At 41.1% G+C, this 72,089-nt stretch overlaps 3 protein-coding genes across 4 annotated transcripts; 1 reads left to right on the forward strand and 2 right to left on the reverse strand.

The window, feature by feature from the left end:
- Positions 1–3,453: 3,453 nt before the first annotated feature.
- Positions 3,454–8,936, forward strand: emx1 (empty spiracles homeobox 1). The gene is made up of 3 exons (XM_073482955.1): positions 3,454–3,802; positions 5,649–5,833; positions 8,769–8,936. Exons 1-3 carry the CDS (start codon positions 3,454–3,456, stop codon positions 8,934–8,936), a joined length of 702 nt encoding a protein of 233 aa, XP_073339056.1.
- Positions 8,937–11,989: 3,053 nt separating this feature from the next.
- Positions 11,990–30,566, reverse strand: sfxn5a (sideroflexin 5a). The gene is made up of 14 exons (XM_073482954.1): positions 30,410–30,566; positions 28,768–28,836; positions 27,149–27,226; positions 26,690–26,716; positions 24,778–24,832; positions 24,353–24,378; positions 24,182–24,235; positions 24,015–24,071; positions 23,858–23,923; positions 22,843–22,933; positions 19,412–19,527; positions 19,176–19,261; positions 15,017–15,134; positions 11,990–13,451 (listed from the first exon to the last, which is right to left on the reverse strand). The coding sequence occupies exons 1-14, from the start codon at positions 30,455–30,457 to the stop codon at positions 13,374–13,376; spliced, it is 969 nt and encodes a 322-aa protein (XP_073339055.1). The 5' UTR covers positions 30,458–30,566; the 3' UTR covers positions 11,990–13,373.
- A 2,314-nt stretch (positions 30,567–32,880) lies between these two features.
- On the reverse strand, positions 32,881–59,794 carry rab11fip5a (RAB11 family interacting protein 5a (class I)). Of its 2 annotated transcripts, none has more exons than XM_073484218.1 (6): positions 59,166–59,794; positions 46,476–46,987; positions 44,577–45,171; positions 39,051–41,396; positions 36,960–37,116; positions 32,881–35,833 (listed from the first exon to the last, which is right to left on the reverse strand). In XM_073484218.1, the coding sequence occupies exons 1-6, from the start codon at positions 59,543–59,545 to the stop codon at positions 35,573–35,575; spliced, it is 4,251 nt and encodes a 1,416-aa protein (XP_073340319.1). In that variant the 5' UTR covers positions 59,546–59,794; the 3' UTR covers positions 32,881–35,572. The 2 variants fall into 2 exon arrangements, with proteins under 2 accessions (XP_073340319.1, XP_073340318.1); XM_073484217.1 differs by having other exon boundaries at positions 39,051–41,663.
- Positions 59,795–72,089: the final 12,295 nt, after the last annotated feature.

Here is a 72,089-nt window from a genome sequence, read left to right on the forward strand (position 1 = left end):
ATAAAACAAAAAATTAAATAAATAAAAATAAAAATACCAATGAAAAAATTAAAAATATTAAAAATTAAAAACAGAAAAATTAAAAATCAAAAAATGAAAATGAAAAAATTGAAAAATTGAAAAATGAAAAAAATGAAAAATGAAAAAATGGAAAAATGAAAAAATTGAAACATGGAAAAATGGAAAAATTGAAAAATTAAAAAATAGCAAAATAAAAAAAACAAAATAAAATTTTTGCAGGTTTTCTCACTGCAGGCCAGTGACACTGTAAAAAGTGTTCGATAAAAAAGCTCTTTTATGTCAGTTTTTAAAATACCTTCTGTGAAACTACAATCATTAAAGGACCCATCCTGTGTTTTCTATCATTTACTGTTAAAACTTTCATTAACATGTATAACATGTTGTTAAAAAAGAGGCCACTTGAGGGCAGCACTTGTATGATACTGAACCACCAGTCTTCAGAGGGTCCCTCACACTTTGTCCCTCTCTTCCGCTCAGTACTGTGGATAATTTCCTGCAGATAAACTTGCAGAATGTCTTTGAACACTGCTTTTATTTTAAACGCCAGACTTTTGGACAGTGGTGTGACTGAAAAGTTGTATTGATTTTCATTTCCCCACATTTTAAGAAGACAAGAGTAAGAAGAAATCTAGTATTTTTGGTCAGGCTGATGTGTTTTAATTGTTTTTACTGTTTTATTTGTTTTCATACAGTTTAGAAGTCAGTACTGTGACAGACTGGATTATCTTGGTGTAATAAATGGACTTTGTTTTTTAATCTACAGCTGTAAATTTGTTTCTACAATTTGCAAAGACGCAGAAGAAAATAAGTACGCACGCTCCACCAGTGTTTCTTCTTGTTTGTTAAATCAAAATTATAGTTTTTCATGTCACCAGTTTCCAGAAATCAGCCCCACCCTGAAATGCATAAATACGATGTGGTGGTTGAGTGTTTCTCGCTGGCTTTTTCTGCAAGAATGATCATATTTTTATGAGGAACAACATGTCACAGTTAAAATGCTAATTAAAGCATTTTTTTTTAAATGCCTCTCACATAGAAATGTTGGCCCTGTGTTGCACTCCGGAACAGCTCAAATAAAGAGGAATGTGTCCTGTTAAACCTGCTCTTTACCATCTCTCAGTTTACTTAATTAGTCAATGTGTAACTGCACCTTTTCTCCTCCACTCTTATTAATATATAATCTGAGGAGTTATGATTCCAGTGTGAACCACAGAGGACATAAAAACAGAATAAATCTCAGTATTTTCCCAATCTTGGTTTATATTGTCACTTTTGCGCCCTTAAAATGAGGATTTTCACAATAAAAGACATTTTACGCACAGCTCAGATCGGCAGCTACGGAACAACAGGAGACTGCACTGCTTTGTTTTTTCGCGGTTTTGGCCACCTATTAACCAGCAGCGATCAGGGTCAGTGCGTAAAGGCCTCCAGGGTTTCATCATTAAACCGGAGCGGCTCGGTCAGCCCTCAAGTTCCTGCCTCTGAACTGAGGGTGAAGGGTTTAAATATAAAATCCAGCGAGTCCTGAGAAATGTTTGATCGCTCTCTACTTTATTCGGTTATGAACTTGTGTTTGTCTTGATCATAATATGAGCTTTTTATGTGCGTATGTGTGTGTATATGAACATGTTTTGTATCCTGGAGCAAAATAACTGCACAGCAACATGTTAGTTTCTGGTAATCCTGATCGACACACGCATTTTGAATAAGATTAGAATGATTCACAGGTTTATTATATTCAATACTGGCTCATATGAGTCCTGCAATTTCCAGGAACAGTGTGATCTGTCCACACAATCCTTATAATTATTTAAAAAATGATGCTGAAAGAGAAAAACAAGGAGATTTTGGGGGACACGTCTTTTAGGAGCCTTTAGCTCTAAACGCCCTAATCAACAACTTGTTTTACCTCATAATTTCCACCGGTAATGATTTTCTAATGCAACCTCCACGCAAACGAGCGCATTAAGAGGATAATTATTAACTTGGTTAGTGCAGCATGGAAGCGGAGCGCCGAGGGGATACAGAGGAGGCAGCAGCTCCAAAACACAATTACCTGCTGCTTCCTCCTGCAGGACGCGACTGTTCTCACAGAGGACGAGCTCAGGCTCTGATGTGTGTTTTATTAAAATGTTCAGGCATCAAACTCGGTTCAAAACAATTTATTTTATTTTAACTGATGCATCTGAGAAGCCTGAAGGGAAGTTTGTGTCCTGAAATAGTAAAAATGTTTGTTGTTGAATGTATTTTGTTTGTGTATTTGTAATATTACTGTTTCATTGCTCTGTCCCCAACAAAACAATAAATAAAATAATATAAGAATATATATATAAATTAAGTAAATCCTATTATTACTGATGTTATTATTATTATTATTATTATCGTGATATTTTGCGTTTATAGCGCATAAAATAAGTATTAAGGCGAAAAATGTCCATAGAAAAATCTTCTTTTCCTTTTTTTCTTCAAGTTCAACGTGTATCACACACATACACTCACACACACACACACACACACACACACACACACACACACTCACACACACACTAATCAAATGAATTACAAATTAAAATGAATCAATAAAAGTGACCACTTGTTCTTTTCTTTTCTGGTGGGAGAAACTGTTTTAATTTATTTGGATTAAAGAGGATAAAAATGGTATTTCTGGTTTTTATCTTTGGTGCAAGTTGACCTGAGCGCAAATGTGCTTCAGCAGAAGAAAAGAAAAATGAATTATACGCCTGTCGTTACTTTGGTGAACACGTCCAGCATCACTTTGAATTACATGGAAGTTTTTAAGTGTGATATCTGGATTTAATGGTCTGAAGGACAGAAACAACTCAAACATTCAGCACTTCGCTGGTGAAATTTCCACTCGTGTCCATGAGACTTTCTCTGACACTTTGCCTCCATGTTATCGGCACTTGTGGAGAATTCCTGTCTGATTGAAGTTTAGCTCCTCGCCCCCCCTCCGGCGGATTGTTTCCCCTCCTGAACACCGACATATTATGGCTGAATAGGACACACAATGACCCATTAATTGGAGCACACATGTTTTCTCAGCGTGCCTCTGTAACTAAGCTGCCTCTGCCGGGGCCCTGTGTTGATCTACGAAGCAGGTACTTGAATGAGGAGACCTATTGGCAGGTGCTCTGGTCCAATCAGCTCGCTTCCTGCGCGCCGTCGAGACGCACTGAAGGTTGGAGGCGCTTTGACTCGGTGCGCAGAAACCCTCTGAGTCCATGGATCACACTCATTTGCAGCACTGTTGAGTTCTGTAGCAGCATCTCCTCTGGACGAGCCTGTGAAGACACAAACCAGCAGATCACCCTCAGCCCTCCATCTGTGGTCATGACGCACCTCTGAGAGGGAGCTTACTTCTTTTTCCAGCAACAGATTTCTTCTCTTCTGGTCTCTTTTTTCCATCCAGAGATGATGTTTTCGTCTGCAGGGAAGCGCTGCTTCACGATAGAGTCTCTGGTCGCCAAAGAGAACCCTCTGACGGCCGAGGAGCCGATCCGTCCGACGGCTTTAAGTTACTCCAACCCGACGACAGATGCCTTAATGAACAGCTACCAGGGTCCGCCGGCCAGGTCCCTCTATCAGACCCCGGACCTGGTGTTCCCAGAGACGGTTAGCCACCCCTCCCTCACCGTGGCTCCCCACCAGCTCGGAGGCTCCCACCTACAGCATCCGCACTTCTTCGGGACGCAACACCGAGACCCGCTCAACTTCTACCCCTGGGTGCTCCGGAACAGGTTCTTTGGACACAGGTTTCAAGGTAAAAAATAAAGTGTGAAGAAACTGATTTTAATTCCACTTGAAGATCAGACTGCGCAATGATTTACCTCCTCTTACCAAGCTAAACATTAATTCTAGTAAGGAATAAACTAGATTTGGAAAGAGGAGAAAGGTGTTTTTTCTCATCAAATCCATCAGTATTTCATATTTCATCGACACTACATGGCTGTGAACATTTGTGCCACAGATAGCATTAAACCACCAGGCCACCGGCTGCGCAGCTCTCATGTCCCCACTCTCCCTTCGCCCTGCAGCTACTCTCTCAAAGCCACACAGCCACGAGAAGATAAGCGCTGATTTTTTTTTCCCATACAAGAAAACTCGCCCTGGGTCAGACCGCAGTTGTTGTTCATCTCATTTTTATAAATATCTGGCACAACAGCCAGGCTGAGGAGAGCAGACAGATCAAACCCAGGATAATAAACTCAGAATAATGGGAACAGAAATCAGAAGGAAATCCTGCGCAGTGAAGGATTTGAGCCTGCAGTGGTTTATTTACCGGACAGAGCTGAGCGCAAACTGCGCGCACAGACGAGCGATTATGGCACAATTAAAACTGCGCATTTGTTTTATTGACTTGTATATTTTACATTAAAGGCAGAATGATGCAAATCCACAAATTGACAGTTTTTAATACAGCGTACTAAATAACTTTTCCACACTGGCAGTTTGTTGGATCCTAATCTGTTTTTTATTTTTATTTAAATATCCATTGATGTCCTCTGGTTGGACAAAAACGAAGAAAAGAGTTTAAATAATCAGCTGATAATTAAAAAGAAGAAAATAAGTTTGTTATGTTATAAAATCAGAGAGGAAACAAAAAGCATTTAGGAAGTTTTAGCGCCAAATACACATTTCATCTTGGAGAATATTTTTAGTTTCTCTTTCCTGACAGAAAATTGGGAAGTATTAACAGATAAATGTGGGTTAATTTAACAACTTTAATTGTGAACAATAACACAAAATATTTGACGTTTATTTGCTTTATTTTGATGCAAATATATATAATCGTGTATCCTATTATATGTGTATTTTAGAGGTATGTATCTGATCCATATTTTTCTTTCCCAAAACTGGAACCGAGCATGTTTGGTTAAAATATTTCAGTTAAAAAAAAAAAATAATAACCCTCAAAAAAATGAACGTTTATATTCAGGTCTACAAAATGTTTTTTTTTATCGGGCTTGTACTGTTTTTGTTGTTTTTATTAAAAAGGAACAGCTCCACTCAAATTATTTAAGTATTCTGGGATATGCGTAATAATAGTGTCGCATTATTTTTTGGGGGGACCAAAAATAATCACAGAACACAAAATAAAAATTATAAATATGTCACAGAATAAACACTAAAACATCCCTGACTCATTGTGTGTTTGTCTCCGTGCACGCGCGACACTAACACTAATTTAATGGCTTCATGCGTAAAATAACTCCATTAAAATATAATTTCACTGTGGGGCCTGATACAGAAAGAAAACAGCTGCTCAGGTTTCACCTCAGAAATTAAAAAAAATGGGAATTTGATTTAAAAAATATATTATTTTTATTGATATTATAGAGCCACATTTTCAGTTTCTTCTATATAAATAATACCTTTATAGATGACATTTTGCTCACCTGTGATAATGACGCTACAGCATCACCTCCTCACACTTCGCAGGAGAGTAGTTGGACCTATTAACGCTGTTCACACCGTTTCTGACGAGGCAGCCGTAACACAGCTCCTGACACACACACTGTCCACTCGGAGCCAGGTGTTCGTCACAAACCTCACCTCTGGGCAGCTCCTCCACCCTCCTCACGGCCCCTCGTTGTTTCTTTTTCAAGGTAACGACGTGTCCCAGGACAGCCTGCTGCTCCACGGTCCCTTCGCCAGGAAGCCCAAACGCATCCGGACCGCCTTCTCGCCCTCCCAGCTCCTCCGGCTGGAGAGAGCCTTCGAGAAGAACCACTACGTGGTCGGAGCCGAGAGGAAGCAGCTGGCGAACAGCTTGAGTTTATCTGAAACGCAGGTGAGCTGATGTTCTGCTGTTTGGTGCGGTCCAAGGAGAACCCTACTAGAACTTTACTAATTGTTTAAATCATTAACCTGAGACCAAATAAACTGAGAGTGTGTTAATTAATATTCACGTGTCATCATTCACATAATGTAATTTGTGCGTAATTGATTGACATAAAACTCAGAAGCAGCATTTATCCAAACAGCTGACTCTCTTTATATTCTCCATTATGAGGCCTAATGGACATGAGACACTGTGGACTCGTTAAACATCACCATCGATCATATTTACGCTCTTTAATCTTGAATTAAAAACACCTTTAAGCGACCCCTGGACAGACTGCGCTCTCAAGACCACTGATTTATATAAATACATCAAACAAATGTCTTCATTTTTGCGTCATGGCTGCAGCTGATACATGTTAGGTGATATGAGGAAAGGCTAGCCATTGCAACACCAGTTAATTTTTAATCTCCTCTGTCATTAAAGGTACACTGTGTAGAAATACAAACTCAAATTAAAATTCTTAATAAGTAATAACAGAAAATATTTGGGTTTTTTTCCATAAATGAATAAACGAGCTGTTCTCAGAGGAAAATAAGGTCCCAGGAACAGTTAGAAGCTAGAAAGGTGGCAGGGTCCGCCACATATAAACAAAGTAAAACAGTATGACATTGTGTTGTTTGGTTTATTGGTTTTATTGAGTCATGAAAAGAAGAGACTTTTCTTTATTTGGTTTATTTAGGCATAAAAAAGTGAATGAAATGTATTCCCCCAAAACTTCATAATGCACCTTTAACACTGTAACAGACATATTTAGCATAATGATAACTTATATTCAGATAATTTCTGATGTGTAAATAATAATCAACCAAAGATTAAACCCACTGTAGTCTATGTAACATCTGAATAAACAATGTAAAACAGCAATAACAGCATTTCAAATAAAACTTATCCACTTTAGTTTGCAATCTATAATTTTGCTGCTTTAAATTGAAGTTATTATTATTATTAATTACTCTGCAGTATCAGGAGTTCACCTCATTTTAGCCTATTATCTATATATTTACTGATATTTCCATGTAGCATTTCTCTAGCTAAATATTTAGGAAATAATCAGGTAAATGTTTGGGATTTATCTTCAGCTAAACATCTAAAATAATATAGAATAATGATTAAATATCCCCCAAATATCCAAGAAAAAAAAACAGATTAACACAACTCATTTTGTATTATGAGAAAATGGAGAAAAACGTAGTTAACTTTCTCTACCGGAAACAGTCCCGCCATTTTGGTTTTATTGTGTATATAATGACGTTTTTGCAATATTTCACAGCAACCGCTCGATTTTGGAATACAACAGAAGAGAGGGTTGTAGAAATGCTGCGCTCAGTAAATAAATGAAGTTAAAACAAACGCTCAACATTGAGACAATTGGAAATGTGTGCACGGTAACAGCAAAAAAATATATATCTTCCAGTTCGTTGATAAAATGGTGAAACTATCTGCTTCCTGCTTCTGTAGAAACATTTGGACCAGCAGACTGATCAAGTCACGGGTTGTAAAATTGCCTTTTTTTTCTCAGTATCACCCTGAGCAGCTGAAGGGAAACGTTCAAACTGTGAGAAAATGATTATTTCTGCGTTGCATTTAGATAAATGCACATAATACTGCAACTAGTCCAGTCATTTTTGGCTCTTTGAGAGAGTTTCAACTGTTTTTACAACATAGAATCAGCCTGCAGCCTCGTAAGAGCCACCGAGTACAACAGGGGGAAACTATGAGCGCTGTGTTGCTATTTTAAAAATGCATCCCGGCCACATATATATTCCATATCATATTCCAAGGTCACAGTCAGTCAGTCGGGAAGCTATTAAGCCCCGCTGACCTTCCCCATACATTAATGCAGGCTCGGTTCTGAAAACAAGAGGCGAGAAGTTGTTGTTAGTTTGTTTAACCAGGAATCCTTTAAAATACGCATTATTTCTGCAAAAAAAAGTTTCCAGGTGGTAAATATAATCACATTTTTTTTGTATAAATAAGGTTTTAAATGTAGAAATTGAAGCATGGATTGTGAAATTCATTTTTTATTTTCATTTTATTTTGCCAACCGGCACACATTCGTCATCAAAAAAATCACAGTTAGAGCCAAAACAATCAGCAGATTCATTGATCAGTCAAATTCCAGGACGCTGTGAAGTAATTCTGATAATCAATTAATGGTTTCAATCATTTTTCAAGCAAAATCTCCAAACATTTCCATGACTTAAGTGTCACATTTTAACATAACAAGACATTAACATTGTGGGTTTTGGCATTTGATGGCGTCACCTTGGACTTCTGACATTTTATAGACGGAACAATTTATTGATTATGTGAGAAGCGGATTAATAGATAATGAAAATAATGGTTAATTTCCCAAAACAGACCCATATTTAACCAGAACCCGTGAACTTAAACACATCATTTATATTATTAGTTACACCTGAGTGTGAAAAGACAAATATGTCCCCGTTGAGGAAGGTCGATTGCAATATTGTTTGTATTTAAAGATCTCCTTCACACGTGAGTTAAGACATAAATACAAAATCTCTAACTTGTGTCTGACATGGCTTCTGCAGAAAAAAAGTACAATCACCACATTTAAATACTTAAAATGTTCACAAGTTCACAAGTTATGTCCATTCTCAGTGTCTGTGCACTGGAGGCTTCAAGTTTCAACATCACACTTGAATATCGGACCACGATTGGCTGGCAAATGCCATTTGTGATGTCACAAATCACGCTCGAAGGCCCGCCTCTTAGATTAACACAAAGAAAATGTACACTGAGCAATAAACGTGAAAACACACTGTGCACATACATTATTCTACGCAGTGAAAGACACAGTGGACCATCTACTTAATGTGCATCACCATCTTTAACCCCTGCTCGTGTATCCGTCCAGGTGAAGGTGTGGTTCCAGAACAGGAGGACTAAGTACAAGCGACAGAAGCTGGAGGAGGAGGGTCCAGACAGCCAGCAGAAGAAGAAGGGGAACCACCACATCAACAGATGGCGCATCGCCACCAAGCAGGCCAGCTCCGAGGACATAGACGTCACCTCAGAGGACTAAAACAAAACCTCCGACCCTGAACCCTGCGTCTCCTTCTGACGCACCAGAGGACCAACCACTATTTATTATGTAATATTATTAAGTATAATTAGACACATTAGAGGACGGCTGCACATCTCTTCGTCGAGGTGTTTTACTCTGTGACACTGGGAGAAAAAAAATAATTATTTAATGACATCCATCGTGAACGTCTCTGGATGAGGAGATACATCGTTTAATGATCTTTGGTGTGACGACCAAAGATGAAGAGAAACAACGTCAACCTCTATCATAGTGTTTGTTTTTTTAAAATTGTACATAGGCCACGCATAAAGGTTGTTTTTGAAAGAAGGCTATTTGTTTCATTAAAGCTGTTTTTACCACCTGCTTAGGTCATTAACACCTCACTGCTCATCCCCACCCGCTCCGCCACCTGTGAGCCATGTTAATTTAAATTTCTTCCTCGATGACGAGAGCTTGTTGTCGCACACTTTGAGTCGGAGGAGGACAAGGCTGGTGACTCGCCAGAAGAACAAAAGCAGGAAATGAAGCATGTGTGGAAGAAGATCCACGGTTCCTGATGAAGATTTCTCCACAGAGAGGCGATTCACGACCAGCTGTGCGTGACTCTGAGACAGAAGACGAGAAGCTGCAGAGACCTCTGGCGTCAGGGGCGAGTTGTGCCACATAATAAAAGCAACTTCACAGCTTTTGTGCTTCTTCTGCCGTGCCACATTTGTCAGTGTGGGGTGATGGATGACATCTTTAAACCCTGTGTGTCGTAAAAAAACATATATGAGATCATACTTTTCAAGCAGAACATGTAATTACAAAAAAAAAGATGTTTTAGAAATAAAAACAAAAGCTATTTCTCATCATTTGTGTCTACTTCAGGTGCTGAATTTGTTCATCATGTCAGCCATAATAGAGTCTGGCAGGGTTTCCCCTTATAAAAAGCCATTACAGCGGCAGCTTTCACTCATTAGTCCCTCCTCTCCGGCTCAGGCTGCATGTGCAAATCAGTGTGAGGCATGCTGCTGCAGTGTTTGATTGGAATGAAAGACCTGCAGACACTCGAGCCTCTGTGGCACAGGGAGTGGTTCAGAGTCCAAGCAAAGAAGGATTTTTGTATTTTCAGATTGTTTTGTGCTTAAAAAAACCCCTGAAAATCGGAGCAGTATGTGTATGAGGTGGCAGGAATGTTGCAGGACCATTGCACAGGTGTCAGGTGTGTTACCTATTTCCTCCAAATTCCAGCAGAGGGGGGGGGGGCACAGAAATGAGTCCCATCCAGAGGGTGCAAAAAAAAAAGAGGGGAAAGTAGTTAGTATTGTGCGGCGGCCCTTTCACCAAAGCACCTCAGTAATCACCTGTCAAAAGAAACGGAAGGAATCTCCTCCTGATGACCCCGAGGCTTCAGAGGAGAGCCCCTGACGTCTGACCCTCGTGTCTTGTTTTGTAAGCTAAGCAACAGAAAGAGGCGTGAGAGTCAAATACACTGCAAAAGGCGGACAAAACGTCAGACATCTGCAGTTGCTAAAAGGGGCCACATGCCTTGTTTTGAGTTTCCAGGACATCCTATACTCACTGCAGGTGCAAATACATGTTAGAAGAGATTCAGCATTCCTTAATGTCCAAATAAACAGCATCAAAGGTGAGATTTTAAAGGGGCAGTTAAAAAAAATACATATTTTTCTTCTTACCTGGAGAGCTAATCATCCAGACAGATTGTTTTGGTGTGAGTTGCAGAGTTTTGGAGATATTAGCTTGACAAAATGACGGTTGGTGTAATAGTTACTACGTGGAACTAATCAAAAGAAGGTCATGATTTCTGGAAGGAGACGTTGATGTTGAGTTTTTCAAAGGTATGTTTTGGCGCCAACAAGAAGCGCCATCTTGTTCCATTATATTGGAGAGGGCGCAGACATCTCTACAGTCCAAAATCTCCAAACCTTCAGCAGCTCACACCAAAAACAACCAGTACAGAAGCTCACTCCGACACTAAAAAGCACTCTGAGGGTTAAGGCCGATCACATGTCGGGTCAGGCAGAAGGTCAACATGATTAACGAGAGCCACACCTCTCATTTGTCTGTTAGAAAAACACTTAAGGGGAAAAATCACGCCCGTCTCCCTAAACACCGTGTCTCCTGTCGCCTGAGTCAGCAGAGAGAGTTCAGGATGAGAGCAGGAAGTCTCTCTGGAGAGGAGCGGAGCAGAGCGGAGCGCTGCCGGGCCGGGGGAACAAGTCTCCAGATCCCCGCTGCTGCTGCTGCAAAGGTGTCGGAAAAACTGGTCTGAAATACGAGACGACTGCTTTTTCATCATTATGGGCTTGATTACTTGTTGTCTGTCTATTTTCTCACCTAACAGTACAAGTTGCACGTGTTTTATTGTTGGTTTTAAAATGGCGTTGTTGAGTGATAAATCATGCGGCGTAGTCACAGCTGCCACATTGCATCAGTTTCAGTCAAGCAGCAGGAGGCTCGCCGAATCACAAAATCACAACCTAATTACTGAAAAAAGAAGACTTTGTTCTGAATAAATTTTTTTAAAATAAACAGTTGCAGTCTGATCACTATGGACTGTGACTGGAATTACTTAAATGACCTAATTAGAGATATTTAAATAAGATTCTGACACCAGTAATTAATCTGCAGTGCACCAGATAAAATATGGTAAATTTAGAGGTGACATTTCTGTAAAACTCTCAGCGTTACAGTGAAATTCAGCCAAATGTGATGCTAATATCAACAAATTAAACCTGAATAACAATAATAAAACATATCTGATGTATCTCTTTAAATGTTTGATATTTTTTTTGAATGGGGTTTTTGTTTTTGTTGTCTCACCCGGGTTGTGTGCAACAGCTTCCACCTTCCAGCTTCCTCCTCCGATCCGGCGTGTGGCTTCTTGTCGAATTACGTCTCCTCGCAGCCTACCGTGCTGGGTTCCCCCGGCAACCGTGCAAACATGTTAATCACAGAGATGGTGACACGAGATAATACGTGAAGACAGAAAGTTTATATAAATCAAGTGAAAATACATATAAAAAAGACAGCATTTTGAGAAACCATTGATCAAAATGTCTTTATTTTACTGTGATTAATACGTTTGTGTATACACAGTTTTTACTTACATAAAATGTAGTTTATAACAAGGGAATGCAATTAAACAGAGGTGGTTACAACTTTAAAGACTGAATCCCCAGGTAATGGGGGGAAAACTAACTAAATTCTGATAAACACAATTATGTTTATTCATTTTTTTACTTTTCCTTCCTTCTGGTGCAATTCTTCCATCTTACGCCCCTAAACGTCACAAGTTTTTACATATACATAATCATGTAGACAGGTCCCGCCGCTATCTTCATCCACTAATTTTTCCTCATGGTTACTGAAATTCTTCAGTTAAGAGTTTATTGCCCGTTAATTGTGAAAATGGAGATACACAGAAAAACACAAGAGCCCGGGCTAGATTATAAACCAGCTCGCCAGCCTAAACAGCAAGGACACGCACAAGGCCGGACTCTCACACTGACTTTTCAGTTCGGGCCGGCGGTCCTGTTGGGGGCTGCTCGGCCTGTCGTCCTGAAACCGGACATTTTTGGTCCCTGGCTGGTAGATCGGTGCATCTCTAATAAAAATGAGGTTGTGCAATACTTCCTTATAATATACCTTCACATGAACCAATCTAAAAGCTAAGCTAACATATAGGCTAGGGGCCTATATGTTAGCTTAGCAAGATTTTCAGCCTTGTGCATCTTTCTTTATGAGTTCATCTGGTTGCCAGTTCATTAAGTAATTGAGTAGATGTCAGTAATTTTTTTACAGTTATGGTTACAGACTCTCTCCACCTCCCCACACTTTTATTTTGAGGGTAATTCATTTGCCACAAAAGAGACGAAACACACAGTTAACAAAGTTAAAGATAGATCTCATTGGTAGCATTCATTTTTCAAATTTCTTTAGATATCGTGATAATATTGTTATCATGAATCTGTTTGGCCACGATAATCGTGCAGCGAAAATCTGATATCATGACAGCCCTGATACAGGCAGCAGTGCCCCTAGAAATACGTGTGCACGTCTCTGCTCACCAGGCTGTGAACCTCTCTTTGCTGAAGAAGCATGTTAGCTTGATCGAGCGTGCAAACTCTTCTATAAATCTGTTTGCGTGGCTCAGTTATTTTGCGTTACATCCTTGGTAAGAGTCCATGTTACAACAGCGATAAACCCCCCTGAGGTGTCATCATGTATATTTTCATATATCACAGTGTATAATCATGTGTTATTGCTTATTTAACAACCATTGTCTTGGCATAAACACTGTGTATTCTCACTGCCTCTCTCTCTGTAAACATATGCTAACTGCTCGCTGGATAACACGGCCTAATTTACCATAATTCACTCTCTGGCAGCTTCATCGACAAGCAGCAGGTCATGTCTTCAGGGGCTCACTCACAGGCCTTTATTGTATGTCACAATCTTACAGTCTGTGGCCGCGGCGATCTCCGGCTCCAGCTCGTTCACACTGATCTGTGGGAACGAAAAGGTCAGGAGGGAAAAATGTGAACACTTGGCACAAGCTGTCGGATATAACAATGTTTACACGCTGTATGTTTTTACGCTGTACATGCATCTTTATCATGAGCTGCTACTTAAAGATAAGAAGCAGTTTCATTTGTAACTAAATAATTCTTAAAAGCTTTAAATGTTCCGTATTTACTGCTAATGTGCAAAAAGAGCCAATTTGGCAGATTAAAGTCTAATTTGAGGTTCGCATCTCCTAATATTTGAACGAGAGACAGATGGCTGTTGGAGTCGGAGGCAGAATCCTAATCAGACGTCTTGGTAGGTGTGAAATGGGGAAGTGGGACAAATTGAGTAGGCGGGGGGTCCGGGGGAACAGGGCATTCAAGTTGCTTTTTGGGGAGTTCGTTTTTTTTTTTCATCTGCTATTCTTGCGAAAGTGTAAAAAGGACTTGTGAGAGAAAAACAGGCCCCTCCGCAGAACGGGAGGCGTCTTTTTCACAGGACTGTTGGCGGCACATATGTCTGAAGTTTTTTGCCATATGGCTGTCTGAGCTATTTCCAGTGGTAATTAAATCCTAAACATTTTAAAGCCAGAGCCGGTTGGCTTGTGTCAGCGAGTCATTTGGCAGAGAGAAGACAAAGAGAGAGATATGAGTGGAAAAACAAAAATCGGGCTGATTAATGAGTAGAATGACACATACGGAGGTAATAAGGCTAAAGTTAGATGTCAGCCCGCTAGCCTGGATGGCATCAGTGAATGAAGGCGGTAGTGGCTCCGGGCAGATCATAACAGAACAGGTTAAGTCTCAGAGGGCTACGCCTCATTAGGAGAGAGAGCCTCTGTGAAGCTCAATGGGGAACGGTAAAGAGGTCAGAAGACCGCGGTCATCAACATCAGTCACTGAGACTGAGTCATGGCAGACCTGAGCGAGGAAGATATCTAATACGGTCAGGGTGAGAGGGGTAACACTTTATATTAGGGGACACATATTAACCATTGACTAGTTGCTTATTAGTGCACATAATGACTCTTAATTAGTCATTATAAAGCGTGACCATATTTTACAACTACCAGGCCGTACAAGATCCGATATCGGTGTTTTTGGGGTTGTTTCTGGAGCATCATCATTAATGTTCTCCAGGACCGTCATCCTGACTGACAGATCTCGTTTTTGTAATGTCACAGCTTTGTGACTGAAGTAAAAAGACCAGGAAAGGGTATATTTCAACCCAGACCGTGTTTTTCTGAACATTACCAGGTTAATAATTATGATGTTCAAGTAAAAACACCAACAAGAGTTGCAAAACTGTGATAGCTGAGACTTGGTCAGCTGCGATGGAACAACATTAATTATGATTTTATAGCTTTTGCTCTGTGATTCTTAGTGACAGATTCTGAGTTACAAAGACTTAAGGCCTATACTTGGTTACTTATTATCAATGAGCATTAACCAGGAGGTTAATAAGGGAAAACTCTTAGTTAATGGCCTAGTGGTTGTAGAATATGGTCAACTAGTTAATGTTTAATATGTGTACCCTAATATCAAGTTGATTTCAGGATGACGTACCTGTGACATCTGTGGGAAGAGACTGATGGCGAGAGGCAGAGCCAGTCCGAAGGCGGCGAGGCAAACCAGACTGTGGACGGGCAGGACGAGCCTCCGATGTCTCTGCAGGAGAGGGAGCCTGGTGGGATGCAGACGAGACAGAAACCTGTCACTTTATTGACCTTACAGTTACTGCACAGGTTTTGTGGTGGTGTCACTCGGGATGTTTTTATTTGATTTGATTTAATTTGTTCTTTATAAACAAATAACATAGACATTTATGTTTTTTATTAATTTTTCATCAGACTTTTCATAAGACAAAAGGAAAAAGTTGGGATGTTTAATAACTGAGAAATGAACAATGATCGGTTGTTCACACACCATGTAGTGTGGGAACCTTGTAGCTTGAATTTAAAGATCAAATTCAAGGACTTTCAATGACTTTCCAGGCACAATCCCCTCAGATATAGGCATAGTTTGAGACACGGATCAAGGTTACAACGCTGACAATTAAAACTCTCACTGACCCATGTCTTTTTTCAAAAACTCTCAACCTTGAAATTAATATTAGCTGATATATCTGCCCAGATGATTAATCAAATCCATGAACTTCCTGCTTACAGTTCAATCCTACAAATGTTGTGCTAACTCAACTTAAATAACTCTTATGTATAATCCATGCTTAAAAATTGTGTTGCCATTAATTGTAAAAGCTGTATTTTCTCTCCAAACCAAACAGACTTTTTAAAGATCCATCTCCACAAATATATTTTCTCGTCTCAGCCCATGTTCCTCCTCCCTCGGCGCTGCCCTCTGTAGGATAATCCCCTCTTCAGTGTGTGGGACAGCGAACTCAGCAGGAGCTTGAGAAAGAGCCGCTCCAGCTCTCCTCCACCAGCGACGCCTCTCCCCCTAACGAGGAGAGCTACTGCCTAATGAGGGAGCTCATTAACACATATGGCTGCCATGGTTTAATTAGGCTACACACACACACATAATACACACATCCTAGAAGTGGATTACAAAGAGGAAAGTCAATGGGAGAAAAAGTTGCGAGGTATGTGCGATGTGAGTGATGAAGGAAGGTTTGGGCACACGTTTAAGTTTGAAAACCTCCAAATCAGCTGAAAAACTCCGAAATTAATGACACCATTTCATGCAGTACTGGCTCGCACTGAGTAAACTGGCTAGTGGCCATGTTCTGGTGGAGGTCTTACCAGGTTTAACTGTTTACATGAACCTGTGACACCGTGACTGAGCCTCCCTGTCGACCAATTAATAGAATATCCCTGCTGACTTGTGTTGTGTCAGATACTACTCTATGCCGCTGAATGACTCTGACAAGACATTTAATTTCTAGTGGTAGTATTAGCAGTAGGATTTACTTGTGGCAATGTATTTTCCTGACCGAAAAACATACAATCATACGGTGGCCCCGAGTGTCAAAACATAACATCATTTCACAAAACACATCGACATTTTGCAAAACACGACATTTCATAAAACACAACATTTCACAAAACACAACATTTCGCAAAACACAACAACATTAAACAAAACACAACATTTCCAAAAACACATTTAACAAAACACAACGACATTAAACAAAACACAACATTTAAAAAGTCCCGACATTTATGAAACTGTGTTATATGGTAGTAATAATATATAAACTCTTATGGAACAACCATATATAAACATTAACCGAAAAACATAATGTAATATTAAAAAAAATGTTTACATATTGAAGAAGTACATATATTTAACAATAGTACATTATCAAATATTTATTTCAACATATAAAGATTACATGTAACTTTTTACAATAACCATCATTAATGAATGGCCAATTAATCGTTTATTAACCTTTAGTCAATAGTTATTGCGCTGTTAACAATGAAATGCTTTAAAAACCATGTAATAACTAACTATTAAACAACGTTTATTTAACCATAAATTAACCATTTATTAATGATGGTTATTAAGTGCCACCTGATGACACTAACTTCAAACATAAGCCTGTGTGAACGCTTCATGCCAGTGTAATAGGTACTTAAAAGGTGAAAACATTGTCATAACACATTATAATTGATACCAATCAAGGAAAGCAACTAGAATGTCAGTTTTTAGATCTCTATATATGGAAACATATTTCACCTGGGGTTCACCTGGTGTGAATATATATTTGTATGAAGAAAACAAATAAATGCAATTGCAATAAAACGTCAAATATGAGTCTTTCTGACCATTTGTTTCACCTTTTGTTCAGCTCATTTCTATTCCTGCAGAGCCTGCTGTACTGTGTGTACAGGAGGCATGTGAGGGAGAATAATTAAAGTGTAAAGCAGGTTTCTAATTATTGCGCTAAACAAACACCTCATGAAGGAGGTGGGGGTGATTATGAACATACAATAAAAGTCAGGAGGCGTCTCTTTGTCAGCAGCTGAAGGAGAAGAAGAAGAAGAAGCTATTGTTTGAATGCTGTAGCTGTTGTTGAGATTCAGTCTTTATCAACAGTTAATATTTCAAGAGTTCTGCTACGCTGTTTTGCTGTGAAGCTCCAGAAATGTTTTGAGGACCACGAAACTTGGCATGGGGGTTAGGAGATAATGACTAAGTATTCATTTTTGCCTTCAACAACATACATTATTATATATATGAGAGCCTGAAACATTAACTGAAACAGGGATACTGTTTCTGAGATACACTTTCACAGCCCTTTGTTACATCACAGTAAGAACTTGGCTCCAAATCCGAAACTGAAGCGTAAGTGAAGCTGTCGGTGCAGGTAGATGTAGCTCAAGACGCAGAACAATAAATAACACGTTCTGAATACACTTACAGGTCTGTTACGTCTCGTAGCTGCTGAAGCACATGCAGGACAGAACCTGCTGTCAGGGACCTGACTCTACTCTCAGCAGTGTCATCCATCACCGAGGGGCCGCCCAGGAGCCCGTCTCTGTCCCCTTGTTTTCGCTCCATTGAGAGCCAGTGAAGGCGAGCTGACATGGAGCATAGCTGAGCCCTCCTCACCTGCAACCCACAGTCCCCCTCGCAGCCCTCTGCTCGCTCTCACAAGACACTCCCTCCCTCATTCAGTCATTCAGCTGCCAGGAATCCCAAACACACCTGGGCAGCCGGCCTCGCTGTCTGAGCCCGCCTGCTCGGAGCGGTCGGGACAAGTGCTGTCAAGGATTTACAAAGATGGCCGCATTCCTCGGCGCACCGCAGGCGCAGCCGGGGCCATCGATCACAGGACGTCCGTATAAACACGTTGCATCATTAAGACATCATTACAGTCATATCACACAACGCTGAATCTCTGTGGTGGAGACGGGTCAACGACTGTGAAAGCAGCTCCCAAAATGAAGACATCTGAGACTATGTGCATTCAAAAATATTAATCTTTGTGACGTTAATTCATTATGATGTGTCATTTAGTCAGGGGTCATGTGCATTTCTGAATTAATCCAACTTGTATTATAGCCAAACACTAAAGCCTCCATGGCTTTCATTACAGCGTTCATTTACATTTTTAATCAGGAAAATGCTCTTCTCCAACGATGATTTAACATTTAAAGGGTAAAACGCCTTTGCCCACATTAAGTGATGTATTTAATGTGTGCAGCAGCAGAGACAGCACTATCTGAAACAGGCACAGAAAGAAATTGGAAGGAAGAAAGGCTGAACGGACGAAGAAAAAGGGCACCACTGACAGAAACTTCTGCAGAAAATATACATTTTAAGGAAGACAAGTGTCTCCGTGCTGCGATGAAAAGCTTGATCGTTTATTAGCTACAGTCTAAACTGAGTGTCTCTAATTTTGGTTATTGATTAATTGTAAAACTCCACAGCGATGGCCATATCCTCAAAAAGTGACACTGAATCAGGAATAACAAGAATCTTAATGATTATTTCATAAGTCTGGTGAAGTAGAAGCAGCGCCGGCGTAGCCAAAGCCTGATATAGCTCCAATACTGTTAAAAATATACACACATGCGGGGAAGTGCCAGAGGTAGACAAGTCGCCAATACCGCGTGTTCGAATGTAAGCTGTCTTTTTACTTTTACCTTTATTTTCTAAATGTATCGTCTCTATGAGGAAGCAAAACAAGCTTATTAAGTTTGAGAAAACTGACCAATTCATCAAAGATAAAAAAAAAAATAATGTAGTCTCTTACTTTTCCAGTACAGCCATGATCATGGGGGGAAGCACCAGAATTGGCATTGGGAGGACCACTCTGGTCAGAGCTGTCTCTAAAAGTGCCTGAAGGAAAGAAAAATCAAACATTTTGTTTATGTTCACATTACTGGCAGTAAGCAGTGGATTGAATTCACTGCATCGATCAATAAAGCAACACAACTGCACCTGAAGAATTCACATCAGTTAAAAGGTTTTCCAAGCTGAGCGACATACATGCCTGGCAGCCACTTTGGATGTTCCCACCACGTTCCCGTTGTCATCGAGCACGCTGATGCCCTCCGACAGCTCCGAGTGTCTCATGAGCACCACGTTGCAGACGTTTGCGCTCGCTGCAGAGAGGTGAGAATGATTTTGTTAAAAATTAAAGTGTCTCACCTTTAAGAATCTGACTTTTTTATTTATTATTTCATAAATTATTTTTGCACTCTCCAAGCTTAAGATCAGGCAGCCTGTATGGAGCCATTGGAGCAGGAATGGGTTCGGTTCCTTGCTCAAGGGTACTGTGGTAGATGCTGTAAGGATGAGGGATTACTGAATGGCTGACTGAGCTGTCAGACAGACTGAACTGGAGTTTTATTATAAAATGGAGGGGACTCAGGTAATCTTTTACTAGAGAATGGTTTGAGATTTCAAGTTTAGCATTTTCTGTGTTAATCTAATACTTATCAAAGATCATGACAAAATGTTCTGGTGCAGGACAAACTGTCTCTCACTTGCTGTCCACATGCATGTCCTCTCCTCAAGATGAACTCTAATAACTTTGGTGACCCCTCTTCTTCTAATTTCGCACTTCAGGTCAAAATTTTCTGCTGGTTTATGACCAAATACCTGCGCAACTAATAGGTTTAGTGGTAATTAGCAAACGATAGTCTGCTGTTTCTAGTTACAAAAGGATCTTATTATTTAACAGAGAGGTTTTTCTCTGTATAAGTGTCTCCATACAGTTGTCAGACACTTACAATAACAACCTTTGACAGTCGGAGTTGCCCCGAAGGATTACGTTGCGGCTATTGCAGCTGTGTCACAGCTCTATATTAAGGTCCTTGTAATATGTGTTAAATAGCTAATGAGGACCTTATGAGTCCCTTTAAGATGCTTATTGAAATTAATAAGATTACATAAGCATGATACACAGATTTATTGTTAGATTATAAGACATTTATAGCCTATAATAAACAAATATGGAGCACCATGCCTCCGTGTGTGTGTGTCAGAGACGGACACCGTAACCAAGGTGACAGATGGGTCGACAAACAGCAGTGTTGTTACCCTGTGATTTATTCACGAGAGCCAAAATGAACACAAATGTATGTTAATGTAGACAGACCTTTCTCCTTGACTCTAATAGGAATAAGAAAAACTCATTTTAGAGAGTTTAGTGGTGTCGCCGCGAGCCTTTTTAATTTAAGACAACAGCGTTCAGAGTTATCTGCGCCAAGAGCTGCAGGGCTGACAGGTCGCTTTGTGAGGGGGAATTCAATTGACTGAGCAAATAGATCTTTTTACCTACAAGGGATTTTTTTTTTTTTTTTTTTTATCCAGACCAATTAACAAGAGGGACAGATAGTGGCAGGGAATAACAAAATACTACGGCAAACGGATCAAATTTTCCAAAAAAACTGCAATTATAGATTCAATTTCATAATTACTTTGATGCATTTATTAACTTAATTATAAATCTGCGAGGCTAAATGCTGAAATATTTGGCTGTAATGTGCAATTATTTGAAATAATTACATTCATGTACATTCTAATTGTCATCTAATAACTAGTGGCACACTCGCGGAAATGCATCCCAGAACTTTTCCACGTAATTACTTCCTAAATATCACAAATAGAGACAAATATTTTCAAAACACAACAAATTAATTATCCAGTACATTTCTGGCGGCGCGTTCTTTCCCCCTCCAGTTAAAGTCTTCACAATCTAATTGAATGACAGGCCGCCGCTTGATTAGGTTATTACAAATAAATCTAGCCTTAAGTAAGCAAACAAAATCAAGCGGGTGAAAATTCAAACAGCACTTTGCTTTTCGCCTGCTTCAATTAGACATTTTAATTACCTTTTATATGGGCCAAGCAAAACAACAACAGCAACCACAATGAACAAACAGAAATCAGGTAAATGAGGCCTTGACATAGACGCCACTTTGGGGGTAATTATCCAATTTGTTTGCGGCAGCAGAGTTCTAACGAGCAGCCAATTACCAGGCAAAGGCTGCGCTGTAGAAACCTGTTGATTTAATTGAAAGAACCGCCATGGTGAGAGAGGGGGGGGCAGGCAAACAATTTAATTATGAGCCAGCAGCCCGGGGCATTCTGGGACACGGGTCTATACCCCTGGGTGCGACTGTGTGTTTTGTGGGAGAGTGGCATGAAAATCAGCTTTGTGGCTCCACACACGTCTGACAAAGAGAGCTCACAACACGTCTGTGACCCTGCAGAGGGAAACGGACTGAGTGACACAAATCGGCTCAGCTGTGGCTTGGCTCGCATACAGAGATTTCTAATGATCACAGAGCGGCTCCAAAGGGTAGACGCCATATTGACAGATACTGAGGATAACAATGACTTTATATATACTGTATGTGGAGATTTATATTAGCTGTTTATTTTTTTTATTGTGTGCATCATGAAAATAGAACAAGCAGCGAGGAAAACAACATTTGTTTTCTGGCTCCTTGTCATTTTCTTTAAATAACACGTATCACACCTCGGCCCACGTGTGGACAAACCGGATGCATGAACTGAGATCATTACTGGGATCATTATTATCGGTCCCCAGAGGATTAAACTTGACCCTGACTTTTGACCCTAGTTCATGATAAAATACCTCAAAAACCAATGACCCAAATACTCATCATGTTGATGTAGTACAATATTAAAGTACTGCATAGACAGCATGCTAAACATGAGCATGTTTCACTAATTAACTCCACTTATTGTTAGCATGCAAACAAGCAAACGCCACATGATAAAATGTCCAGTGTGTAGGATTAAGGAGGATCTTCTGGAGTTCATAAGTATGTTTTCATCAGCATATCACCTGAAAAAAAGAGTTGCTGGGATTTCGTTAGCTCAGAATGAGTCTTTGATACCTACAGAGGGAGTTTGTCCTCCACAGAGTCAGCCATGTTTGTACAGTAGCCCAGAGCGGACAAACCAAACACACAATATTTCTAACGGCTAAATTTGACATACTAACTGTCGTTACACTTGCAAACTAACTATACATATTGAGACCAGGGATGCTTTAAAGCAATTTCTTTAATCGATAGTCAGCTGCCTAAACAATTAATAGTCCATTTGTCATTAATAGGACTGATATATGAAATATGTTTTTCCATTAGAAATCTGTTTTAACGAGGAGGTCATGAGTTAAAAGGCCCTTTACCTTACCAACATTCGTGAAATGATCTCCATATCTTTTCTTTGTACATCTTTAATTAACCAAAATGTAAATGAAAAACAAAATAGACGGCTTCAATTTCTACTAATTTCTCCCTCCATAGAGGTTTATTTAAAGTCTGGAGAAGTTATTCATCCTAAACCAAAACTAAATTGTTTAAACTAATTTGGTTTAAAAGGGCGTTTTAGTAAAGACCTGGACCTAATCCCTGCTCCTCTGAGCTTTCTGAACTCACCCACTGCTGGGAAGGGGATGAACCTCTGCACCAAAAGCCTGGTAGTTGGGCTGAAGCGGCTGGCTTTACGGATTAACACGTTCAACCCGACCTGAAGGGAAAACCACATGCGCATGATACAGACAATCAACCACTGATGATTATTTTGAATTAATGCTTGAATGAATATGTTTTTGGGAGCAGCAAACCTTTAAGTGTCAGAAATGCTATGATCGGGAGGAAAGTGACACACGTTCCTAAATACTGGATTGTATTTTAACACACTAGAAGCTGTAGTCAAAAGGCTACGTGCTCTCAGATAACACACCACCCCGCAACTTCGGCCTCCGGCTGTCCCCCAGCCCGGCGGGGGGTCGTCACCAGAGCGGACGTCTAATTGGAGAGCTCCTGCCCCCCTCCTTACCCGTCGTTCCGCCCTCCAGGCACCCCGCGAGTTTTTTCTGTGCTCGCTGCCGTCACCGAGCCTGAGGGCAGCAGCCGGATGAGCGCCCAGTGGGACCAGTAATTGGCTCGGTTTGAGCCCTGTTGTCCACACTGTGTCAGGCAGGTGTGTGAACGTGTATTACAGCCTTTTGACATTTGAGGTCTTTGATGACATAAAGGTAAAAAGAAAGGTTTAACTGATAAGAGTATTGTGACAATTTATGCTGATATTCCCCTTCTTTTGAATTTGGCCTTTTTTCTGTCAAAACAATTGAAAGTATTTGGTGTTTTGGCTTAAAAATGTCTTCCTGTCAGGGCGGAAAAGCATCTCAAACCACAGTTAAACCTTTAAGCTATGCATGGAAGCCCAGATTAACAATATTTGTATTAGATTATACCACAACTCAACAAACAAGTCAAAGCAAACACATCACGACTGCAGGTTTTACAGACTTTTTATATACTGTAGGTAGTAACCTATACCAAAGTCCAACACTGTGCTGGTTTATTGGTTTATCCTCGGTTTAAGTGACTCATCTAGTGCTGTGTGATGACATCAAGCCATCGGAGTCACGGGGTTTGTTCAACTCACAGCGATGGAGACTGCGCTGGTCACCGCTCCGAGGTATCCCTGCACGAATTTGGAAGCTGGAGCCGGCTAAAGTGGCAGAATCAGAGACATTACCACATGAAAATACTTTACTACTGTTAACGTACACTATAAATGGTGACCGGGTGGATTTACTGACCTTGGAGGCGTTGCGGTTGCAGTAGTTAACACAGGCGTTGTGACTCTGGTTTAACCACTGTAGAAGGAGAGATGTGTTAGTAGATCTGCAGATACACTTGCTGTATGAAATGTTGATTAATGCATGTTGTCTTTATAAATTAATTACCTAACTAAATGGGTATTTACCTGCCAGAAGATGGTTGACACCAACGTTTGATTTGGGAGAAGGAGGCCAACAACCTGCACAAAGAGAACGACCCTTTAAAAAACAACACTTTAACAACATACGAGAGGTTCAAATTTAATCTAAAACAATATGATATAGGTGAGTATGTAGATGCAGTACTGAAATCTTACCACTGGTGTGCCAAACGGGATAAAACCTGTTAAAGACAGTCAGTATTATCGCTGTTTTAACTCATTATTGTTTGATTTTAGGTTACTTTGCAGCCAGAATTAAAGTGTCGCAAATACATAATGTTGGTCAGATTATTATTATATATTAAATATCTGGTGTCTCTTTCTTTCTCCTCCCTCTTTCATTCTGAGACTGGACCAGACTACTTGTGTTTGCTTCTTCAGAGGCCTCGAGAACTTCTCGATCACCGTGGGAGAGAGGTTTTAATCAGCGCCCAGCTGAGTGTGACCTTTTTCCAGACAACCTGAAGAGCCCCGTTGAGCCGTGACAGTTCCCAGGATGAACGACGCCTCCATGTTGGACCACATAACAAGCCCCCTAGATCCCCGCTTCCCCCCGAGGCTTCCACACCAAGCTACTGTACCTGACATCCGAAAGGGCATGAGGATCTTCTCCCCCGTGTCCGGGTGGATGATGGCCTGTAATAAGAGCGTAATGATGAGAATCAGACGATAATGAGAGCTGAATGATTCAGTTAGTTCAGGTCAAGGGAAAGTTTCGCACTGGGGGTAAAAAAGGGAAGGAAAGTTTAAAGCGTAACTAGAAACGATTGAATATCAAACACACAAAGTGAAACTACTAAACAACACGGCGTCAGATAAACACTGAGAGGACAGACGGAAGTGGATTGGAGCAACAAACACTGTAACGGTTGTTGGTCCCTGTGTGTAAACTTTCATCTCGTCTCGTACGTACGCACCAAAGACAAACGACAGAGCTCTGTCAGAGCAGTATCCTCTCTGCTGTAAGATAAGACTGATGGAAATCTATTTTCCTCTTTTGCTTCAGTGGTGAGGAGATCTGCTGATTGGAGAGGAACGGAAGGAATCTCGCTCCCTCCTGGTGTTCGTGAAGCCAATCTTGAACTTGTGAAGGATGAGGGCACTGTCATGTCTATAAAGAGGTTAAAGCCTATACCTTGTCCTTAGTCTTAGTCCTATAGAGTCCAGTTCTGCTTGGTAAGATTTCTCCGACTGTATACACACAACAAACTTAACCCATCTGCACTTCTTTGTATTCAGCGACGTGTTTATATACTTTAATAAATGGTCCAACACAACCCAGACCGATACTGAGTGTGGTTTGAATGGGCAGCTTCAAATCCCAGTGCATCCTGGGAATGACTTCGGTGTTTTCACATCAGAGCTGAGACACATAAGTTGATTAATTACCAACTATTTTGATAATCAATTCATCGTTTCAGTCACATTTTCAAGCAAAAATGTCAAACATTTGCTGGTTCCAGCTATTTAAATGTGAGGATTCGCTGTTCTTCTTTGCCACATATGGCAGTTATTGAGGAGTTTTTGTGTTTTGGACTGTTTTTGACTAAAAGATAAATCAATTAATAGTGAAAATGATCAGCAGATTAATTGCTCATGAAAATTATCATGAGATACAGCTAGGGCTGTCATAATATCAATATCAGATTTTCATTTATCAACAACATTAATGTAATATCTACAGACATTTTACAAAAGAGAGTTGCATTTTTTGTGTGTTTTCTCTTTTTTTGCTAAATAAATTACCTTCATAATACATGTATAATGAGGCGGAGAGAGAATCTGTGACCAAAACTGTCACTAAAAACTACTTAATTAGTGAAAAGGCAAGCAGATGAACTTCTAAACAAAAGATTGAAAACATTCATTTTTAGGACTCGAATGTGATTACCCAGGATCCATTTCAGTGCGGGGTTGTGAATGAACAAAACACTGACATTTGGTGACTTTTTTTCAAATGTAAAAACGTATTTTGAAAAAAGAAAAAGGGGCGAGGGTCGAGTTATTATGTGCGTTTTGAACATGCTGTTGATCAATTTAAGAAAAACTATTAAAAAGAGCACAGAACTGACAACTAATTCATTAAATAATGTATTAATTAAAATAATTAGATTTTTACAAAGCTGGTGTTTATGACTCGTCCAAATAAAACTTAAAGTAAAGCTGTTTCCAAATGCCTGTTAATAGTTCTCTGTTGGTTTGACCGGCTGCACCTGCAGTTCAGTGACTGTCAGACGTCTTCTGAAGCTGCTAATTAGCTCCCGAGTTTGTTTTTATTCTTTTCATTTGCCTGCTTCACTGTCTTAAACGTTAAATGTTGCGTTCTACTCTTTCCTCCGCTCTCTCGGATGTTTGCTGTGTCAACAGGTGAGGTGTCGAGCTGTAGTGTGAAGAACCGACTTGTTTGCCAACTCGTGACACCGTGCCACAACAACCAGAGATGGCGAAGATAGTGATCGGAGAGTGGTGAAGAGAGAGAGAGAAACATCTTACCTGCTTTATTTTTTGAGCTTGCCAAAGCTGTAAAGACAAACAACAAACAGAGAAGAACGTCTCATGTAACCACTTTAATCGTAAGTAATGTAGAAACATGATCCTACGTTATTTATTGGTTTATCAGACAGGGACAGTGAAATTATAAACAGCTCTGCTTCTGTCCATTCTGTCAGTTAAATACATAAAATGTAAAAAACAAAAATGGAGCATTTAAACATCTATCGAGGAGATATTTGGCTATTTTTACATGCATCTCCGGGGCTACATCCTCGCTCGAAATACTCCACAAACACCTGTTTCCTTCACCCTTCCTGAGGACCAATCAACACACCTGAACGGTGTTGCTTCTCAAAAACCAACACTCGGAGAACAAAACAAAGAGTTGGACAATTTACGGCACTCGTCAACACAAAACACCTCTCTCTGTCACCACAAAGTGTCACTTGCTGAGTCTACCTGTGCGTCCGTCACTCCTGGAGGCAGAGTTCCCTGTTTGAAACGGTGCAGCAGCTCCACGCTCTCCTGCAGACGTTTCTGATTGGACAAAAAACAGATAAAAAAGTCAGAAAGATGTAAAGTAAGGTCAGGACACTCTTCCCTGAGGAGTCTTAGTCAGCTTAGAGATGTTTTTTCTCTTCCGCTATGTGGCTCAATGTGCGATAATTGTGTTTCACTAAAACTTTCATGCTGATTTTCAGTTGACAAATGAGTTTCCTAAAAGGTAATGAGAGCAGCTTTCTGGGGTGTGATCATTGTCTAATGCTGAGCAAAATACAACGATGTGCTCCAATTTGTTCTAATGAGCTGCCATCTGTGTGTGCATGTGTGTGCATGTGTGTGTGTGTGTTCCATTTTCTCCGAGCTGGAGTCAGGTGTGTACTTTTGCCGTTGTGTGTGCATGTGATCGTACGCAAAAATCACAGCCGTCCCAGTTCCACTCTCATCATTAGGGGCAAGTCGAGGCTACGCCTGGCTCAGCAGGATGCAAGGTGTGTGTGTTTCTGTGTGTGTGTGTGTGTGTGTGTGTGTGTGTGTGTGTGTGTGTGTGTGTGTGTGTGTGTGTGTGTGTGTGTGTGTGTGTGTGTGTGTGTCCTCCCCTCACAGCTGCCCCACACGTCCACACCTCATCACATCCCAGGAGCTACTGCCGCTATTACTGTCACCAAAGAGCCCGCTAACAGCTTCATTACCCAGAGCAGCAGAGCTCTGATGAGTCCATGAACAGAATTACCACAACATGACCGAGTCATGAAGTGTTAGGACGGGCGGACCGGCCCGGTGTTTAGAGAGAAATGGTTCTGTGACCTGATACGGTCAGAGATTTGTTCCCTGCAAAGCCCTAAAGTGAAAATACCAAATTCAATGCGTTTTATGTTTTCTTCCTTTGTTTCTTTCTTCTTTATTAGAAGCTGTTTAATGTGACATTATTGTGCTGTTTTGACCTCAAAAGACTTTAAATTAAATATATAAAATCATAATCATCAGACATAATTAAATCTTGGTTAACAGCGTCTGTCACTGGGAACTGTTTTAGCTACACAGATTAAAAGATGGTTCAGTTTAGTTCTTATCGAACCCGATCAGGACTCGGAAAAATATTGCTTTATATAATTATGCTTTCGCCCCTGTCCCTTTATTTGTCTTTAAAATTAAATAAATAGGTAAATTTCAAACCTTTCCTTATTTTCTCAGGGAATATTTCATGAATCTTGATGAAATACATCTAAATCTGCCATTCTAGTTGTGATATGGGATTATATGTGCTATATATTATATATACTGTTGTCTTTTCCTGGTTTGAAATGCTGCATTACAGCAAAGTGACGCCATAATCCAAACTTATCAGACTGTTCTACTTCGTCTTCACCTGCTCAGTCATTAAATCCACATAACTGATCATTATTCATCAAAAGTCTGATTGTGTTAATGTTTTATGAGGTAATTTTGAGGAGATTTAAATATTTCGAGAGTTAGATTGTATCACATACGGCCTAAAAATGACTGCAATACTATTTTAAGGCCACCTTGCCCAGCCTTAGACCAAAGGCACGCAATAATTCATGATGTTTGTGTACCTCTGTCACAAAGAGTGTGCTGGGGTCGATCACATCCAGGAAGTGCCTGAACCGACCCAAAAACGTGCTCTGAGAAGAGAAGAAGAAGAAGAAGAAGAAATCAAATACAGGCAGTCAAATCTGGATTGTGGACTGTTTCTTTATGCAGAGAGAGGCAGAGAGAAGACTCCAGCTGTCACCCAGTAAACAGCGATATAACAGCCTGCCAGCTGTTTCAACACGCCAGGTGGAGTCTCCTCATTAATACTCCCTTACAAACTGTTTCCTATCTGCATCTTTTAGGGACCCGGATCCACTCACACCATCCGCAATTACTCTCTGTAATGACTGTGCCAGAAATACCTTTTTTCGATCATTTATTCATAACCGAGCAGAAGGAATCATTTCGGAGACGCGGCGACACACCACGCAGCCCTGAGAGCCACCCATCCCTCCCTAACTTCACTTTAATTACACTAGCTGCTAATTTGGATGAAAAATCTGGTATGTGACTCACTGCTGCGCCTTGTGACTTCCTGAACATATGGATGTCTGGTGAAAACACGGCGCAGGGGAATAGTTTTTTTTTAAAAATCTGTTAGATTCAATTATTCATCAGTGTCAGTCCAACTTGACCAGTGTGAGCCGACACTGGAAGAGAGGGGGACGCATCTCACCTGCACTTCAAGGCTTACATCACTGGTGTTGCATCTGTGACCTGTTTTTGACCCAATCTCACCACTGGAAATATATTTTTACTCCGTTTTTGGTCACAAAACCTTCATATTTAGATATAATACACTTACACAAAGTAATAGCGATGATAAATATCCGAAATTCAAGCATCTAACAGTATTGTAATGTAACATTATTTATTATTAAAGATTGGAGACGATGGAGAGTGACAAGGGAAAGATTTAGAGTACAAAGAGTGGCTGTTCTTGCCAGTGGCAGAATGTAACTAAGTACATTTACTCAAGTAAGTAAAGTCAAATGGTTAACAAAGGTATTTGTACTTTACTTGTGTATTTGTCCTTTAATGCAACAATACATCTCTACTCCACTACACCTCTCGGGCTGCTGTTGCTCAGGGGTAGAGTCAGTGTCTTGTTATTGGAAGGTTGCTGGTTCAATTCCCCTGGTCTGCATGTCAAAGTGTCCTTGGGTAAGATACTGAACCCCAACACTAAAAAACCATCAGTTTATGAATGTATGTATGTATGTATGTATTACTGTAAGCTGCTTTGGAAAAAAGCATCTGCTAAATTCCCAAAAATGTAAAGTCTCTCAGGCATAATGGTCATTTTTTACGCCACTGCATTTTAATACCAGTTACTTTTCAGATTACAACTTTCTTTTATGCTTATTGAATGTTTAAGTTAAACTGTATAGAGAAAATTCCCCCTCCCCTACTGGATTACTTCCAAAAGTAGGTCACATGACACCACTTGTAAACACACTGATGTTGACACACTGACATGGTGACTGGAAAGTTAAAAGTCAGAGAGACAATATAACTCCAAGAATAAGCTGCAGCTATCCCCTCCACTAAGACTTTACATGTCTTATGTGAAAATATGAGCTTCCACAGGTCACATGTAACAGCTGTCTGCTGCACATATGGAGTAAACTTCCTGTTGTAGACTTTAAAAAATAAAAGTACCTGGTCGAAACGAGACCTGCCATGCTGGAATGTGGGATATCCAGACATGCTGCTGCTGCTGCTGCTGCTGCTGCAGACTCACACACACTTCTTGTAACCGAAAATAAAAACTGTGTTCAGCAACACCGCATGGAGCTGCAGCTGCAAGAGCTGTCTGCGTGGGTCAGCTGGCAGGCAGGGTGCATGCAGGGTAATGTAGTTTATTCCTGCTCTGCTCGGTTGAACCTCTGGAAAGCTGACTACACTTCCCAGGAGAGCATGAGATGTTTTCACTGCTGTAAGAAGGAAGTTAAGGAGGAAAAGTGTTATGTTGTATAAGTTTGGAGCACGACAGATTAAAAAAAGAGACATTTGAAGTTATAGTGTTGTTTGTGGGAGCAGTGGAGGAGGATGTTTGAGTTTGAAGAATGAGTTTAAAGAGTATAACATAGCCCCCTGGTGGTGGTTTAGGATTAAAGTCAGGAGGAGGAAAATGTGCATGGGGTTGGACAAAATAACACGAACACCCTCACATACATTAAAACACAAATTACATACATTAAATACAGCAATGGTAGAAAGTAACTGAGTATATTTAAGTTCATCTACTCAATTTTGAGGTAGTCGACTTTACTTGAGTATTTCCTCTTTCTGCTACTTTATACCTCCACTCCACTTCCTTTATCTGACTACAGTTACTTTGCAGATTTAGTTTAAATAATGCAAAATATAATTCATAAATAAATGATGATGTGGTGACTGTAACTAATCTCCATATGACAAGATAATTCCCTTTACTCATGGATTATTGTTCTTTTTTGTTTTGTTGCTTCATTTGTAAAGTGTGTTTGAGTATCTAGAAAAGCATTATAATTATTATTATGTAATATTATCAGTCATGGAATGTAACTAAATACATTTACTCAAGTAAAGTAAGTACATTTGGTGGTTCTTGTACTTTTATTTATACTTCTACTCCACTGGAGGCGAACATTGAGCTTTTTACTCCACTACATTTATTTAATTACTTTAGTTACTAGTTACTTTGCAGATTTAGTTTAATAATGAAAAAAATATATAATCAGTAAATAAATTATGATGTAAAATGATCAGTGATGGAATGTAACTAAGTACATTTACTCAAGTTAAGTCAAATTTGAGGTACCAGTAATCGATTGACCGACAGTATACAGTAAAAACATACATGTGAATATATACATAATTTACTTTTACTTATACTTTTGATACTTCAGTACACTAAATATCAGATACTTAGATACTTTTATTGAAGTACTATTTGTATGGGTGACTTTCACTTTTACCAAAGTAATAATTTTAACACAATATCTTATGAAACAAGCACTTAATATTATGGATTTAGATAAAACTTTATTGATCCTTTAGGGAAGATTTACAAGCTGCCCAGCAGATATTAAGTAGTACTTTTGCATCTACATATTACTTTTATTTGTAACAGAGTATATCTACACTGGGGTTTTGCTTCGTTATTCTCCTAACTCTGACCTACAGTGTGAAGTATATGTGCTGATTCCAGTATTTTTACACTTAGATATATATTTACCCTGTTAAAACAGCACATGTGAATGTTTCCTGCCATGTTAGCGCCCTCTCACATGAGAAACTCACTAGTTTGACTGATTTTCAGATTGATCACATGTGCTATGTAAGGCATCAAGTGTGAAAACGTAACAATTAATACTACAGGTGCACCGTTTACACGTCGTGCAGACGTGGTTTGAAGGCATTTCACGTGTCAATAGTAAAATAATTCAGTGCTGCATTTCTCCAGCAGGATATGATTAAAAAACAATAAAAATAAAACGTAAAATAAAAAAATATAGGGGTTTGTATTTGCTGGACATGGGCTCAAGACCTCAGGGTGACTAAAATCCTGTTGCGAGTGTCTTAAAATAAGAGTTCAACCTTATCTGTACTTGTTTGTTTCATGAAGACAGTGTTGAAATGTGATTCAGTGTGAGTGCGTACATTTAAAAATTGTTGACTTGCCCCCCAGTCAAAAGACACTAACTGGAACTGATTTAATTGGCTCTCATCACTGAATAACAGACCCATTTGAATAGGTGTCATCACAGCAATTCTCACATAATTACTGTCAGTATTGTGACAGTTCTGCCTGTGAGAGCATCAGATTCATTCAACACATGCTTTACTTAATAAGTTGATATTTTTTGTGTGTTATTAATCAATATCTTCATGTGTGATAGTATTTTATCTGAACAGTTTTAGACCTTATTTCTGTTAAGATGTAGGAAATGATTTCAGTAACAAAAAGGTGTCAATATCACAAACACTGACGTAAAAAGCACCAAAAACTAGCAGATTATTTAGTTATATGATCAGGTAAATGTTTGAGCCTCTATACCATATATTTTTTTAACTTAAAACTCTGAATGCAAACATAAAAACCCTGCACAAACACACCCCACCCAAGAAAGATTTACAGCCAAACATACGGTGAGCAAGAAACACAAAATATTCTTTATTAAATATACAAAATTTGTGAAACAGAATTGCATCACGAATTGTAAACTTTCCAATCTTACATACTAACCTTTAAGCACATTCCACCAGCTACACAATCAAGGACAAAATACAATCAGTTTAAACTTAAATAAAACAAAAAAAAAATGGAAGACATGGAGGAGGACGTTTATTTGTTGCGCTTCATAAGTGCCGAGTCACATTGAATATGTCTCTATGGTCATCTATGCACTTGATATTGAGATCGCACAGCAGAAAAACTGAGACGACGAGACGTTTTTTTTTTTTTTTGGATGTCTTCGTATGCATCAAGCTCAACTGGAAAAAAATGTTGTGGTGTCAAAGTAGGCCGAGTGCTTAAATCACAGAGCGGTTAGAAAGTGCAGTACGGTGTAAAGTAGATCTAACTATACCAGATATCAACAGACAGGTACAGTAATGTTCTGACGATTAAGTAGTGCAAGAACATCCACAAACGCTGTTAAAAGTGGCATCATATCTGAATACTTTATGGTGTAATCGATCTGCTCCATAGATTAAGTTTCAAGGCTTTTTTTTGGCATTTCACAGGAAGTTACTGCTCATTTTTCTATTGGTATGCATACAATTTGTTATTGTGCGGTGATCTAAAACAATAACAAAGCATGAAAAGAAGTCGAACTCTCAGTGAACAGATGGCTTTTCTCGTTTTCAGAAACCTGCCCCCCCGAAGCCCCGACAAGTAAAAAATGAAGTGCGAGATTTTCAAAACAAAAACAAAAATAAGGCAGCATTTGGCATTTCAATACGGCATATATGCTGTAAAACGCGGTATATATCCCTTTGTAACACCTGAAAGCAGTAGCGATATGCGTGCTTGAGCAGGAGCGGATGTGACACACATACACCGTGGGGGAGGAAGAGGGGAGGAAGGGGGGAGTCAAGTACCGGCATGTCGCAGGCATTTTTCTCAACAGTGGCGTCGTGTCGATGGAAGGCAGAAGCATGAGATCAGAGAAGCTGTGGTGGCTCATCTTGATACTAAGTGATACTGTCTTCACCTGATAACACTGTGACCCATACAAGAATCAGTTAGCTTATTAGGCTGAGCATTATGGGTAATTTCAAGACATGCCCATTGAACAGAAAGAAGGGAAAAAAAAGAAAAAAGCAAGGAACAAGCAAAAAAGGAAAACAGCACTCATCGTGCGTAGAAAAATTAAACCCATTCACTTGCTGGCTAAGAACACTTTTGAACATTCAGGAGCTACGATCAGTTCCCAGAAAAATGTGCACGTGACAAGTCTCACACTGCTCATTTGGTCTCAAAAAAACTAGTCAGAGCACTCGATATTATCGTCATCGTCAGGGAACGTTTGTAGAGTGTCAGTCCAAAACAACATGTACGGCCAGCTGGTGTCACAGAAGAGCATCACTGAATAAGAAACATGTCGGTGGTTTTGCATGAAGCGAGCTGATTAATAACCAAATACTGTGTTTACTTTGAAATACTGCAGACTATTTTTACAAAGGATACTTCAAATACTTCAATTGATTTCCTTCCTTCTGGGCAGCCACTGAAAATACAAGAAATCAATCAATCAATTAAGGGAACTATGCTTATTTGCTTTCTTGCCAGGAGTATGTTGAGAAGAACGAGAAGAAGGACGGATCTTGATCCAGAAGGCGATAAGCTTAGATTAGCATTCAGACACAGGGGGAAACTGTTAGCCTAGCCAACAAAACCTTAAGCCAAACAGTCTGTTGCTGCTGAGACAACCAGATTTATAACCATCCTTTGATATTCTGACAGCTGAAACAATTTATTAGTCAGTTTTATGATTATCTGTAAAGTTACAGACCTACAACACAGCTTTTAAACACAATGCTTTCTGGGAACTTCCATCTTGGACATCAGAGCAAAAAAACTTCTCTGCTCTCAACTTCAGTACATAACTACTGACTGAATACAAAGGCAATAAAACAGATTATTGTCTGGAGCAGGTTCACTTTAAGTTGATTTTTCATGCTGCTCTGAGACAAAATGAAACCAAAAGGCTGCCCCGAAGGTATTAAATCTGAACCTGATGGTCCGCTACAGAACTGGCAAAAAATGATTATATGCATTTTGTAGTTAATGGGCTAAAACATGCAAAAACCACCAGAGTGCCCCCTTCATGTTGTTCGCTCTCCTCTTCCTGCAGAAAGCTGACACTCTTGCAGAAGTGTTTACTTGTTTTAAACTGTGTGAAGAGCTGGATACACGGTGTTATGGACTGAAACGCTACCATTTTCTCTCTTCTGTGATAAGGTGATAGAAGTGACAAGTGAGGTGAAAAGGAGGAATCAATGTTTCTACAATCAGGATTCCAAAATGGAAGCATCTGGGTGTGTTGAACCCCGCTGGGCTCACTCCTCCTCTGCCAACGTAAAACCAACTGGCTGTGTGAACCTGAAAACAACCTGAGGACCCGCTACATTCAGAACCGCCCCAGAACCGAACCCCTTTTCGACGAGGCCGCGTTTCAGCATGCCGTCTGGAAAAAACATCGCCTCGACATCTCTCAGTGCCTAAATATTTGTATCAAAAAGGACAGCATAGCAGTGAAAAGACTAAAGAGCTGTTGTGGAGGTTAGAGTGAACAGATGCGGACTGAACTGCAAACCCTCTCCGCCCCGCCGTCACTTTAACTTGGAGCGCACTTGCAGGAGAGTGGGCTTCTGCTCCATGATGCGCACCAGCAGCGTGTCAATGTAGTCCTCCAGATCTCTGACCTGCGGCTTCAGCTTCCTCAGCTCCACCTCCCGCTTAGCCAGCAAAAGTTTCTGCCGCTCATACTCGGCCTTCTGCCTCTCCAGCTCCGTCTCCCGCTGCACCAGCAGGGCGACCAGTTCACTGTGGTTCAGGTGGTAGTACGAGCCGGCGCCTTCTGTCACGAGACACTGAAGACACAGAGAGAAATCAACAAACAGGAAGAAGAAACAAAGTGATTTTGATTGTTGATTCTGTTTCTGAAGGTGGAATCCCTTTTCAAAACAAATAAGAAACTTCATAACAAGTAACACACAACTCTGTGCACGAAGAGAGGGTTAGGCTCTTGCTTTAACTTTTATTTTGAAGAGAATGGAAGAGAAACCAGACCTTCTGCTCACAAGTTCACTTCTTGGACCTTTAGACCATCACTGCCCCTGTTTTGTTTCATCTATAATTACCAGTAAAATGACATTATATAATTAATGTAAGTAAATTGGGTCAAAAATAATGTAATTCGACCCAAGATGCAGAATTTTCCCCTTGTTTTCCAAGTCACCTGCTAGTTAGCTGTTGGATTCCTACAAAATTCACAATAATGAACAAAATCGCATTACTAATTTGTTACTTGATGTCAGGACTGTCTCCATGTAGTCGAACTAAACCGTTCTTCAAATCTTTTTCTCTTTTTTGACTCAAACATACAGACACAGCAGACACGTACTCCACATGAAGGTACAGGGAAAGAAGAATCTTAAACAAATAGTAATTAAAAAAATGAATCTTTGACGATGAAGACGGACAAAAACAAAATATATCTTTCCTCTTTGAAAAGATCCTTAAACAGCTTGATGGTTTTGTTACTATTTTTAGTTTCATGAGTGTTTGATGTATTATATAAGAGTACACATTAGAAGATAAGCTTTTCTTCAAACAAAAAATGAATGTTTATAAAACTATGGCTGATTCTTTTATGTTTACCTTTAAGTGTTCATTCCCTGGTTGTCGTCAGTTTGCTGTTGTTTTATTACTCATAAAGCCATTTGAGAAACATTTGTCGCACCATCTGCTGTCTGATGAAGTTATTATGATCATCATTACTGTTGCGTGGGAGCTGCGTAGGTAGAGGAACTACAACAAACAAATGTTTATTTTTTCTTTCAGTTAACCATTTTTTTTTATAACTAAAAGGGTATTTTCATTTAGTCATGATCACTGTACCTCAAAATACAGTCACATAGTTACTGTTGTTATCCTCTGAAGGGCAGTATTGCAGTGTTTTTATATCATTATTATTAAAGCACACTGTAACCGTACCTTCTTCTTGTCCGTCTCCTGCTCGCTGAGCTGGCTGCTCCTCCCCGGGTGGATGGTGGACTTGAGCTTCTCCAGTCCGGTGGCCAGCACTGACCGGCCCTCAGTCCGCTTCTCGTCAGCCAGCATGGCAGTGGTCAGGGGCTTCACTGGGTGGGGGCTGGACGGGACGACAACAAAGCAGCACACACACGTACAGTCAGGTATCCAACTTCATACAACACCTCTGTGGCTTTTTCAGTTTAATATGAGAGACTTTCAGGTGATGTAAGGACTCCATCCGGCTGCCATACTGGAGGTCCAAAACTCTTAAATGATATAAATGGCTGGAAAAAGCTCATTTACCTCCCAGCAATGAACATCTCATACTTCTCAGTCTGTATCTGAAAAGATCACATTTACATCTATTTTCCCAAAACACACCAGAGGGGAAGTGTGGGGATGGTTTGTGCAATGAGTGATTTTCAGAGTAAAATCTTTTTAGTGGCTATTTACACAGTTTTAGCCTAAAAAAAAACTAAACATTGAAAATTAAATAATACAGCTATGGCCTTGGGTGATACACAAAGCTTATGTTAATTAATGCAGAACATAATGTTTTATTAGTTTAAAGTGACAATCAATGTTTATTAGTATTTAAATGTTATTTATGTCATTTTAAGTTAAAGTGAGCAGTGAACTTTTGATACTTATGTACATTTAATATCAAATGCTTTGACTTTTGCTCAAGTACTATTTGTATGGGTGACTTTCACTTTTACAAAAGTAATATTTTAACTACATGACTTTTCGATGTCTGCAACTTGTATTTTCGGTGCCGATAAGTGAGGGTAGCAGCATACTCACCTCGTCATAAGCTAAAAAAACTTAACTAAACAGGGCTTTATTCTGAAAATCACACACAACACAATGGTAGTTCCCATTGGGAAACTTTGATGTAAAGACAGACAAAAGAAATACAGGTATCATAGCTTTTTAAAACCTCCTCTTGAGCAAATGGAGTTCATTGCTTTGGGGGTTTTTTTGTAACACAACTGTCTTACATGGGCTAAAAAGATGCCTCAGTCTGGCTGTAATTAAATCAATTTGCGTGCTTGGCCAGTTGGCTGGCAAACCACCAGACACCAGCTCTTTGTTCAGGTCAACTTGAAGGATTTTCTCATACTACAAGTCGACAACAACACAGGAAAGACAGCTTCCTGTGTCAGTGACCTACATTTACAAGGAAATCTATCATTTCAAACCCCTCACTTTCTTAGTGCAGAGACTCACATTCATCTCTGTCAGATATGTCATTGTTTAGCCCAGGTAATTCATGTTTACCCCTTATTTGAGCATAACAGATTTTCCTCTTGACCTCCAGGATGACACCAGACATGGACACTAAAGATCAACCTTTGAAAATCCCAAGAAGGACAAGGAGGTTAGACAAGTGTAAGACTCCTCATTAGTGGAAATACTGGTGAAAATTAAAATTAAATGAGCTGAAAACTGAAGGACGTAATTGCATGCGTTGGTGCAATCAAACATGTGTAATTGTGTTAAAGGTATTATTACCCCGAGGTGAAAAGGAAATGCTATCAGTGACACAACAACACCTTTTTTTGCCTCGTAGAAAAGCCTGGTTTCTGGTTCAGAATTTGGAAAATGAGTGTGGTTGTGTGAGAACGCCAGCTAGCCCTGTGGAGAGAGGGTGTATGTGTGTGTGTGTGTGTGTGTATGTGTGTGTGTTGGGAGGGAGGGGGTGTGTGTGGAAGGATTCAGGGTAAAATAATAACTGCTAATTGGCCTGAGGCTATGTTTCCCCTGCTGTCACCACAGAGCCAGGACACACAGAAGACACCTGCAGAAGAGTCCTGTTATTAACACCAGTGTGTGTGTGTGTGTGTGTGTGTGTCGTAACAAAGTGAGGAAAAAGAGAAGGTCACACCACAAAGGAGAAGCCCCTTGAGAGTCGGCGGCGCAGAAGAAAAGCAGCCGGAAGCAGAGTGGCAGAGGGAGACTGAAGAGAGAAATTTCTGGAAGTAGGAAAAAAAAAAAAAAAAGGTGCTTCCTCTCCACCTCCACCTTTTCACTGAGCATGTACAACCTCACCTGTTCTCCTGATTGGCTGCCTGCTCCTGCTGGGTCTCCTCAGCGATTGGTATTGGCACGGCAGCCCGCGCCACGCTGGGTGGCGACCTCGCCGTAGCGTTGGCAAGGGGAGAGAGAGAACAGAGCGCTACAGGGAAGCTACTACTGTCAGGAGTTAAGGAAGGAGCAAAGGAAGTCAGAGAGGGGAGGTCAGGGCAAGGATCAGCTGGAGAGAACTCCTGGATGGCGCCGGGGTCGCTCCCAAAGGAGGGCAGGAGGACCTCGTCTAGGGCGGGTGTCAGGTCGCCCTCAGAGTGGGAGCGGTGTAGCGGAGCACTTTGTACCAGAGGACATTTCGAGAACTCGTCTATACCTCCTTCGGTGATCTTCTGTTGAGAGTCCGTCAACGCCACAGGAAGAAAACCAAAGTCACCGTCTATCATGAAACTTGGCTCAAGAGTTGCTGTCCTGTCCTCAGCGCCAGAATCTTGGGCTTGATCAGTTTGGTTGACTTCTTCATCAGATGGCTTGCATGCATTGGTGGAAACTGGTTGGCCCAAAGCAGCATCAGCAGTCATCTGGATCTCACTCAGCTCGCCACAGAGCGTTGAGTTTGCGGAGTGTAGCGACTCGTTTGGATATGAGGCCATGGAGAATTCGGAGGCTGGATGAGACACACAGGTTTCGTAGTCCTGTGACTCGACGCTGACATAAAGGCTTTGAAGAAAGCTGCTGCTGCTCAGATCGGATGCTTGAGTGTGCAACAGTGTGTCGTCAAAGCCTTTGCTAGGACTGTTCCCAATGGAACTGGTGTTGAGGAGATCGAACCCGAATGGTAGAGGAGAACTTGCATCCTTCCGTCCTAAAGTAGTGTTCTCAACATCAGACGAACTCTGCCTCACCTCTGGAGAAGAGGTTATGATGTGTAATGACGGGTGTGTGGAGCAGAGTTCATCAACTGGAGTCATCACATTTGTCGGAGTACTTACGGATACAGACGAATCGTTTAACACTTTTGAAAAATCCTCTAGAGATCTGTTGGATTCACCTTTGTCTTTCTCTTCGTGTTCATTGTCAGACTTTGAAGAGACGTATGATTTTGGTTGTAGTTCTGAGAGTTTTGGTGCTTCAGTCAACAGTGTGTCGTCGAAGCCTTGGCAAGGACTGTTCATGATGTGACTGGTGTTGAGTAAATCAAGCCCGTGTAGTATCGGAGAACTTGCATCCTTCCCTCCTAAGGCAGTGCTCTCGATGTCGAACGAACTCTGCCTCACATCTGGAGAGGAGGTTATGATGTCTAATGACGGGTGTGAGGTCGTCACATCGTTAGTGTTACTTTCAGATACAGAGGAATCATTTAATACTTCCTCAAGAGATCTGTCGAATTCACCTGCTTCTTTCTCTCTATGTTCATTGTCAGACTTTAAAGAAATGTTTGCAGACGTCTCCAGAACAGTTAGATCTACTTTTTCATCAACATCCCTGTGCTGGTCTACATCAACTAAAGACAGATCCTTCGACCTGTCTACGATGTCGTCTTCAGATTCTGAGGGCTTGACCACAGTCGACTCCGAGGATTTCTCAAAGTTGAGGCTTTCAAAGTTCTGCGCCTCAGCTTCCTCGGAGGAAGATGCAGAGAATTTGTCCGAATATGAGGAGACACAGGAGAGGAAATCCTCTTCTGCTGAACTGCCGAGACCTGACGAACCAGGATCTGGAGAGCTGCTGTTGAGCTTTACGGACGAAGCTTGATGCATATTTGTGTCGTTAGTGTTAGCAGTATTGTTAGCTTGATTAGTTTCAGTGCAAGCAGCCAGATTTGATGAGTTAGGAGAAGTATTTAAAGTTGTGTTTTCACTCTCAAAGCTTGTGTGCTCTGGGATTGTCTCCAGAAATTGTGCAAATGAGTCAAAGTGATGCATGTTAGTGTTGGTCACCTGGCTGCTGGCTTTATGTGCTTCGAATACAAAATCTGTGCAAGGTTGATGATGTAATGTGTCATCTGTTACGGGAAGTAATGCTCCTTTATTATTGCAGTGTTCCAGTGGATCGTCACTGGGTGTGTTTTGCTGTGTTTTGCAATCTGTGGTCAGATCCTCAGGAGACTGCAGCCTGCCAGCTGCAAATGCTTCAAAGGACTCGTCCCACTCTGAATCCGGTTCCAGCTCCCCTACAGACATAAAAGGGTTGGACGACCTCTCGCTTAAAGGTGTCTCCCCTTCAGTGGGAGTCGGAGGAAGAGGTCGTCTCTCAACTTTAGCCATCACTTCGCTCTTTGCGTCTGTACCAGTGATGGAGCCCTTGAGAGTCAGGGTGGTGTTAGGGTTACTCGCCTGCGGAAAGAGTGTGGCTATGGGGGGCCGGGAGCTGGAGAGATAGGGCAGAGGAGGCAGCGAAGGTTTTAGGGGCTGAGCGGTTAGCATGTCTTCATAGAAAGGGTTGTGTTGGAGGAGAGAGAAGAAAGGGTTGCAGGGGGAGATGGGAGGTGGTGTGCTCTGTGAGGGGCTGAAGGGGTTAGTGTGATGCAGTGGAGAAACCAGAGGATCTACAGGGGGACCCGAGGGGTGGTGGCTACGTGGGAGGGGTGGTGGGTGGGGGTCAGTGCTGGGCACTACTTTAGGTGACACCACCAGGCTGTGAAAGGAAGGCACACAGTCCTCTTGATTAGTGAGGATTGTTCACACAGCTTTAATACTGGTCTGCAGAAGGTTTTCTGTCTCATATCACATTTTAAGCATACATTCTTAAAGGCTGACCCAATTTATTTGAAACGTACAGTCATTTCCACTCCCTTAAAGCCTTAAAACTGCAGTAACTATTTTAGGCCACTAGGGGGCAGTGGAACAAACTGTAAATACAATATAGATTTTTTTTTTCACCTTGTATAGCAAACATGATAGCAAAGAGTTGCCAGGTGATTGATCATGCAGACACAGAGCGACATTAGCTTTTATTTGGAGATTATTCAGCCCAATGAATGTCCGACAATCACTTTGTTTTAGTTTTTGGTTTTTGGTCTCTACCACCAGCTAGTCGTTACCTTTGTCTGTCTACTGTTTGGTAAGCTTGAACGATATCCAAAATGTTGTATCACGATATCGTCTCGTCCAAATATCGTGATAGACATTAGTAGTATGAATACTATGAATAAATGATGGACTGAGAGGTTGATATGCTGTTCACTTTTCTACGTTTTAAACAGCGCAATATAATCAAATTGTGCAGCTAGTCTTGTTCCCTTCCCTGTAAACTCTGAAGGGCCAGCCAGGTATGAAATATCACCATAATAAATCAAAATTAAAAGTTAAAGTACAGAGAGGAACCGAACAGCTGTTCAATATTCGATATTGTGGAAAAATAGTGCTAATGACGGCAAATATCGTGATAATCGATATCATCTAATATCAGCCCAAGCCTAACGTTTGGTGAAACACACTCTTAAACTGCATTTCAGTCCATTTTTAAAATCTGCTTCTACACATAGAGGCTTTAACTTTAACTGCTGTACAAATAGTACCACTAAAAAGTTCATATTAATTGTTGAGATCAATCATTCATGTTTTTCATATCTTCAAAGACATTCCTCTCTGTACCTTTTGTGTGTTTTCTTTGGCACATGATGTAATATTTTGTGAGGGAAGTTGATGCAGCTGGGTGTAGTGATTACTTAGTGCTGCCGGTGCCAACTTGGCACCTCTCCCTCAAGGATCTCAGAGCATGTGAGTGTGTAGGCTGTGAAAATGTATAGTTACAGAGCTGGCAGAAAGGTATTGAGTGTACTATGGTCCAGAATAGCTGACCTCGCTCCAATCAGCAGGTGCTTATCAGTCCAATATTTTGTTTACGTTCAGCGTATGGAGATATGACGAGGCTGTACTTGTTTTTTGTGCTTGGGTGAGTAAATTAATAAAATAAAAATTAAGAGTAACTGTTTAAAGGTTTGTCTAGACCTGAATTAAAGATTTATTTTAATTCAAACTGCATGGGTAATGCACTCAGTACAACAACAGAGAGCAGCACGAGAGAAAGTACAGTAGAGCAGGTGACACCCACAAAACAAATTACCCACTCAAGAATGTGCTTGTGTTAGAAGTGGAAATAAAATTCAATGGGCTTTTCTTCCCTCCCTTCTCTCTGCCCACACACACAGACACACACACATTATAAATGTATACACAAGCCCACACACAACACACACACACACACACACACACATACACACACACTCGTATATACACACACAACCTGAGAGAGTAAGGAGTACTCCGGCTCACATCATCATCTTTCCCAACGATGATGATTATTATTGAACCATATTTCAGTGAGCACAAAGCTTCAGTGTGATAAAGCCAATTTCACCGGAGCAGCTCCCCTCCTCCATCTGCATTGCAGATACCTGATGTAACCAGAGACTGAGACCAGGAGCTCAGGAGGGACGTGCACCGAGCTGGAGGCAAATTCTGGCAGCCATGCTGGTACACAGGACGGGAAAGGTAAACAACTACTCTGATAACCGTTCGACACAAAGCTGCTGCTCTGAATAGAGATTATGAAATCTAACCCTGCTGTAATTTGATAGACGTGAGGAATTTACTCCAATTTTAGCTTCTGTAAGTTTTATTACCCTCCAAACAGCAGGATATCATGTTACTGATGAAATAGCCGTACAGTACATATACCCGTTAAAGGACTATTTCAACATTTTTTGGAAATAGGCTTTATTTCCTGAGAGATGAGATGACACGATCGATAATGCCCTGATACTACCAGGAGGCAATTAGCTTAGCGCTAAGACTTGGAGCTTGGATCTACTTACTGTTGACGCCAGAGCTGCAACTAACAATTATTTTTACTGTCAATTAATCTGTTGATTATTTTTTTGATTAACTGATTAGTTGTTTGGTCTATAAAATGTTGATCAGTGTTTCCCAAAGCCCAAAATGACGTCCTCAAATGTCTTGTTTTATCCGCAACCAGAAGATATTCGGTTTAGTGTCATAGAGGAGGAAAGAAACCAGAAAATATTCACATTCAAGAATTTTTTTCCCCTTAAAAAAAATCACTCAAACTGATTAATAGACTATCTAAATGGTTGGCAATTAATTTAATAGTTATTAGGTGGTAGAAAAGGATATTTCCAAAAAATCTGAACTCTTTCTTCAAAGTTTATTTGGCTACTTTAAAACGTTTTGCTGCTGTATTGGACTGCATTATATCATATGGTTATCTGCGATTAATTAATTAATTATGAGCATGGATGTTTTGAAACACACACAAAAAAATTCTTTCATGCCCCTAATTTTACCATTTAAAACGAATAATAAATGATATTATTTCAAAATAAAAGCTCAAGTCACAGGCAATAAGACACCTCAGTCTGTGACTTATGATTCAGGGAAATATAAGCCGTACAGGTACGAACTCTCAGCGGGCTCCCGAGCGCTTCATGATTCATATTGAGATGATAATTCGTCACCTGTTTGATGTTGTAACAAATGAAGCCGTCAGTGTGACTCGTCTCCTCTGTGATCACAGTGTGTGTCTCACCTGGGTTTGCTGTGCAAGTCCTTTGATCCGAACCATCCCCTGTGTTTCTCCTCAGCGACAGCGGGGGCATGTTCAGACTCGTCCCTGGACTGACTCTGCCCCTTCCCTGCAGACTCACTCCTCCCATGAGAGAACAAGTTCCTCCTCTGCTTTTTCCCCTGGCTTTCAGACTCCACGGCGGAGGAGACGACTTTAGTTGGAGCAGCCTGTCTAAACTGCTCTTCTTCTTCTTCATCGCCCAGCATGGGGCCGCTCTGCTCCAGGGCCGCTGCTATGGCTGCCTTCTCCTCCTCGCCGGGCTTGTCGAAAGACCAGCGGCGCCCGTCTCCCACGGGGCCTTTGGGGAGGTCTGTGTTAGCCCGCGGGCTGAGGTTCTGTAGAGACATGGAGAGAGGCAAAGACTTCTGCAACAGTCCCAGGCCTAAAGATCCTGCAGGTTTTCCTGAGCCTGGGTCCAGCGGCTGGACGTCGTAAGCATGGCTTCCGTTAACGCACACAGTGGGCAGAGGCACTGCGATGGTGATCTCACCGGGATCATCACCATACTCACATTTGAGAGAGGACGAAGACTTGGGCGACGTGTTGGCTGTGTGCTCTGTGAGGCAAAGAGGAGGAAGACAGAAAGGAGGAGTGAGAAAAAGATGGACGACTACTAACTTCAATTTCCAGGCAGCTTAATTGGATGATAAAAACCTTGTAATGGCTTCAACTGACAGGTTTTTCACCGCAGGACGGCACATAGAGCTGCAAGATTGATTGGAAATTGATGAATTTACTTCTGTGTGAATCTTTTCTAGTACAATGTGAACTGTAGCTCTGTGCTTCAGTGCAACATCTCTCCAGTCAGGTGATTTAACACAGAAGACGGCACTCAGCGGGCCACACGCCTCCGCAAAGTCTTTTTCAACTGGCAAAATAAAACAGCTCATGTGGGATGTTCACTCAAAGTTAATTAATTCTTTGCAGGCACATTATCAGTTTGTCTCACAACGGGAGATGCACACATTTACATTACATTTGAATCCTAAAATCTTCTCAGTATTTGAGTTGACTTTAGCAGCACTGCAGTGTTACAGAGGATTAATATGGACAATCAGAGCATTTTCTTTGTACTAACACATCATGATATTCAAACTCACATGCACATTTTGGTCACATTATGATTATATTGGTGAAAAACACTGATACTGGAATTTTCAATATGTCCCATGTGGTTTTGGAGCTGTCCTTATACCAAATATGAAGTTTTGGAAAAATGTGTTGGGTGATAATAATCTAGTTTGAAATAAATAACAATAATAAAATACTCCATGATGGTGTTTTTTTCTCTTCTCGCCTCATCACACATTATTCCCCTGTTTTGAGCCTCGACAGGAATATATATTTTTTTAGTTTTCAACATTTTGATAAACACTTATAACTTAATTCATGTCATTTCATATTTAATGGGCAAATGGAAATATGATATCATCTTCTCATCTCAAATATGGAAAGTTTGTTTCACGCTCATTCATGCATCCATTTCCTCTGTAATGAAGCTTTCTATTTAGATTTAAATACTAAAATGAAAAGCAGCAGCACCATTAAGAGGAAGAATAAACAAAACTACAGCTGGTGTGAAATAATTTTGAGGAAGTGGTTTATTTTGAAACATTCTATATACATTTTTACATAAACCACCCTGACACTTACACTATCCTGCAAGATCTGCAGCAGGAAATTTAAAATTATTTTTAAATTAGTTTAGAGCTGAAACGATTAGTCGATGACTTGACTGTAAAAGGTTGCACGAGAGGGAAACGTGACCCTGTGCTCGTCAGCTATGAAGAAACGGATGGATGACACTGTAATAAACTGTGAAGTGAGTATAAACATGACATCTGCACTGGTCATTCTCACCTGGGCTGTTATCAGCTGTCAGGTTGCTGCTGTTACTGGGGGAGTTGGACAGATCAGAGACCACCACGCTGATGCCGGCCGTGGGGCTGAGGCTCCCGCCCCGCGATGACGACTCGCTGCTCTCCGAGCCAAGTGATGTGCTGGAGCGCGTGTCCGATGACTTCCTCAGCTTCCCTCTTAGAAAGAAGGTCCTCATCTTGCTCCTCCGGGCCTCGCCCCCCTCGTCGTCCTCGTAGTCCTCCTCCCCGCCTCCGTCGCTCGGCAGCCGTTGCCTCATCCGGCAAAGGGTACCGTAACCACCTGGTAGGACGGCGGATGAGGAATCCTCGTCGCTGGATCTCCTCTTCCCCTTAATGCGCTCTTTCAGCTTGACGAAGGTGGAGGCGGTCTTGTCCTTCATGACGAGGTCGTACATGCTGGCTGTCAGGTTGTTTCTGGTGAACTGGACGGTGACTTGAATTTCTCCTCGCTCCTTCTCCTTCTTCCCCGTCTTAGAGTTGAGGCGGTACCACCTGCAGCAGAGAACAATCACACGCAAGATTAATTAGGCAGTGAAACAATTAGTGATTTCATCAGTTAGTTGGTCTTTTATGAAGCAAAAAGGCAGAATGATTGTTGTTTCCAGCTTCTCAAACATGAGGATTGACTACTCTTCTCTGTTTTATACCATTATAAATGTAAAATAAGTCTTGTTGCAGCTCTTGTATCATTATTTTAATACCTGAATTTGACTTTTTTGTACAAGTGCTTACCCAGAATAGAAATCTGAGATGGGCTGAGTTATTTTGGGTGCCTCCGGACCCAGAACTAAAAGTCCCACAGACAGTTTTTACATCGACAGCATGACGTGACTCAGAGTTTGAGCGCTTCTACAGCTTGGAGCAGCATCAAGCTCTCCCGGCTGAAGCATCAGTACAAGAGATTCATATTTCTGTTAGAAATGATCTGGTTCTTTGTTTCAAAAAGTCGGAAGGAACAAGCCTGTGTACGTAAAAACAATACAATAAGTTGATCGTGGTGAATTTTCAATATCAAGATAATCGTGAATATCCTGACATGACTGACTACAGCAAGATGAGGCTACCACCATTTATTTATCCTTTATTTGTGCAGGATGACCATGTGATTTAATATTACTTATTTAAGATTCTTATATTGTTTGTTTTTCCTGTAAAAAAAAGATGTGTGTCTTATCTGTGATGCAATAAAAATATTTGTTTCCTGACAAACTGTTGAAGGTTGAAGTGATTCTTGGATGTTTTAGTGCAAAAAATCTGTTTTATTTTGAAGTTTTAAGAATATTTTGATAATCATCGTGAATCCTGTTATGTTGGACAGGATAATCGTGGCATGAAATTTTCATATCATATATTACACACACACATACGAGGAAAACACTTCTCTGAGTCATTAATTAGTTGAGCTGTGAGTGGGGTCATGAAATGATGTGAATGACTGTATTGTTATTATGAATGGGGTTAATCTGTCCTCACACAAGGTGAGAGTGTGTGTGTGAGTATCCTACTAATACCGCGAGGCTGTGCGTAGCCAGACATCCCACAATAACTCGGAGGAGGCCTCTTGTTTTCCTTCATTAAATCCAGTAAGCAAGAACAATGAAGTAAAATTATGCTAATGTCAGATGTCAGAGCGAGTGCCCTACATAAATATGACTGAAAACAAACTGCCCCAACTGTAAATTCCTTCGCTGGATGAGAAACAGAGGAGCAGTTCTTAGAAATGCTGTGCACCGGTGGGTGTAACGGCGCCAACAAGTTCACCACACCGTGACTCATGGGAAAGTCTCATCTGGTCCGTTGTGACAGATTAAAAAAGATAGTATGACTGAGAAAAAATCCCCCACTTAACATGTGTTTCTGACACTTGGTGCTGCCAAAGGGAAGTTATCAACTCTGAAACCAAGACCTGCTTTTATTTTCTCACTTCCTGTGCTGCTGGGCTATTTTCACCTCACACCTCCACCACAGTGCCTTCCTCTATTGTTCATATAAGTACTCTGAGGCTGAGTGACACATGCCTGCACAAAAAAATTACTTAATTGTAAAAAAATATAATGCAATTGTATTAGTGGAAATCATTTATAAATAAAATAGCCAAAGTCATAAGAAAAAGGAAAGAGACAGGACTCATGCTGCAGTAGATCCATTTAAATATCATGAAAATGCAACAAAACCAACATTGGAACATATTTACTTTATAATATAGCCTACATAATCATTTGAATTTAGTGTATGGCTAATAAACGTATTATTTATTCTACTTTTTATTAGTTATACATATTAAAAAGGTATATAAATAAGGCTTGTTTTCACTAATGATTCATCCAATTTGATTTTTTAATGATTAATCTATCGTTTAGTCTATAAAATTTTTTTAAAAATGTGAAAAAGAGCCAAAAATGACATCTTAAAATTGCTTCTTTTGTCCAAGAAACAATCCAAAAATGAAAGACTTGTCATTTACTGTCAAAGAAAAGCAGCAGATCCCTGACGATTAATCGATTATCAAAACAGCTGAGCTAATTTAACGGCAATCACGTGTACAAGAGATCTTCAAGTGTAGTGAACTCACTCTACAACAGAGCATGTTCATGAACTGAAAAAATTTCCTAGTCTGCCGAGTCAACAACAAAATCTAAATGTCATGCTACAGAAAGTGTAACGCGCAACCAAGAGGAGTTGCGGATGTTAAAGCATCAAAGACGTGACATGAAAGAAAACTGAGACTGAAGGAAAACCAACTGATGTATGAAAAAGGAAGGAACTTCACACACTTTCTGCACGGCGATCTCAGAAACCAGACAAACAGAACGTACAGCATGACAACGCAAAAACCCAGCAAGAGTCACGACCCAAACACTTGTAGCAGCTCGTGAGGTGAGCATTTCAACAATCATGGGAAAACGTAAGCATGCTAATGTTAGGATGTCATCATGATCGTAAGGCTATTATGGAGTAATTATCAAGATATTAATACGTTTTTGTAATAAATAGTCTGCGTGATCAAAAACACTAAGCTTGCAAAGGGACAAATGTCTGCGCCGAATGTTACTGCAATGCAAACAGTTAGGATATTTAACTAGGGACCAAAGATGGCCACATAAACTAATACTAATCATAAGTAGCCAGGCAGCTAGTGTGACTAAAACTAAAAATATAACAAAAATCGTCAGAGAAAATGATCTGTATTTATTGGACTGGCCGCCTGATATCTACAGCTTTCCAGACATTTAAACCCAGTGACCTTATTCTCAGGTTGTTTGGTTCTATGAAGCCGTTTGTGTAAAGGAACAGAAGCAGGAAGGTTCCCTGCTCCAGCAAAAACATTAGCATAATTGTAGGCTGCGAGGAAGAAAAAAAACAAAAACATAATATAATTCACAGCACAGGCTGTTATGTAATCATCATCATCCTGCAGCCGACCCTCAAGTTCAGCCCTGAAAACACGGTAACACCCAAGAAGAATGCCAGGGAAAACAATTAGCAACCACACTCCTTCCAGTTCAACTCTGTGAAGCGCAAATAACAAGCAGGTGGAGCCCGGAGAGGAGAGAGGAATGCTGCCGATGCTTTTTATAGCTGCACAAGAACAACAAACATTACATCACACATAAATAGACAACAATGGAGATGTGCCACTTTTCATTCACTAATCCAAACATGATTGAAGACGTGGTGACGACGGTATTTACTTTGGAGCATTTCATCAAATCTAATCCTGTACTGGATTGTCAAACTACATGCAAACAAAAAAGAAAATCCCCGAGCTCTGAACCTGCCTGTCTGCTTTTTCTACATCCACAAAAAACACAAAGATTCTTGAGTAAGCTCTCGCTCGAGTGTCTGATGTTGTACACCAGTGCCTGCTACCCTAAATGCCTGTTAGGCGTGGACTCGAGTTTCACGTCGATGCTCCAACAATAGTATCAGTCCTCCTCCTGATTGGGCAGCCAACTCCCTGTAGCCAAGGTGGGGTTCACATTCCAAACACCGGACCAGAGAGCTATGAGGGTTTTCTTTTTCAAACCTACAACTACCATCATCATACCATCGACCATGCAGGGGTGGTAATTTAGGGGCTATATCAAGCAGCAAAAAACTTGCAGATGTGTGATTTGTCTACATGTGTCATTATATTTTGGTGCTCAGTTGACTCAATTACATGACAACTGCTTACAGAAGAAGAAATTAGCTTCTGCTGTACAAAAGCTACTTTTCATTTTCCCAGACGATGCAAAAAAAGTTGCAAGCCTGTTTACGTAGATGCACCTGTGCTCGGGTGTCTTATGCAAAAAGCCTGACGACAAACGTAAGTAAACAGACGTGAGGCCTAAATACAGAAACTGCAACACAGACAAAAAAGCGCAGCCTACATTTTGAAGCCCACGTACTCAGGCAGAGCACAGTCTGTTACAGAAGAGGACCCAGTTTCCCAAAAGCATCTTCCCACACAGACGCCCGTGTAGTTGAACAAGGCCACTGTGCTGAGATTGTAAAGTGTTTTTGGTTACAGTCCTCATAACCAAATGTTCTGCCTGTTTTTTTGGGAATCTGTGGGAGTCTATACGGGCTTCGCTTTATAAACAGTCCCATTCCAGAGCTGCAGAGCATAACTGCAGAGCCTGACTGCATATCTGCTTCCCCATCTTGCAAAAACAGGAAATCACAACACTCCACCCCATCCCAGCATGACACCATCTCATCTCCCCTCCCCGGTCCACTGAGGAGCAAATAGGAAAAAAACTTCTCTTCCAGGAGCTACCGTCTTATTCTAGTCCTCTGTGGAACAAGCCGATCCCTTGAAACCACCCTTCGAGTCAGGAAAGGGCTGAAATTACAAGACAAGTAGGCTATCAACCTATTTTATCCAGCATGTACTCTGTCTCTGTGGGACTCTGTGAGCTTGGGTGGTATCAGAGCCAGACAGAAGAGACTCTCTGAAATAAAACTGGTGCCAAGGGCGCAGGATCTGTGTCAACTGTGCACTTGATTCACCAAACATGTTGGTATTTAAAGTTATACAGCTCTGCAATCTTTTTCTGTCTACCCGAGGATTCAGAGGGGTCACTGCAAGGCTCTGCAGGAGCTGAGAGACTGACGAACAAAGACAACACCTTCACCACTCTGACACATTTAGAAACAGAACTAACACGGCCATGCTGGCTGCTGTGCTTAGGCAAAGTGGTGCTTCGAGTGCAATGCTAACATCAGCAGGCCACCGTGCTTAGTTTAGCTGGTACAGTGTGCATCATGTTCACCTTCTTATCTGAATAAGTTGGCATCCTATCTCATCTACACTTGTTTTTCTTTCAGCTCTGATACTGCAGTTTATCTTCCCCAGTAACAACAACAACAACAACCTCTTCGGCCTCCTTCCTGGTCCGCTGCCTCTCATGGGGGTCACTGATCCTCTGGAGCCGGTCTTTGCTGCCAGAGTGTCTCTTGGCTAGGAAGAGCTGCACTGCTGCTGGTCCGCCCTCCAGACACCCAGTCCGTCAGCTGTGCCCACAGGACTAGTCCAGAGATACTGCGGCTGCGACAGCCGAAGATGTCGGTGTGTTTACCGGGGCAACTACAGCTACACAATCTGCTGCATCAGCTCCACCGCTGGCTGTTTAAACCAACCAAAAGAAAAACACAAGTACAACTCACTAACACCAGACAACCACGAAAGTAAAGGCTTAGGCTAGTTTATATTTTAGCATCTCTAAGAGCAGGTGAGCCCTCATGGCCCAGGGATTTAGTAAGCCAAATTTTTTTCTTTCCCAACAAATGGGAACACAAACGTTGGATCTTTCATAACAAAACTGTTCTCCTGAAGTGTGAAATCTCTGAACAGACGTCAACATTCAGCGAGTCATCTCTCACCAACTGCCTCTGCTGCTAATTATACATTCTGATACAGCAAAACAGTCACCGGCAAAGTCCAATCCCAGCCAACTCTGCTGGGAACACAAAAACTACAATCCACGTTCACCTGAAGGTGCTCAACGACGGCCCGACAAAGGCCCAACAGCGGCACATTATCCGCTCTGTGTGGACTTAAGAGGATGCAAAGTAGGTAAGCGGTGCGACTTCATTTGAATTATCAAGTGGACACTTCCTATCACATCTCTTTCAATGATACAAACCATGAAACCCTCCAGGAGCACTGTGGGCACTGCTGGTAATGTGGCCTGAATTCTTGCCTCTTCAGCAGAAAATAGCAGACAGGGCCGCGAGACCCAGACCACATTCCACATCTGGATGCGATGAGCTCTTACCTCACCACCAACTTCCCTCCCAATACTTTCACACAACCAAGTATTGTATCTGAAAAACCACAACTCCTCGGGGCTACATCAGGGATCAGTGAAAGATAACCAAGAAAATGTTTTAAAAAATGAAACTTGTCATCCTGATTAGACAAAGAGGACAATAGCAGATGTCATTTACTAACTATTTATCATGAGATATTGTGGGAGAGAAATATACTCGTGCAAATAATATTGGTTTAGGTCTTCGTTCTGTTCTTAAACACCAACTAAACAAATGTTTAGAGATGTAGAGCAGGCAAACTTTGATTACAGCGTCTAAATTCATGAGGTGGGTGTTGTTTACCAAAGCTATAGCATCAGTAAAATGAAAATAATGCATGAATAATGAATAATGAAAAGTAGATCGCCACACACAGAAGCAAAAGCAGAAGCAGTGCGACTCTTATCTGCTTCTTTACAAAGGCTGCAAAAAATTATACAACTTACAAATGAGTTCTGTTAGACTGTGCTGTTATTGCACAAGGCCATCTTGTTTGAGGATCAAGGCCAATTTCTGCATTACAACAGATTGCGGTTAACTTTGTTTCCAGATGCTTCCTTCGCCAAAGCAGCACAGTTATCAGGCTATATATGTGAGACAAGATGCACTGTGGGTTTCTCTTAATTGAGCACACTGTAGTCTTTTAAATACCGTCTGTCGCCTTTAGGAGATTTATGCACAACAACAGGTGTTTAATCTCTTAAATAACTTCTTTTTTTATTATTATTCTAATCCTCAAAGTGACATCAGCCTAAAAAAAGACTAAAGCCTTCAGAGTTTGCAATTATATTGGGAGGACTTGAGCTATTGGACAGCCGCTGACATTTTTCTTAATATACAACTTTGCCCTCTCAACACAATTCAAAACACTTCATCTTACTGCTGATATTTAGTGGAGAGACTTGCTCAATCCATCACTGATACTTAACTAGGAACCGGGCTGACATTTTAAAAACACATCCCTCACACATGTCCTGACTTTCTCCACCGCAGATTAAGATTAATTTGTCCATTTAATCAGAGCCCATAGCGAGAAACAAGGACGTCTGCAACGCCAACCCAAGTAGCCCATAATTGCTTAAATTAGACCAAATTTAATCAGCATATCATCCAAAGTGTATTACTATCTGCTCCATGCTGCAGAAGCTACTGTTGCCTTGCACTAGCATCCATTAGCACTTGCTGGTTTGCTTGCAGTAGCACGCTGGCTAACGTGTAGCTAAGAGTGCTGTAACCTGAACCGAGTTCAACAGGAACTAAAGACAAGACAATTTAGGCTGCTGTGTCACAGTGACCCAGATTTGGAAACGACTCCGTCTCTTCTGGCTCCTCTGTTCTGCTAATAACAATGGTACGATGTCTATTAGCTTAACCACAATAGACGCTGTCATGTCTCTTCTATGATGATGCTAGACAGGCTGATGGGAGGATTTGTGATGCAACTGCACAGCCCTTTACATGTGCAGCAATATCCTGCTACCTATGTAATGTTTTTAATCTGATAAATCTCCACACAACTAGCTGGAGTACATTTATATGATCTGGGATGACTTGTCAGGTCACACAGTTATGTAACTTTGAATGTCCATTAGACTATATTCTCTCCAGGCAGTGGCTACTGAAAGACAGTCGGCTCTTAGCAGAGGATTTTTCTGGATGTACATCACACACACACACACACACAGTCTTTCTGCCTCACTCAGCAGATGGAGGTTCAGTTCTCAGGCCTGCCTCAGTAACATTCAGGTCTGCATCAGAGCTTTGCCTCCTACAGATACACAACATGACAGGGGGTGTGAAACTGAGACAGCAATGCACTGGAAAAGGAGTGGTTGAAAAACACCTAATCCAACTGCTAAATTACAATATAAGCACTTCAGGAACCGTCCAAGCAAGACCCTGAAATATTCCTGATCTGCAGAAAAAAAGAGCTGAAATGTTAAATTACTCTCTTGAGAAGAAACTTGATTATGAAGGAAAAATTGTGTGTAACAAGGTCAATTTTCAGCAAAAACATTGAAAATAAATAACTTTATTTCTGAGGGTTGCTTGCTAGTTTTTGTCCACAGTTTGTTGATCTGTCAGTGTTTTTTGTGGTTTCCTCCTGACAGACCCTGCAGGGGGAATTCACCCGACGCCCACCTTTCCACGAATCTGCTCTACACCGATAGTTCGACATGCAAATACATCAGGGCCACTGCATCCTCCCATGCCACCCCTCTGTGGGCAGCTGTTCTGCTTTCATTTTATGAAGAAAATTGCGAAATAAAGATGAGACATGTTGGGACATGTTTGAAGTAAAGCTCTGGTGTGGCTGTTTTTCTACTGTCATCACTAATTTGTGCAATAGATGTCCAATAGATGTCCAACAGATGCTAACACTGGTCTGGTTTAGAGTGTCTCTTGATGAATCCTTTTTCATAATTGTTTCGTTTATAAAATGTAGTTATATTTTAGAATAAAGTAAGTTAGTGTAATTAATTCATAATAGCATAGCAGATTTCAATAGCTGCAGCAAGCTAGCTACTTAAGCTAATGATGTTTCAAGCATACTCGTTTTACTTGACTACATACATGATATTGTGCAAAGACTGAGGGTGAAGCTAAACTGTCCAGGGCAAAATGGTGCATTCTCATCAGTTCATGATTATGTAGAAGACTTAAAAATACTGTATAAAATCAGTATCAGTACGCTAATTAGCACTACCTGTACCTAAAAAGTCTGCAGTTTAAGAAACTGGTCCTGCAGCACATCGAAGACAACATCCCCTCCAGTCTGGACCCTCAGCTGTATGCATTCAAAACAAACAGATCCACAGAGGGTGCCGTAGCCACTGGCCTCCACTCAGTCTTCACACAACTTGAGAATAACAGCTGTAGGGAGTGAGCTAGTTAGCCGTGCATGCTAACATTTGCAGTATGAACACAGTGCTTTTCTGTCAAGTCATGTGACTCGAATCCGAACCATCAACACCACCTCGCTAGTCTGATCATCACTGTTTCTTTATCATCTTCCACACAGAATAAATCCTCCTACATAACCAACCACATCTAAATTTAAACCCCATACTTCATTTCCACTGACTGTGACTGGAACACGCTGATTCAGACCTACACTGTGTGGAAACTGATGAATCCTAGAGAGAGTAAAACAAGTCAGAGGTTCGGAAGAAAAGGGCTGTTTCGACCTGCCGTATCGCCATTTCGCTGTAATATACAACCCGGAGCACTATATCACTGTGAAGCCCCTACCTCCTCTAAAGGGCTTTATAAATATTAGAAACTGTAAAGTGAAGGAGTCTTGGCACACTCCTCTGACCTCAACCTCTGCGATACTCACTGAAAACCCCTCTAAGTGCAATTTTTTTAGTTTTACTATTACATGGTTATGTATATGTAGACTGACTTTTGTTTGAGTTTGAAAATCACCTGTTTTTCTTTCCTCTATCTCACCTGAGCAGCTCATCGTTTTTTTTCTTCTGTGCGTTTTTATTATCAGATTTTTACTGCCGTCATTTATCACCGCGCAAATAAGGCTCGCCTTAAAATGACACCCTAGAAGAAACCTATTATTACTCTATCACGGGAGCCCAGAGATAACACAAATCACGCTGCTTTACTTTTAAGGGAGTTACTGGGAACGGCCCAGAACCACAAATCCTCCTGAAGGGAAAAACATACATGAGTAACGCAACACTGTAAAACTGCCTTTGAGTCAGACTCCATCCAGACGACGGTTTTAATGATGCAAAGATAAAGCCAGACATGATTATTCTGACTTCTTAACATTTACCATTATCCCATACTTGCTGCACGAGGCCGCTGTTTAGATACAGTTTAAAAAGCATGATGAGTTTTGGTATTGGTACCTAAAATAAGGCATCGTATCAGCACTTGTATCCGAAGGTTTCCATGCAGCCACAGTCACGACTTAGGTGCCAAAGCCTGAAAAAGTCCAGCTCATAGACAGCAGTGCAATACAACTGTCTTAACTTAAAGGGTAACTGCAACAGTTTTACAAATCAAAGTCTGTTTTACTGAGAAAAAAGGTCTGAAAACTACAAACATATAAAAGGAAAACAATCTTGGTTACGTGGAGTTAGAAATAAATTATCTACATTAGCCGCTAATAGCATAACACGCATCTTATTCATGAATTAAACTGTAGATTGAAAACTGTAGGAAGACGGACGCACAACACCGACCCTGATCCAATCCAAGATGGCTGCCCCCGCACATCAACAGCTGTGAAAGCTGGAGAATATACTGTTTATTAGCACTTCTGTGGACATGTTGCTTTGGTTTTTGTATGTGCAAAATACTGTGTGATGCATCAACCGATATTGGTAACAATAACAACAAGGCTAACCTGGCTAGAACTGTGTTTCCAACTTATACTGGATCGTCGTCATCATCATTTTTAATGGATCTAGCATTGTGGTTACAGATTGCAACCAACTGAATACCCCTCGTCTCACCCTTTTTCTATGCTGGTTGCTATAAACATAAAAAAGAAAAAACCACAAATAGCTCTCTGTAGAGCCAGTGTTTGGTTTGTCCTTTTTGGGCTACTGTAGAAACATGGCAGCCTCCATGGAAGAGGACCTTCTTCCTCTGTAGATATAAAAGTTTAACTTCTAAACAATTATGTTTAGTTTCAGGTGATTTTATACTAATGAAAACATAATTATGAAGACTAAAATCCAGTTCTGTCCTTAAATCCTCTGAGATAATGGTCATCCTCTTTTTAAATATGTTGCCACAACTAGGACCTCATTTTTTGGTGTGCACTAATGCCGAAGAGGTAAATTACAAAACCAATCATAAAATTTGACCTAGAAATAAAAAGGTAATCACAGGTAGTTATCTTTGCACAAGTGCCATAGTACCGGTACATGATAGGACATCCCCCTTTTCTATCCGACGCCCTGTCGACTGAGCTCAGATTGAATATTTTGACTCGATGATGAACACAAACGCTCCTCTCGCCCCGTCTCAAGTTTCCGTCCTTTTATGGCAGTTTGTTTAAAATGACTACCAGCCTGTGCTTTCCCCTCGGCCAGACTCGTGAACATGAGATGAAATGGGAACCAGCCGTCCTCCCTCCTGTCGACCCTGTTGGAGCTGGTCACTTGAAGGTTAGATCCAGCCTGTGATGTTGACGTGTCAGCAGTTTGGTGTCTTGGTACATTCAATGTCTCCATGTGGTATTCAGTGAATCTGGGCTGGTCGGTAGCAACACATCCTCACAGTCAACACTGCTTTTGCACGTCAACATTATGGGTTTGAACAGGGAACATCCACCAGAACAGGTGAAACTGTTGTGTTGGCGCTCCTTGGTGCCAGTGCTATACAGTACAGGATGTTAAGCACCATCTGGGACACTGTAAACAAAGTGCCATCACATGTCATTATGTTCTGATGGCAGGAAATGCTTTAGCCCTCCACAAAATCAGCTGTAAATGTCCGATTTCTCCACTGTTTTCTTGCTTATTTCTATGCCAACCATATTTAAAATCGACAGCTGCAGGCGAACAGTTTCAGGCTTGTTTATCGGGGAGGTGCTGAAAGGCATCATGGGGAGTGTAGGACATTGGGACTTGACTTGTTGGTTCATCAAACACACAGCTGTCCTTCACGGGTGCATAACTCCAACAACAACGTGACACGCTGATCGTAAATGAGAGTTATCTGAGGGTGGACATCAGTTTTAAATGTTTAATGTATGCAATATCAAACTTTTCCTGACTTATTTACATCCACGTCGGTGATCCAGAGGTTGGGGCTGTTTTGTAAAACAACATGTTATGCTAAAAATACCTTGGAGCTTTCCAGATCATGGATCTGTTAGATAATCCCTGGAATTGGGACAGGCATTAATCCCCGATTGCTCTACGTCATGCAAGGGCTGTTGGGAAACAACTATGCTCAGGCAACCCCACAACAAAACAAATGTGGACGAGCCCTGGAGGAGGTTGGGAGTGAGGTTTTTTTCTAGAAGGGTTTGTTTTCGGTGAGGTGTTCAGTGGTCGGTCAGATGTGCTCAGAGTTTAGTTTGGTGTGTGGGAGGAGGGAGGGTGTGTCTGCAGGGCCCTGATGCAGCACCACAGATCTGACAGCTGTGTTTATGTGTGAGCACAAAGTCAAACATGGGACAAAAAGCAGCCTGGAAATAAAAAAAGAAAGAAACACCCTGATGTGTTCAATGAACGTGGGAAAACATAAAAGTGATGGCAAGATGAGGCATATGCACGCAGCTATTGGTTAATCTGCAAGCTCACACACACACACACACACACACACACACACACACACACACACACACACACACACACACACACAAGTATTACATGCATACACAAGCTGAACTTACTCGTTTTTCACGCATCGGCTCTCCAGAAACAGCTTATCCAGCTGGATCACCGCCTGTCCGAGGAACATGTCCGTCACCATGAGCGCCCGGTGCATCACGGTGAGGACGAGCTCGTTGCTCCCGGCCGGGTGTCCGCTCCGCCCGCCGCCGTTGTCCAGCACGCCGGGGTGCAGCTCGAAGGAGCACTCCTCCCTCCACTCCGGCTCGGTCGTCTTCTCCGCCACGCCGGTCGAGTATTTCTCCTTCCCCAGCTGGATGATGGTGTACACGTCGCTGGTGCCGTGCTTGCCCTTGCCCCGTAAGCCCCTGCCTCTCAGCACCGTCACCTGGACGTGCGTCGGTAACCATTTCTGGTCCTCCTCCACGGTTAGCGAGGACATGTCCCCCCCACCTCCTCCTCTCCAGACAGACAGAGCGACCGACCGACCCGCCGCGCACGCACCGTGACGAGGCGAGGCAAACCGGGGGGAGAGGTGGTGCTGGTGTCCGCCGCTTCCTCCCTGCTCTGGGGTGTGTGTGCACAGTCACATCAGCTCCCGGGTCGGCGGGCGGTGCCGCATTATGGCTGCGTGTCGTCTCTGCAAAGTTTCCGCCGTGTGCCGGCTGTTTGGTGCCCTGGCTGGCTGGCTGGCTGGCTGGCTGCTCGTGTGTCTCGCAGCAGTCTGCGGCAGCGGCAGCAGCAGCAGCAGCAGCGTCCGTCCCCGCACGGCGCGTCCCTGCCTGCCTCCTCCTGCTGCACGGGCCTCTCTGCGGGCAGCGACGTCACGCCTCTATCCTCCTTCTTCTTCTTCTTCTGCTTCTTCTGCTTCTTCTTCTTCTGCGGGACGAGGAAGTTCAACACAACACATGGGGCTGCATGCACACAGACCCTGTGCTGGAGTGTGGGCTGTGGTTAATCTTTTCTTTTGTGCAGCATTAAATCAAATTAAACTCCAGTCCTGTGGAGGAATGTGAAACTGAGTCTGTGGTTGGCTGTGAGGACTGTCCACACTGCAGATACCCTGATGAAGGCCTCTGTACTACAAGCTACTAAAGAGGACATAATGTAGTGTTCAATATCAACACAGGACACTTTAAATGTTATATAACATCCAGCAGAAGGCTGCAAACATGTTTTTTTAATTTATTGGTTAGACATCATTTTCTAAAAGTGCAATTCACACATTTTCCACAGCTCAAACTGATATCAAGTGTCTTGTTTTGTCCATTCAAAGGCATTTTTGCTCAAAAGTTGATTTAAGTTATAGATCAGGGCTTCCCAAAGTGAGGCACGTCGGCTAAAGTTGGCTCGCCGGAAAACTCCTCGTATTTGTAAGATAGTTGATTTTTTTGAGGCCCAATCCCAACTCATCACACGAGCCGTGTTTCCATAAATCATTTTGGAGGATATGGCATTAGAAATTTTATGGAAACAGCAAAACTCAAAGAAAAACCTCCTCTTATTCTCAAAAAAGTTTCTACGCTCGCTTGAGGTGGTTTTTCTCTAAAATGTCTGATGGTCTGAGATTTGCCAAATAAACTCTGACGTAGTGAACGTTCAACTCACGTGACTGATCAGCTGTTTCCGCTGTCTGCATTATAATCACTGCTTTTCTTCATCGTCTCCGGACAGCGTGCAACATGGCCGATGCTAGCTGGCATTGCAAGAACAATTACAACTTGCCCTAACGACAGTAATTCCTGAAGATCTCTCTCCATTTTGTCTCCTGGTTTGTTTACCTCTCGCCTCCGTTTACTTCCACAACTTTCAAGTTCGCTTAAAGTTCGCTTGACATTTTATGGAAACGTGGCTACAGACTCTTCGAGTTTCCCGAACTTGTCAACTAATGCTTTGGGATTGTAGGTTGGGTCGGCCGCCATCTGAAAGTGTCAGTGTGAGACTCAAAAACAACTTAGGAACTTTGAATATGTAGGATCTATAACTATTCATTATTTTAAATAATCTAAGCGAGGCAGGATGAGTGACACTTTGTGCAGGAAGTCGGTCAATAAGAGAACTGTATCTGTTGTATATGTGGAGGTTGACTGTACCCTACAGCTGTGTCATTGGGCCAAATGTCCCAGACGGAGTAGCAGCCATTTTTGGACTCTTGTTAAGGCTTGGCTGAGTTTAGTCTGAGAGCAGAGAGTCCCCACACGATGATCAGATAACAAATACGCATTAGTCCTTTGGCAAGGGAAACATTAAACTTAAAGATTTTCATTTCTCTGATCCATCCTTGTCTCCACACTGCATCAACAACCTCTTCTACCTGCTGCCTTATAATCAGTCTGTCCTGTTGTTATGAATCGCTGTCTCAGATCTTTTATCACCATCTCTTTAGTAGGTCTCTAGAAATATAACATTTCCCACTCCTACGTCATTGTGGCTCACTTCACGCACCTGCAAACCTCGAGGCACTTGTGTTGGGTGTCACACGGACTCTGGATCTTGTTCCCAACAGCTTCTCGTTGATCCACTTTGGCCTGGATTGTATCACATTTGTACGTCTCTTTGGATAAAAGCATCTGCCAGATGAATAAATGCAAATTAGAGCCAGACTGCAGCCTGTTGGAGCCTGTAACAACAAGCTGCAATCAGCTGTTTTAGTTTCTTGCTTTTAGACTTGTATGTTGTATTTTTAGACATGCAGGGCTCAATGGGTGGCACTGACAGTCGGTCTACCACTTTCAACACATAAACGACTGAATAGTTGAATGCCAGTGACTCCAAAAACAACAACTGAACAGGCCGTCGTCGTCACGTGGTCAACGTTGTGAAAGGGTCACAGTTTGGTTGGGTTTAGGCTTTAAACTACTTGATTATGTTTAGGAAAAGCTCATGATTTGGGTTCAAATAAGTATGTTAACTTTAAATACACACACAACATGGAGTTTTGGTTGACTATTTGGATTGTTCACACATTCATGGTTCCTGGAGGATGAATCAATAACCTCCACGGATGTTTCCTCGTGCTCCACCATGAGGCTTACATTTTTTGGCTTAGAATGAAATGTCTTGACAACTATTGGATGGATTGCCGTGACATTTGGTCCAAATATTCATGCTCCCTTCAGATTGTAATTACTTTGATGAACCTTAAACTTTTCCAGTAGCACCCACAACCATCAGGTCAAAACTTGATTTAGTCAAATGCTTTGGATAACATTTGGTAATTAGGATTTTTAGCACTAGGTACAACCAGTGAGATTAACAGTGCTGTCACATAAAGGGACCTGGGCCCGAAACCGAGTACACTTGACCCCAAAGTCCAGTTTGTTTGATGAGTGTACAATACTCGGGCCTGGTTCTCGATCGGTGCCCTGGCAAGGTACGAAACGAGCATACCTAATGTGAAATGTGTGTATTTGGTGCTATTAATTAGCAAATGTTAGCATGCTAAAACAGTGAATCAAAATAATCAACATTGTACACACTAAACATTAGCATGTGGACACTGTCAGTGTGCATGTTAGCAGTTAGCTCAAAGCACTTTTGTGCTAACATACAGCCTCACAGAGCCATTAGCATGGCTGTAGACTCCTGTTATCCTTCGTCAAGCACTTACAAAGGAAAGTGTTTTGGTGGTTTATATGTTGCAGGGCGTTTGAGGCACCACCAGCAACGTTGGCACCGTTTTTGTCACCAACACTGTGGGCCGGATTTTCCAAACCAAGGCGCCAAAGGTCGTGACATTAAGTCAACCGCATCTGATATTCAGTATACCCGATTAAAATGTTTGGCACATCCTGTCAATGCTTTTCACAAGGTGGTTTCACTATTATTTCATGTTTCCAGAACATGACAGCAGCAGCGAAATCATGAGAGCAAATTATCGCACAAGAAATCCCTGATGTTTGCTGCATGTTTTCATTGCTTTTAGTCGTGTTTGTGGCTAAACAAGCTGTTTACTGTCTTTAAGTCGATTTAGTTGCTGGTGTCTTTCATCCTTTGCACACTAGTCGTCTTCTTATTGTTCCCTTTTGTTTAGTTTGTGTCCCTCTGTCACTGTTCAGACCCTGTTTCCTGTCTCCAGCTGTCATTGTGAGGAAGAATTCGTTCCCAGTTGAGTTGCCTGCTTCAGTCTGTCTGAACTTACTTGACGTGTGGCTGTGAAAGACCTCGTTCGACCTCGGGGGCCCTGTGAGGTTACGTCTGCCTGGGAGTGACTGATGGGAGGACTGGGCCACTTTAATGTTGCTGCTGGTGGTGGCTGGTGATGTAGTGCTGAACTGTGCACAAGCCTACATGTGAGGAAATCAATAAATAGTGGAGAATTTGCCACCGGCTGACCTGAGGGGAAGTGGACTGACATCATATCCCAGTCTATGTATTGACAGACAAGTTAAAGAGATCATTAATTCAGGTTAGAGGCACTTAAATGGTTAATTTAGGGAGAGTGACGTCATATGTATAGTCTTTACAGCAGATTTGAATGTACACCATCTTACTTCATAAGTCCTTGTGGTTTAAACGTCTGTTAACTTAATTTACACAGATTTTAATTTAGCTTTTTCAGGGGTGTTTTGTATTGGGACAGACTGGTTTCCAGTACTTTGCCTGTTACTACTGGAACGAGCTGCGATACTGAAAGCTGACACTCACTTTAATAATATCTGTGAACGTCAGTGAATGTGTGATGATGCTACTCTGTGTGATTTCTTGTGATTTTTACGACATAGGCTTTGTTATCTGATCTCCCTTTCAAAAGACGACTTCCTGAGCAGATTAAAAACTCAAAAGCTTCCTGTGTAGTTCACCGAGCACCTTCACTTTAGTCCCATGCTCAAGAGCACATCAGCAGCTGTTAAAACCCTGATGAGCGCCACTTGTTCCCTAATTTCAAAGCCACTGCCTTCGTGCTTTTCTTTCCAGCCTTTCGGTCTCCTGTCGCCCACATATGAAATATTACTTTATGGGCTGACAGGGAGAGGATTTTCTGTCTTTGAGGGTATTTTGACAGCAGCACTTGAGATTTTCCACTCAGGTTAAGACCGAGTAAACAGACCGGCTCTGAAGTGGCGAGCAAGGAGAGGGAGGCAACTTGGGCCACTTAGCAAATCTTCGTGTCCATGAAATTTGAAGTGCAGGGAGAGCTTTTTAGTCGACAGGCAGGAAGAAAATGTGGGTGATTATTTAAGTATTTCTGACTAAAGCTTCCCACTCCTTCCTCGTCGTTTCTCTCCATCGACAAACCAGCAACCAGCTCATTTCCAACTATAACAAGTATTTATATCTGCTGCACACAGAGAGAAATAATTGTAATATTTCTATTATAATATCCAGGATGTTCTGACTGCCACACGTCCAGTTTATCACCGCTCTCTAAATTTCATTTGTCCACTGCGGTCACATTATTTCAGATAGCAGGAATCTGTCCATGATGTTTTATAGGAAGTTAATTTTAGTGGAGGCGGTAATGAGGTTTGAAAATAAATTAGTTTTGTGGGAGTTAGGAATGCAGGTGTCAAAGCAAAGGTTGTGATTTATCTGAAATGAAAAAAACGTGGAGGGAAAATGGCTCAAGTTTCATGAAGGAATTTCTGTTGGAGTTGGAAGATGCTACAGAAATACTTCAGCGGTGCCAAGATGAAGTTTTGGCCGAGGAAAGATGTGATTTTGGCGATGAAGCAGGTTGGTTGGTAGAAGTCCAGATATCTGGTACTGTATCCTACAGACAGGCAGTGAGGGCAGCAGGCAGGCCTCATGGTTTCTCCATCCAGACTTGCATCAGACGGCAAATAAACCTTAATGTTGTGTTTCTGCTTTGCTCAGACTGCCAGGAGTTTGGCTGCCAAGGATAGGATGGTACATTTTTAAAAAGACGAGGCTTTTCTAGTGGATTTTCTGTCGATCTTATCTGTGTTTGAACTGTGATAACTTAACTAAAACACTAATATGCAAAAGCGTTTGACCTCAGTGTGACCTTCCCTTAAATCACATCGAACCTCGTGCTTTATCCATGCAAATCAAAACGCAGCCGACGTGCAGGAATGGCCGACACGCTTTGCATGATTTATGAAGGCCCGCTCAGGTTTTACCCACACAACCCCGAGAGTTATGATGGACACTTAGAAATCTGATAACACCCAAAATACTTGTCCTGAATAGATAAGAACTTAACTACAACTACATCAAAACGCTCCAGATCCAAGTCCAATGATTAAAAGCACATCGGCATGGAGAGGACAAGTTGTTCTCCAAGCTGAAAGTGACTCTCTTCCACCTTTTATCAACTGCTGCAGACAGAAATATTACATTATGGACCAGTTTTGTTTCTTTCACTGCTGTATCCTCCTGTCTGTGAACACAGCATGAACATGAACATGAACATGTGGGCTGCACAGCTACAGTCTGAGGCACACAGCGCCCTCTGTTGGGGATCACAGGTAACAAAGTTTAAAGTTTGACAAGCAATGTGGACATTTTTTGAGAAGCCATCTCTCCCTGGCTGCAGGATAATCATTCCTTCCACTGTTAATTAATACATTCTGATAACCAATTTAACTAAAAGCTCTCCTCTGGACTTGTTTTAAGACATGAAAATATACTATTTGTTTCCAATATAGTATGTTTTCTATTATATTAAGAAACAAAAGTGACTCACTCATTCTCCCTTTCTGAAAAATGCATGATAATTATATGAATAATAAGCTTAATTTCAAAAGTTTAACTGCAGGATGACACTTGGTGCTGAAACACGACCAAAATTGATGGTATAAAAGATGCACCTGCTGTATTGTTTCCTGGGTGTAGGTCTATATGTTGTTTAATTTTATGTTTTTATTTTAGATTTCATCCACTCTGTGCTGTCTTCTTACTGTATGCACACTGGACGTTTCAAGTTTCCACATCAAACGATTTATTAGACTCGATTTTAATCCTTAAAATGTCAGAAAATTGTTGAAAAATGCCCATTTTAGCCTCCCAGAAGCTGAAAGTGATGTATTCAAATTGTTTGTTTTTTCCAATCTTTCTCCAGTGTTTTCTCCATAACCCGGATATATTCATGTTTACTGTCACATAAATCAAAGAAAAAACAGAAAATCAAAACATTTGAGAAGCTGCAACCAAAAGTATTTTGCATACTTTTTAGTAAAAGTTGCCAATTCATTTTCTCATTTTAATGAATCATTTTAGTGCTGGATTAATCTATTTTCTTTATCGTGTAATTCTTTTTGTAATCCATTCATCAGTAAGTGTTTACACAATTTCCCCAGAAGGCACGATAATGTCTTCAACTGTCCATATTATTCCACAATATTCAATTTATAATGATAGAAAACAGAAAAAAGCAGCAGATCCTTGCATTTGTGAAAACTGGAACCAGAATATATTTGTCATTTTCACTTGATTAACATGCTTAAAACACATCATTGACTATCAAAATGATTGATGGCTCATTTTCTGTTGATAAACTAATAGTTTAAGCAGATTTCCCCTCTGAGATTGTGTTTCAAAGGTCATAAAGAGTCTTTTAATCTTAACTTTTAGTGCTCAGAAACATTCATATTTGGAAAACATCAGAGCTCATAAAGAGACTGCATCATTTTCCACGACACGCTGCCAAATTGCCTATTATTTCCTGATCCTCCGCCGACCAATATGAGATTTTTAAGGCTGCCTCACATCCCTCGACGTCCTCTAATCACATGAGAGACAAAACCTATTTGAGAGCCATAAAGGCATCTAACAGGCCTCTAAACGAGGGGCTGAAATGTTTAGCAATATTTTTTTTACAAACTAATCTGCCTCATTAAGATATTATCCGCGCCAATCACGAAGACGACAAAGAGATTTTCTATAGAAAGCCCCGTGAAGAGATCAAGCCGGAGCTCAGGGGCCTCATCAAAGAGAGATTCCTCGTCTATTCTGGGAGCGGAGCTGCCAATCATCCACCTCATCAGGCTCACGGATTCATATCAGATCCTGACACCAACAGCTGTTACATAACCACAGCTAATCCACATGTAAGATGGATATATACACACACACAAACACACACACCGTGGTAGACAATGAGGGCCAGCAGCTGCCACACACACACTTTCTGTGGAGCCAAGAGAAACAAGATAGATGGATCCAGTTCAAGCAGCGGAGTGCAAATGGCCTACTTAGAGTTTAAACTGGGTAATTAGAAACCCTAATCAGGGCTCACTTTCTCACCCCTGATGAACGTAATGAAATGCTCCTGTCCTCGTGTACGTGACACACACTTTCACAGAGTCACAAACACACAGCTGTGACTGCCTGTAAACACACCTCGGATCAGAACCACGTCGACAGACGTAAATCAGCAAGGACTCATCAGTTTATTGAAAGACAGATGAAGAAAAACCTTCAATTTCTACACTTTCTGTCTCTGTTTTTATGATCTGGTTTATTATCAGCAGTGCTGGAATGTAACTAAGTGCATTTACTCGAGTACTATACTTCACAAGTATACTTACAATACAATTTTGAGGTACTTTAATTGAATATTTCCATTTTTGTCACTACAACTGTCCACTACATGTACTTAATAACTTGATTAGTTACTAGTTTGCAGGCTGCATGTTGCACGACAGCCAGAGTAGATCATTTTTTAAAATTAATTTATTTAATCTGCAATCAGATTTTAAAAAAGAAAAATATTGAATATCAGACTTGTATTCTTGATACTTAGATTTGTCATTTACAACCAAAAAACTCACAAATTGCTGTAAAAATACAGAAAATGTTGTACAGTAATGTACTTTTCTTTGTAAATACAGTATACAGCTGTAAATGTTGATGTTTTTGAGGAACTTACCCTACTTTAACCATTTTTAAATCATTGTTTCTAGCAGTGTGACGCTGTAAAGATCTCATCTTACAGTAGGAACATTAAATTAACGGTTTCAAAGGTAGCAGCAGGTATTTTACTGTCAGACTTTGACGTGTGAGCTGCAGTGGAAACCATCTGTGTTATTAAAGGGAGCTTGTTAATAAAAAAAAAATCAGGTTGTGTTGAAGACAGGCTGAGTGCAGCAGCCGTCTTAATAAATAAATAAATAAACAATGAATAAATCTAATAAATGCTGTCTTCATGAAGGTGGTGATATTCAGTCTGTCCCTCGCTGATGTGTATGTGGTGGACATGGACAGGACTCACACTGCTGAGCAGCAGCTGTCACTGGGCAGTGAGCACTGGTGATACTGGTGTTACTGGGCTTTATATGAATCCAAATATTTAGACTGCAGGGGAGGAGATCAGGTGTCTGCTGGACCTCAGGTTCCATAATGAGTTTTTTTTATCTGGACTGGACCGGAGATCCTGGATCCAGACTGAGGACACAAGACCCAAACTGAACCAAAGTCTGTTTAGTCAGCAGTCAGAAGCTAAATATGGTGAATACAGCTGATTTATTTCTGAAACTGAAGTATATTTGGTGTATAAACAAACAAAACTATCAGTGTCAGAGCTTCAATGATGCTACAAGTTGTCATTTTCTCCACCTGTGTGATAATAATGTCCACTATTAATGAATTATTTGAGAAATGTAAGGACTAATTGATCAACTAGGGATACAAGAGTGATTTTACTTGTAGTAATACAAGTTCATGCAACAGTTAAACAGTATTCGTGTTGATTATAAATGTGTAAAGTTGGTATTATGATGTGTTTTCCTTATAATAATGACACTATTACTGAAATGTAACGTCTGAGATTCAGATCAGCTGTGTGTTTTCACTGTGTGAAGGCGGATCACTGTTATCCTTTCTAAACAGCACAGCAGATTAATTCAGTGCCAGCAGCCATGCAGCCTGCAGAGCTGCGTTCAGGTGCTCTCAGTCCATTTGAAAGCTGCTTTTAGTTTCAGCGGCAGACAGCTAAATAGCATAGCGTGAGCTGCAGAATGGTTTGACTGAGTACGCTGCAGATATCACCAAACTGCATACTGACTTCAGTTTAACCGTAACAAGGCTACCTTAGTGTAGTGGTTCCCAAACTTATTCCCTTTTTTCAAGCCTTTTCTTCAAGTTCCCTAATCGACAAGTAAACGTATTTTGCTTGCAGGAACGCAAGCTGCAGAGTGTGTTAACCCAGCAGGTCACGTTACAACAGTTTGCAAAATATAAAATCTAATTTAAACATTGAACTGCAACTTCAGTGTGACATCTTTCTGAAAATAAAGGAACAAGTCGCCTTTATAGGGTGCATTAAATTAAATTTAAACTTATAGAGCATGGTCTCCAAGCTGCGTCTTACCTTTTCCGACTTCATACCGTCAGAAGTTAATATTTTGAGACACACAGCACACATGTTTAATGCAGATTCATCTTAAAGTAACGTAAACTGCAGCTCAAAATGATTCATTACAGGTCATTAATGTGCAGTAACCTCAGGACTCTCGTATTTCCCACCGCCCCTGAACGCAGCGCGGCTCCCGCGGCCCGCCGCTGTTTCCGCGGCCGCTCCGACAAAAACCACAACAACACTTGCGGTGAACAGCTGGCGGAGAGCGGCGTGTTTTTCTTTTGCGGGGCTCAATAATGCGGTGTTGGTTTACCGGCTCTGGGGATGTGGGCTCTGCCTTTGTAACGCTGAAGCTGGAGACTTAGAGGTCTTTGTCCGAGTTAGATTTTAATTATCTGCTAAACTGCGGCTGAGGGCCATGTGGGAAAGAGCCGAAGACTGACCCCCGCAGCTGTCAATCAGCCCCGCAACGAGCAGGACGACAGAGTATACTGTTAATCTCTTTTATTTAATAATACATTAAGAAGATATAGAAGAAAATACAACAATAAATCAGTGATTTTGACTTTTGGTGCATTTTATTTCAAAACTGGTGATGCATCTGCAACCAAGATCCTCAAACTGGACTTTTTATTTCAGTAATACTGAGTTTAAAGCATTTTAAGGTTTATAATGCAGGTTCCTCGAAATCAGTATCAAGTGTTGGTCTAATATAATGTGCTCAGTCTGGATACGTTTGTGTTTGACGCCATCTGTTGGTGGTGAAATCACCTCTGCAGGAAAAACCCAAGATGCAAAGATGTTGACAAAGTATCATTTTTTTTTATGAATTAAAGACATGAAATGCATTTTAAATCATTCAAAAATTATATATTATTACTCTTTATTTTATTTTCTTGTTTGAAAAAGTGCAAAGTGCGCTGTATATGCCACTTTTTGTTCATATCTTCTGTATAATTTACATTTAAAATTGTATTTATTTGATGTTTTTGGACTCTTTATATTTGCATTCTTTACTACTTTGTTCTGCAAAACAATTTCCCTCATAATGAATCAGGTCTATCATCCAAATTGAATATTTTTTTCACTATAAAATAATAAATAACTTTTAAAACGGGGTGCCATAGATTATTTTGCACATCACACCCTCTTCATTTTGAAACACTGTACATCTCTTTTCATCTCAAAACAAATACATTCACCTATCTTTGTGAAATCCTGTTTTCTCCGTATGATTTGTGACTTTTGCAGAACTAATTTCTTTATTTCCTTCATCACGTCTTTTAATTTTGTCTCTTTCTGTGAGCCTGAAATGATTTAAAGATGTTCTTGCTGCCCTTAAATATATAAAGGAAAATAAAACTGAAAATACACTTTATAGTGACTATAATCTATTATAAGGGTGAACGAGTTGTCATAAATTTAACCACCTCCCTCTCCTTTAAACGTCTCCCTCCACAGACGACCAACAATCATCTCAGTAGCAGCTAATAGAGATCAAAATGAGGAAAAACAAAGAGGAGAAGAAAAGGAAATCTCAGTCTGCGGCTCAGAGGAAGCCCTCTCCTGCTGTCTGCGTGTCTGTGCTGAATATTAAGCGAGGGCCGGATGATTTGTCCTTGTGTTTGTCCTCCTCTGATACTTCCTCTCTGGGCGTCACATCCCCCATGAAGAGGCTAATCTGCTCCCAGCGGGGGCTCCTCCCCGCTGAAGAGCTGAGAAAAAAACACTCAGGCGTGTACGAAGCCATTGTCCCCGAGACCAGGCGGCAGAGAGAGGGACCGCAGTTCCCACAACATCTGAGATAATTCAGATCGTGCGCTGATATCGTGAGCTGGTTTGGTGTTATGTTAACGGCAGATGCTGTGACTTCATCTGGGGTCGATGTGTGGATCAAATTGCAGGTCAAAAATGCCACCAAACTAACAAAAACAAAGAAATATGTTGCCAGATTTGAAGATTTCACGCCAAAAGAAACATTTACGAGATTAAATCCTGTGCAGGGGAAACAAAAAACACATTCAATTAGCTGTTAAAGTTTCTCTAAGTTCATTTTTTAAATTTTTATGATGTGACAACTCTCTGCTCATGCTCTGGTTAGGTTTAAGAACAAAAAACACTTGGTTAGGGTTAGGAAAAGATCATTTTTAAGCTTAAAATACCTGATTCTCTCGCCACAAACATGGCTGGAAATAGTCCCAACGTCTCAAATAAGATATGCAGTGATTTTGCACTTACAGATGTTGAAACACACCAGCTCACCGGACCTTACACATGCTTTTTGTTTAGGTTTAGGCAAGAAAACGACTTGGTTAGGCTCAAATTGCGACACTTCATCATGAAATAACATCTTACACGGACAATTAACAGCATCAACGACACACACACGAAAGTAAGACATGAATCTGCAGCTATTACCCTTAAAATGTTGGTTTTTGAGCAAAAATAAAGTTCTTGTTTCTCAGTGAATAAGTCGTTTTAAAACATCTTAATAAACAGAACGAGTAGGAGAGCCCGCAGAGACCCGAGCAGCCTCCCTGCAGTCTTCAGGGGATTGAACCAACACGGTGGAACAAAAGAGAAGAAGCAGATCTGAAGTGGAGCGAGCGGGGCTGAGTTTAACGGAGCCCACGTCCGACTGTTTGATGTCCCCGGGGGACGCAGGAATCATGTAAGCCCCCTGTAATTTACTGTTTGGGGTTGCCTGGGTGGAGTTAATTCCCAT

This window comes from Pagrus major, chromosome 16 (assembly GCF_040436345.1).
Source record: "Pagrus major chromosome 16, Pma_NU_1.0".
Lineage (NCBI taxonomy): Eukaryota > Metazoa > Chordata > Actinopteri > Spariformes > Sparidae > Pagrus > Pagrus major.

Excerpts from the sequence above, each read along its gene's own strand:
- sfxn5a (XM_073482954.1), bottom strand. The coding sequence starts at position 30,457 with ATGTCTGGATATCCCACATTCCAGCATGGCAGGTCTCGTTTCGACCAG. Across the intron at positions 28,837-30,409 it reads GCAGGTCTCGTTTCGACCAG|AGCACGTTTTTGGGTCGGTT; the intron begins GTACTTTTATTT and ends TTCTCTTCTCAG. Across the intron at positions 15,135-19,175 it reads ATCATGGCTGTACTGGAAAA|GCTCCCTCTCCTGCAGAGAC; the intron begins GTAAGAGACTAC and ends GCATCCCACCAG.
- emx1 (XM_073482955.1), top strand. The coding sequence starts at position 3,454 with ATGATGTTTTCGTCTGCAGGGAAGCGCTGCTTCACGATAGAGTCTCTG. Across the intron at positions 3,803-5,648 it reads CTTTGGACACAGGTTTCAAG|GTAACGACGTGTCCCAGGAC; the intron begins GTAAAAAATAAA and ends TTCTTTTTCAAG. Across the intron at positions 5,834-8,768 it reads TGAGTTTATCTGAAACGCAG|GTGAAGGTGTGGTTCCAGAA; the intron begins GTGAGCTGATGT and ends GTATCCGTCCAG.
- rab11fip5a (XM_073484217.1), bottom strand. The coding sequence starts at position 59,545 with ATGTCCTCGCTAACCGTGGAGGAGGACCAGAAATGGTTACCGACGCAC. Across the intron at positions 46,988-59,165 it reads AGCCGATGCGTGAAAAACGA|GTGGTACCGCCTCAACTCTA; the intron begins GTAAGTTCAGCT and ends TCTCTGCTGCAG. Across the intron at positions 35,834-36,959 it reads AGGAGACGGACAAGAAGAAG|TGTCTCGTGACAGAAGGCGC; the intron begins GTACGGTTACAG and ends CTGTGTCTTCAG.